The 72089-nt window shown below is 47.6% G+C and overlaps 1 protein-coding gene across 1 annotated transcript; it reads right to left on the reverse strand.

The window, feature by feature from the left end:
• Nucleotides 1-10793: 10793 nt before the first annotated feature.
• ATP6V0B (ATPase H+ transporting V0 subunit b) lies at nucleotides 10794-57283 on the reverse strand. The gene is made up of 8 exons (XM_063939491.1): nucleotides 57002-57283; nucleotides 50995-51043; nucleotides 25942-26025; nucleotides 25456-25533; nucleotides 25055-25124; nucleotides 14559-14610; nucleotides 12755-12945; nucleotides 10794-11351 (listed from the first exon to the last, which is right to left on the reverse strand). Exons 1-8 carry the CDS (start codon nucleotides 57087-57089, stop codon nucleotides 11325-11327), a joined length of 639 nt encoding a protein of 212 aa, XP_063795561.1. The 5' UTR covers nucleotides 57090-57283; the 3' UTR covers nucleotides 10794-11324.
• Nucleotides 57284-72089: the final 14806 nt, after the last annotated feature.

Raw genomic sequence — 72089 nt, forward strand, 5'->3', positions numbered from 1 at the left:
GAAGAGCAAATAAGGGCTCTTGTGAGACAAGGCCGCTAACTCTGATACCCGCCTTGCGGATGCCAAGGCCAACAGCATGACCACTTTCCAAGTGACAAATTTCAACTCTACCTTCTGTAAAGGTTCATACCAATGTGACTGAAGGAACTGCAACACCACGTTAAGATCCCATGGTGCCACAAATGGAGGTTGGATGTGCAACACGCCTTTCACGAAAGTCTGAACTTCTGGAAGGGAGGCCAATTGTTTTTGAAAGAAAACCGATAAGGCTGAAATCTGTACTTTAATTGAGCCCAACTTTAAGCCCGCATCCACACCTGCTTGTAGAAAATGGAGAAAACATCCTAACTGAAATTCTTCCGTAGGAGCCTTCTTGGATTCACACAAAGACACATATTTTCTTCAAATACGGTGGTAATGTTTAGACGTTATCCCTTTTCTAGCCTGAAGAAGTGTGGGAATGACTTCACATGGAATACCCTTTCGGGCTAGGATCCGGCGTTCAACCGCCACGCCGTCTAACGTAGCCGCGGTAAGTCTTGATACACGCACGGCCCCTGCTGTAACAGATCCTCTCGTAGAGGAAGAGGCCAGGGATCTCCTATGAGTAATTCCTGAAGATCTGGATACCAAGCCCTCCTTGGCCAGTCTGGAACAATGAGAATCGTCTGAACCTTTGTTCTTTTTATGATCTTTAGTAATTTCGGAATGAGAGGAAACGGAGGGCATACATACCCCCAACTGAAACACCCATGGTGTTACTAGGGCGTCCACTGCTATTGCTTGAGGGTCCCGCGACCTGGAACAATATCTCTGAAGTTTCTTGTTGAGACGAGACATCATCATGTCTATTTGAGGAACTACCCAAAAACTTGTCACTTCTGTGAAGACCTCTTGATGAAGACCCCACTCCCCTGGATGGAGATCGTGTCTGCTGAGGAAGTCTGTTTCCCAGTTGTCCACTCCTGGAATGAAGATTGCTGATTGAGCGCTTGTATGCTTTTCCACCCAACGGAGAACTTTCGTGGCCTCTGCCACTGCTGGTCTGCTTTGTGTTCCGCCCTGGCGGTTTATGTACGCTACTGCTGTTACATTGTCCGATTGAATCAGGACGGGCATATTGCGCAGATGATGTTCCGCTTGAAGAAGGCCGTTGTAAATGGCCCTTAACTCCAGAACGTTTATGTGTAGACAAGTTTTGATGAATTGACACTCTTGCCGGTTTCAGAATTTGTTTGACCAGGTTCTGAATTTCCAGAGCCTTTTCCACTGGAAGAAAAACTCTGTAATTCTGTGTCCAGTATCATTCCCAGAAAGGACAGCCGTGTCGTCGGCAAGTTTAGGAGCCAACCATGTTGTTGCAGAACGGTCAGGGAGATCGTAATGTTCTGCAGTAACTGGTCCCTGGATCTTGACTTTATCAGGAGATCGTCCAAGTACGGGATAATTGTGATTCCTCGCTTGCACAGGAGAACCATAATTTCCGCCATTACTTTGGTGAAAACCCTCGGAGCCGTGGACAGACCAAACGGCGTTTGAAATTGGTAATGACAATCCTGAACTGCAAACCTCAGGTAAGCCAGATGCAGAGGATAAATGGGAACATGCAAGTAGGCATCCTTTATATCCACCAACACCTTTAGGTAGGCTGCAGCGTCCCTGATATGACCTAGTGTCAAGAGAACGCTATCCCTATCCAGAGTATCTATCTCAGAAGACAAGCTATCAGCCCATTTTTCAATAGCACTACTCCCCCAGGCAGATGCAATGGCTGGCCTGAGCAGCGTACCTGTGGTGACATAAATGGATTTCAATGTAGTTTCCTGCCTACGATCCGCAGGATCCTTAAGGGCTGCCGTGTCAGGGAACGGAAGAGCCACCTTTATGGACAGCCGTGCTAGAGCCTTGTCCACAATGGGGTGTGACTCCCACTTTCCCTATCCCCCGAGGGAAACGGATACGTCACCTGAATCCTTTTGGGAATCTGAAACTTTTTGTCAGGATTTTCCCAAATCTTTTCAAATAGAGTGTTCAGTTCATGAGAGGGAGGAAACGTTACCTCAGGTTTCTTTCCCTTATACATAGACCCTTTTGTCAGGAACAAGAGGGTCTTCCGAGATATGTAATACGTCTTTCATCGCCACAATCATGTACCGAATGCTCTTTGCCAATTTTGGATTTAATCTGGCATCACTATAGTCGACACTGGAGTCAGAGTCCGTGTCGGTATCTGCTATCTGGGTAAATAAACGCTTTTGTGACCCCGAGGGGGTCTGAACCTGGGACAACACATCCTCTACAGATTTTTTCCATGCCTGGTTTTGAGACTCAGATTTATCCAATCTTTTATTCAACCGAGCCACATTCGCATTCAAAGCACTCAAAACATTTACCCAATCAGGAGTCGGCGGTGCCGACAGGGTCACTCTCACAGCCGTTTCTTTCCATAACCCAGTCTCCACCTGGGAAGAGCACTCTGCCTCAGACATGTCGACACACGTGCACAAACACCCACAAACACACTGGGCATATAGGGGACAGTCCCACAATAAAGCCTGTCAGAGAAACAGAGTTTGCCAGCTCACAACCCAGCGCCTATCCCGGTTCTGAACACTTTTATATACAGCCCCAGACCTGGTAGCGCTTTTATATTATATTAAATAGCACCAAATATACTGCACCCCCCCCCCCCCCCCCCCTGTTCTGCACCCTGTTACTTGTACAGCAGTGGAGAGGAAAGCCAGCATCTCTGCAGCTCTGTGGAGAGAAAATGGCGCTGGTGAGAGCTGTGAGGCCTAAGCCACGCCCCCTCGATGGCGCGCTTCAGCCTCGCTATTTTTTCAAATTTTCATACTGGCGGGGGACCGGATTCAGTGCCTAGGCACTTGAAAACCACTTTTGCCAGTCATATTGAGGGTTTACATGCTGCCCAGGGCGCGCGCCCCCCCTCCCCTCCTGCGCCCTGTAGTGCCGCTGTGCAGTACCTCAAAGCAGTCACTGAAGTCTTCTGATCTTCTTCTACTCACCGGTCTTCTGACTTCTGGCTCTGCAAGGGGGGTGATGGCGGGCTCCGGGAACGAGCATCTAGGCGTACCTAGCGTTCAGACCCTGAGGAGCTAATGGTGTCCTGTAGCCTAAGAAGCAGAGCCTTGAAACTCACAGAAGTGGGTCTGCTTCTCTCCCCTAAGTCCCACGATGCAGGGAGACTATTGCCAGCAGTTCTCCCTGAAAATAATAAACCTAACATAAGTCTTTTTCTGAGAAAGTCAGGAGAGCTCCTCAGTGTGCAACCAGTCTCACTGGGCACAGATTCTAAACTGGAGTCTGGAGGAGGGGCATAGAGGGAGGAGCCAGTTCACACCCCTTTTAAAGTCTTAAAGTGCCCATGTCTCCTGCGGATCCCGTCTATACCCCATGGTTCTTGAAGCATCCCCAGCATCCTCTAGGACATATGAGAAATATCATAATGCGACTAATTAATTTAGGTCTGTATTTAACACCCCTATTTGTACTATAGAGTTAAACATATTAAAAGACTATCTGTCTCTGTGGTAAATATTTTTCTTTCATACAGAATGGTAAGGAATTAATTCTTACTTATGAAAATGGTGGTTGGCCTTAAAGTCTAAAGCAGAATTAATTAGATAATGCTGCTTAGTATTCTATATCGTCATAAGTAATTCACAAATATAAATCTACCAAAAGATCTTAGTTCACAGTTATAGACATAACAATTGGCCAATATAGCAGTGAACCTTTCTTGTAATAACCGCTGCTGCACGATAATTCCCACAAAGGAATGTCTATAACTGTGAACTAATGGGCCCTACAGACTGGGCGACCCACCGAGGAGCTGCCCGACCGCCGATTCGGAAGACGGGTGACCCGGCAGCAAGGGGGGGGCGGAAGTTTCTTCACCCTCCCCGACACCCGGCTCCATAGCAGTACATGCAAATATGGACGCATTGTTCGTCGTTGCTGCCTCCACACTGAAAGATATGAACGAGTTCTCGTTCATTAATGAATGAGACTGTTCATATCGTTTAGTTCTATTGGCCAGTTTGTAGGGTCCTTAAGATCTTTTGAATTTGTGAATTACTTATGACGATATAAAATACTAAGCAGCATTACCTGATTAATTCTGCTTTAGACTTTAAAGGCCGACCACCATTTTCATAAGAATTACTTACCATTCTATATGAAAGAAAAATATTCACCACAGGGACAGATGTCTTTTAATATGTTTATTTAACTCTATACTACAAATAGGGGTGTTAAATATAGACCTAAATTCATTAGTCACATTATGATATTTTTCTAACTCACCCCAATTCTTTTAAAGGACAAATATTAAAAGTTACATTTTAATACTAGCAATCATATTGAACTAATTGACTGATCACATTGTAAAAGAGGGCTCCAAAAAAAAGCAATCTTCTTTTTTCTGGCAACAGCCAATGGACTAAGAATATTGAGAAGCTCCCTAATAGCAAAAATCAGGGCCTCAACTCCCGGGGACAGAGAATTATCCTTGACCTCCACTAATTCATCCATATCTAATTCTGGTAAATCAGAGTCAGAGTGCAGTATCTGTGGGAGAGTGCGTTTGTAAGAGACCAACAGGGGGGGCTAGGGAGTAGTGGTTAACATGAATATGTCGATAGACTGTTTCAGGGTTTGCCTCTCCTGTTTAGTCATGGCTAACTCAATTTATGTTTGTAATCATATTTTTAAAGGAATCTAGCCACTCAGGTTCCTTTCCATCACTACCCTGTGAGGGTAGTGAACATTGGGTACACATTAGAGACCCTTGTGAGTAAGGTGTAAACCTAGCCTTGCATGCAGTACACACAGACTTATTGGTAGACATGGTGTGACACAGAGAGAAGGTTGGATCAGCACAAGATACCTCAGTCAGAGCAGCTCCCCGCCGGGTATGTATTACAATATAATTTACCTCACACCTGTTAAACCGCTGATATTGCGCTCCCCCCTCACTATAACCCCCTGGTACCAGTTTTGTTGGTGATACAGTGGGTCCTGTGGAGAAGCAGCCCACCATAGACGCAGGAAATGGCTACTCAGAGCCGCTGGTCCCGCTCTCCGGGAAGCCCCGCCCCCATAATGGCACGTGGTCCCTCACATTTATTTATACTGGCGCCTCCTTGTATTATTAAAAACGAGTGCGGAACCCCTTTTTGATGAAATTGCCAGTGTGGGTACTCAGTGGGCACCGCAGCCCGGTGAGCACGGTTCCTTTATGCCACCATTTTGCGCCGGGTACCCGCTAACCAGAACCCCAGTGTAGTACTCACCGCACCGTGTCTTCGGCATCTGTTAGGGGTGGCAGCATGCTGCTGGTGTGGGCTCAAACCCGAGGGGTATGAGATCAGCACCTCAGTGTCCTGTCAGCAGGGATACGAGCCATTAACTCTAGGGAAGTTGGACCGGTGTCCCCACCCTCAAGTCCCACAACGCGGGCAGACTGGTTGCCAACCAGTGCTGCCTGAAAATAATAAGAAAAGAACATTTCTGAAGAAAACAAAACTCTGGAGAGCAACAGAATGCACTCGGCTCCTTGGGCATTTTTCTAAACAGTCTGCTTGGAGAGGCATAGAGGGAAGGAGCCAGCACACACTATTAATTTCTTAAAGTGCCAGGCTCCAGTGGAACCGATCTATTCCCGTGGTAATCTTCACTGGTTGTAAGTGTTCTTGGTTGGGTTTGCTGTTGCTTTCCCTGTTCCATGTTTGGTTAGCGTTGCTATCCTTCTGTAGTTAGCGTCGCTTTCCTCTGTTTTGGTTAGCTCTGCCCTTGTTATTGTGTGTGTTGGTTCGTTATCTCACCGCTGTTTGTGTTATTTCCTTCTCTCAAAGTATGTCCGTCTCCTTGGGCACAGTTTTCCTAGTCGGAGTCTGCTAGGAGAGCCATAGAGGGAGGAGCCAGCAAATACTACTACATTAAAATGCCAGGTTTCAGTGGACCCGATCTATTCCTGTGGTAATCTTCAATTCCCAGTATCCACTAGGACGGAGACAAAGCAACGCTGGAAATCATACGTACGGTATAAGTATAAACATTTATCTCTGACAATATAAAAGCACATTATATCATTCATAATTGGTCAATTTTGTTTGTGTTTCATGGCCACGGACTAAACCCAATTCAAAAAAATAACCCCCACCCACCAAAGAGCAACACCCCAACAAACCAATGAGAGTCAGGACAAAACTAAAATCAATGTACATTAGAGAAGAGGGGATTTTCAAGATAATGGGGAACAGTCTGAAACCTACATCTTCTTGTAAGTCTGTCACCAGCATATATGAGTTCTTAAACAGTCATCGTGCCTGCGGTTTAACATCTGCTGTTGTACGGACTGGAGAGAAGAAGAAAAAAAAAAAAAAAAAGCAGCACAGTTGGTGTAGTGGTTAGCAGTGAGGTTATGATGTCATGGCTAGTTTGTGTAGCGTTTATATGTACTCCAAATGCTTTGCTTCCACTCTCTAAAAAAAAAAAAAAATACAAACAGATTAATTGGCTGCTGATAAAAACCATGTGTGTGTCAATGAGATAGGGAATATAGATTGTAATCTCCACTGTGGTAGAGGCCAATATGGATGACTGAAATATTCTCTATGAAGCACTTGCTGGGTAAGTTTCTGTTCATGATTTAAGCCACCTGTACCTCTCCCACCAACCGCGGCGGTACAACTGCACATGGTGTAAGAACTCTCAGAAGCACAGATAAATTATCAGAGTAAACGCCGTCTCCCCCAGGTGCCCTTATCTGGAGGAGACTTCCATTACTTTAGAAAGATTCAATTGTAAAGTCTAAAATTATAAATGTGTGTGAGTTCTGGCGCAAAAGCTAGCTGCCCAATCCTAACCTTCCTATGATCTGCCCAAATCCAGATCACAAAAGGGATACAAGTGAAGAAATAACAAGTGGAAGGGAGATCAAAGGCGCTGCTATACAAGTGACAAATATAATAAACAAAATTTGTATAATATACTTGCAAAACCTTGTGGTCCTTCGTTAATCTTTTTTTCATATAAATCCAGTAATTACCAGATGTTTACATGCAAAGAACAAAAATAAACAACAAATGTGTAGTAATATCTACAATAAGTTCAATTTTTTGTGTGTTCTCCGATGAAGCAGAGCCCTGTGATGTGGAAGTTTTTCTTGATAGGAGATAAGGATAGTTTCTCACCACCACTTCACAAACATAGGTACACGTACCAAAACTCACTTAGAGTTAAATATCACCATACGCATAAAGGTTTCTTTTATACTTCTACTTAAGACACGTGAAACAAGATCCGTTCAACGAAAACGTACCACACTCACGTTTTCAGCAGATGGTATCCCACACGTAGCGGTTTCTTTGAATAGATGAATAACTCTTCTCTTCCATAAAGAATTAGTTTATTGGTGCGTGATAACAAATTTTAAAAATAATTCATAAAAACAAATCTCCTTAAATAATTACCAAAAAAATCAGGATAGAGCAAAATGTGTGTCAGAATGGAAAATGACAATCACAAGTGAATTCCGGACTTACACTTGCGAACACAAATGCTGCATATTACCTTGATTTGGTATCGATATAGGAGAATTAAAAAGCACTGTCTGATATCACCTGATGATATCAGACAGTGCTTTTTAATTCTCCTATATCGATACCAAATCAAGGTAATATGCAGCATTTGTGTTCGCAAGTGTAAGTCCGGAATTCACTTGTGATTGTCATTTTCCATTCTGACACACATTTTGCTCTATCCTGATTTTTTTGGTAATTATTTAAGGAGATTTGTTTTTATGAATTATTTTTAAAATTTGTTATCACGCACCAATAAACTAATTCTTTATGGAAGAGAAGAGTTATTCATCTATTCAAAGAAACCGCTACGTGTGGGATACCATCTGCTGAAAACGTGAGTGTGGTACGTTTTCGTTGAACGGATCTTGTTTCACGTGTCTTAAGTAGAAGTATAAAAGAAACCTTTATGCGTATGGTGATATTTAACTCTAAGTGAGTTTTGGTACGTGTACCTATGTTTGTGAAGTGGTGGTGAGAAACTATCCTTATCTCCTATCAAGAAAAACTTCCACATCACAGGGCTCTGCTTCATCGGAGAACACACAAAAAATTGAACTTATTGTAGATATTACTACACATTTGTTGTTTATTTTTGTTCTTTGCATGTAAACATCTGGTAATTACTGGATTTATATGAAAAAAAGATTAACGAAGGACCACAAGGTTTTGCAAGTATATTATACAAATTTTGTTTATTATATTTGTCACTTGTATAGCAGCGCCTTTGATCTCCCTTCCACTTGTTATTTCTTCAATTGTAAAGTCTGTCAATGCCATTAGAACAGAGAACTGCGATAGAAACACCTGTGATAATACTACACTGATGCTTCTGTATCTCCCAGTCACAGAGATCAGGCTGCACAATCCTATACACTACCCAATATATAAAAGATGTTCTGTGGGACAGGAAGTATCAAACTCACTCCCTTCCATAATACCATGAAATCAGATTACGGAAGGCACCTTATAGGGGATCCGGTCTGAAGATCGACAGTGTCTAGGTCGACCACTATAGGTCGACAGTCACTAGGTCGACATGGGTGGAAGGTCGACAGGGTTTCTAGATCGACAGGTCTAAAGGTCGACATGAGTTTTTCACATTTTTTTTTTTTTTGGAATTTTTCATACTTAACGATCCACGTGGACTACGATTGGAATGGTAAAGTGTGCCGAGCGAAGCGGTAGCAGAGCGAAGGCACCATGCCCGAAGCATGGCGAGCGAACGCGGTGCACTAATTTGTGATCCCCGTCACTTTACGAAGAAAACGACACCAAAAAAAATAAAAATCCTCATGTCGACCTTTAGACCTGTCGACCTAGAAACCCTGTCGACCTTCCATCCATGTCGACCTAGTGACTGTCGACCTATAGTGGTCGACCTAAACATTGTCGACCTAGACACTGTCGATAAAACGAACCACACCCACCTTATAGTTATTGCCAAGTTTTGAGTAATAAAACATGACTTATACAATAGACAGACAGGGGTTCAATACAATGAATCATCCCTTATCTCTGCAGATGTGTTATATATTGCAGGGCTCCAGCCGTCATGGTGGTCTGTGCACCGCTGACAGATGCAGGATAATTAGTCATAATCATATCCCGTGGGATCTAGATATGAATTTCTAGTTATCAACCTTACAGAAGTATCCGTGTCTGTTCTCTCTGCAGTGAACGTGCCATGGAGCAATATATGGACAATGACCATTTGTAGAACAGCTATGATGCGTTTTCTAGGCCCAAATCGCTTATTTTAAAAGTAGATTTGTTACGGTCTCTCTTTAAAGATAAATATATTATTTAATGAAATATTTTGTTTGTTTTTGCCACAGGATGAGTCTACCCCTCCTAGGATTGTTAAGGGTTAAATACTAGTTCTCCCACATGACCAGATATATTTCTGTGGCGAGGACACAAGAATGGAGGAGTCTGGAGATCTTTGATCTAGTACAGTGGTTCTCAAACTCGGTCCTCAGGACCCCACGCAGTGCATGTTTTGCAGGTAACCCAGCAGGTGCACAGGTGTATTAATTACTCGCTGACACATTTTAAAAGGTCCACAGGTGGAGCAAATTATTTCACTTGCGATTCTGTGAGGAGACCTGCAAAACATGCACTGTGTGGGGTCCTGAGGACCGAGTTTGAGAACCTGTGATCTAGTAGATCAGTTTATGGATAAAACATTGTAAAACAACGACCAAAAATATAACATGACATATTCGCCCTTTTATTATGTAAATTTACATCCAGTAAGGGCCTATCTGCTGCTGCAGTCTGATGTCATATATATTTCTCCTACTTGAAGGACCCATACACATTAGGAATAACATGTCACAGATGTATCTGTCCGTCTCTGCAAGATGTTTTCAAATGACTTCCCAGATCAGCCACCAGGGGGCAGACCACCAACACATCCACACACCAGTCCTACTGTAAGTTCAGGCTTATAAATTGTTAGGGTTACAGCCGTACAGGGTAATGAACCAATGAATGAAGATTTTGCTATATAGAAGTTATTCCATTGCTTATAAAGGGAAAGCAGCCATACATTAATCCATGTGCAGGTGTTACACACGCTTTGCCGCAGTCACAACAGTGTTGGGTTATTATTTACATTACTACATCAGAATACATATAGTTTCTCTCCCAGTAATAAGATATAAAACAGCAGATGTGATTTGTTCTTTCTATATACAGATTTGTGCACAGGATGGGCCATGTCAGGTTTTCATCAAAGCTTTTTCCAATCACACATTACTCACGCATATACTGACTGCGGGACTGCATAGCGGGCAAACATTATCACAAGGAATATGCGGTGACTGCACAAGATAACATAACCAGCTACTGCGAGTGGTGCTAAAACAGGGGCTAGATGTACACAAATCAAGAAAGGAAACCATGCCACATGGACAGTACAATGAGAAAATAACACAGACAGGATGACTAAGCAACACAGAGGAGGTCGCAAAATTCCTCCGCCCAACATTTTTCTGCAAGGGGCCGTAGCTGCTGTGCACAAATGCTGGATTTGGGGTATAAAACTCTGCAAAGGGACGGAAGCGCAATATTTAAAACTCCATGACCTTGATCAGTTTTAATCAAGACCCCAAGAGCAACAGAAAATGGTTCAATACCCCGATGCTTAGGGCCACAGACGATGCAATCACAGTAAGGCAGTAATGACCCGGGGTATTAAATCAATTTATGGATTTCATGAAGAACATGAACATAAATGTACCACTTTAGCAGTTGATCTGCTACACAGAAATAACACCAAATAATTAAAACACTGTCATAAAAGTTCACAGGAAAATCTTCTGGCCGTTCCGTCCTTGGGAGTTGAATCTGCAGAGATCGGTGCCTATTATTAACTTATACGCAATTATCTCATGTCCAGAGTTACTGCAATAGTCTCAGAGGGAAAGATCACGCACTTCCAGCTCAAGCACCTTAGGAAACAGACCTCCACAAACAAGTATATATTATATATTTTATCATTTTCACAGGATCCTAAAACAGGGCAACATTATTATATACACCATCTTTACAGCACGTGTTGGAAGATTCAAATAAAAATACAACCAGGCTTGGGAAGGAGGGGGAATGATCTGACCAAGTCAGAGATGAGCACATGGAATAAATAGTCTGTGTCCTTCTGGTCACCAAAGTGGAGGATGGAACTAGGGTCACATCACTGACGCTCTCGCCCGCTCAGTCTCCCATCTTTATTTTGGAGGTCTAGAATAAGAAAGAAGGAAAGTTTGTGTGAGGAATGTAGGGAGGGTCAGATTTCCTGCCTCTTCCAATAGCTCAGCTACGCAAAGACGACCGATAGCCCCAGCCATGCGTCATATACAGATAGAGCAGCTAGTACTATACACAGCTTGAAAAAACTCACAGCAGTGAACAAAATGCGTTGTTATTTCCATCTCCCTGATGGACCAATTTATTGAACAGGAGCTATTTAAACGCCCGGGACGGACACCCCTATTTAATTATACCAGCTGCCTTGCTTTATAGCTGGGACTGGAAGCTGCTCAGGCTGATAGCACCCCCTAACGTACTTACATACCAAGTAAAAACTCTCCACACTGCCCGTCCGATTATAATAGCCGCACTGTGGGTGGGGCACTTGTGTATCTGGCACTGTAGGTGGGGCACTTGTGTATCTGGCACTGTGGGTGGGGCACTTGTGTATCTGGCACTGTGGGTGGGGCACTTGTGTATCTGGCACTGTGTAAAAAGGGGACTCTGCATGCGTAGTGTGCCAAAATTGAATGACGGTGTGCTGAGAGGCGACACAGGGGGTAGGTGATCGTCATGTTGGCATGCCCCATTTTCAGTGGCCACACCCATATTTTTCGCTGCACGCACACTTTGTGTGTGTTCTTTTTTTTTTTTCTGTTTTGGGTGGGTTGCACTCTTCATCTTGCCCTGGGCTTCGAAAACCCTAGTTACGCCTCTGGCTAAATATATAGAATTACACAGCTTTTAAAGCTTGATCAAATATTCTTCTGAGAATTTTGTAGCTACTGAAATCACCAGACCAATAGTGCTACATTGTAACACCTTATGTGAATAGGTTTTTTTTTTTATGATGTATTTTTTATTGTTAATTATTTTTAGAAAAAATTATTAAAACAGTTTATTATATTTGTCACCTTGGTTGATTAAGGTTGTCAGCACAACATCTGTTTAGTTTTCTCATTTTTTAATAAAACCACTATACAGAATGGTAGACCAGTTCTAAGAAACGTCTTTGCTATTCCAGTTAAAGGAGGAGAGGAGCAGGAGATTAATGAGCCCCACTTTCTAACACATCAAAACGTAACCCCTGTGATGTGGAGGATTTATTATGATACTGCAGCAAAATAAAAGACCATCGGTAACCCAGGCGGTCTAGGAAAACACATATACAAGATTATAATTCCAACCAGCCAATGAGGACAAAGCAACTGCCCAGTTATTGCCACTATACTTTTCTTTCTAGATAGATTCCAGCAACCCAGAGATGATCGCAGTTCTGTTATAATTTCTTGTTACCAGCAGCCATCACTAATGTTCTAGGTCAGCAGTAAAATCATCAGTGGCTGGAGACCGCATCGGAAACAATGGGATTGCCAGACAATATTCACACTGACCTGCAGGATTGCCACGATCACGCCAAAAAGCCCGATGGCGCTGCCAAATATCTCCACAATGAGGATCTTAACAAAGAGGCTGGCATTCTGGGCATCAGCAAGTGCTGCACCGCTGCCAACGATACCCACGCAAATCCCACAGAACAAGTTCGAGAATCCCACAGTGAGGCCGGCGCCAAACATGGCGAACCCTAAAAATACAGGAATGATGGGACTCAAGCACTGAAATAAGAGTGGCATAAAGAGGATAGACATTTCACATACAATGCTGCCCTCTTGTGATCAGTTAGCAGAATGCAGACGGCAAAATAAGTTTTCCGTGATTTTAAGGTCATTCCTGACTAACAGCTCAAAATTAAAGACAAACAGTGTGAATTAAAGACTAAAATAATTTGAAGTTTCTTATGTTGGACTAAATTAAAGCTCTTTATTCCCCCATACCCCGCTTCTCCTATCTATCCCCCACTACTAAAGATTTTCTACAAGGTAATATTGTTAGATTTACATAGAATTGTTATTCTTCAGATCCTGTTTTGGTTTACTATGCATATTCCCAACTGTTAATTTGTATCAAATAAAGATTAAATAAACGGTTATTAAAAAATTGCTATGTTAATCTGAATCATTTATACATCAACAGGATAACAGCAGTGATGTCACACGTATGAACCATTTCCTATAGAGTGACATGCGCAACATCACCGCTCTGGGCTGTTGGGGAATCCTGCTTCTTCCACTAAATAACTCTATGGGGTAGATGTATTATACCGGCACATATTGTGCGGGTATAACACTTCCTCGTTTACTTCTTTACCAAGGCGAAGCAGGAAGAGGTAGCGATGAGATCATCTCGGATGCTGAAGCCGGGGAGTGAAAACTCGCCCCCCCCCCCCCCCCCCCCCCTCCCCCTCCCCCTCCCCGATCCCTCACACAGCACATCAGCCAAGTGCTAACACGCAGTCTCTCTCCTGCCCGTTAGCTGACTGGGCATGCACAAAATATCGCAAGACCTCACATGCAGCCTGGAATCAGAGCTGACCCTGCTTTGGTGAATGGGCTACGACACCTGCAGCTGTTGAGATAGATAGCAGCAGGTGTCGCGTACCACACATTTCCTCCTTCATACATGCACATAATGGTGCTGATACCACTTCTCCATAATGACTTATAATACATCTACCCCTAAGTCTATAGCTTCCTGCTGCCTCCATTCTCATCCTCACACCATTCCACAGCCCCTTTTACATGCAGCCCTGTCCTCACTGCCACATCACTGATTTTGTGACACACTCTTCTCCTAAAATACTTTGTACTGCAGGAGGACTGCCCCTTCTACTATATAACCGTCAGCCTATGGCATCCTGCTGCCTCTATCCACTACTCGCATGATAGCACAGCCCCTGTCCCATGCAGACCCGTCCTCACTAACAAATCAATCACTCTCTTTATATAGTATGTGCTGCTGGGGACACTGCTCATTCCACTATATAACGCTCAGTCTGTGGCTTGCTGCTGCCTCAGTTTCTCTCCTCACATGTCACTACTGCTGTCACATGCAGCCCTGTCCTCACTAACAAATCAATCACTCTCTTTATATAGTATGTGCTGCTGGGGACACTGCTCATTCCACTATATAACGCCGAGTCTGTGGCTTGCTGCTGCCTCCATTCCCCCCTCACATGTCACTGCCGCTGTCACATGCAGCCCTGTCCTCACTAACACAACACCCATCTCCTGATATACTCTGTGCCGGTGCATTGGGAATAACACTCTGTGTCCCCATCACACATGACCGGTTACTGACCTGCCTGGTAGTTCTTCACCCCAATAGTCTCCGGAGTTGAACCTGTAAAACGCTAAAACGAAAAAGAGATGTTAGGGACTTGCACGTTTACATTTATTGTTTTATTAGGCACAAGTTTATAGATATACATTATAATATATTTAAATTATGTTTTTTTGTTTCTTTACTATAAACTGTCTTATAACCGCAGAATTTCACTATAAGAAAGTCAGTTACATGTGGCTTACTTTAACAGGGTTATATACAGTCTCAAACTGTATATATAAGTCTCATACTTTCAAATTGATTTCTGTACTTATTCTTATCAGTATTACTCAGGAATTATTACGCTTAAAAAAATGTAATTTTTTTTTTAATGATATTCTTGGATGTGTTAAATGAGACTACTGCCATCTAATAGCTAAAGTCATAAATGTTTTAATTAGCCATGTTGTATGAAAGAGGCAGAGCTGAGGGCAGTACAGATGGTGTAATGGTTAGCATTACTGCCTCACAGCACTGAGGTCATGGGTTCAATTCCCACCACGGCCCTAACTGTGTGGAGTTTGTATATTCTCCCCGTGCATCGGGTTCCTCCCACAATCCAAAAATATACTGGTAGGTTAATTGGCGCCTGACAATAAAATAAAATAACCTTAGTGTGTGTATGTGCATGTATTTAGGACAGACTAGATGGGCCAAGTGTCTATTATCTGCCGACAAATTCTATGTTTCTATTGGGTTAGGACACACGTTTACAAGTATTTGTTCTCACCAATTGGTAAACGAAAAAAAATAAGATTTTAAACCTACCGGTAAATCTTTTTCTCGTAGTCCGTAGAGGATGCTGGGACTCCGTAAGGACCATGGGGATAGACGGGCTCCGCAGGAGACATGGGCACTTTAAGAAAGACTGACTCTGGGTGTGCACTGGCTCCTCCCTCTATGCCCCTCCTCCAGACCTCAGTTAGAGAAACTGTGCCCAGAGGAGACGGACAGTACAAGGAAAGGATTTTTGTAATCCAAGGGCAAGATTCATACCAGCCACACCAATCACACCGTATAACTTGTGATAAACTATCTAGTTAACAGTATGAAGAACAACATATCATCGGCCCAAAACCGATGAAACTATAACATAACCCTTATGTAAGCAATAACTATATACAAGTCCTGCAGAAGTAGTCCGCACTTGGGACAGGCGCCCAGCATCCTCTACGGACTACGAGAAAAAGATTTACCGGTAGGTTTAAAATCTTATTTTCTCTAACGTCCTAGAGGATGCTGGGACTCCGTAAAGACCATGGGGATTATACCAAAGCTCCCAAACGGGCGGGAGAGTGCGGATGACTCTGCAGTACCGATTGAGCAAACAGGAGGTCCTCCTCAGCCAGGGTATCAAACTTATAGAACTTTGCAAAGGTGTTTGACCCCGACCAAGTAGAAGCTCGGCACAGCTGTAGTGTCGAGACCCCTCTGGCAGCCGCCCAAAACGAACCCACCTTCCTAGTGGAATGGGCCTTAACCGATTTCGGTAACGGCAATCCTGCCGTAGAATGCGCCTGCTGAATCGTGTTACAGATCCAGCTAGCAATAGTCTGCTTTGAAGCAGGGCCGCCAACCTTGTTGGCTGCATACAGGACAAACAGTGTTTCTGTTTTTCTGATCCTAGCCGTTCTGGCCACGTAAATTTTCAAAGCCCTGACCACATCAAGGGACTCTGAATCCTCCAAGTCACGTGTAGCCACATGAACGACAATAGGTTGGTTCATATGAAAAGGATGAGACCACCTTAGGTAGGAATTGAGGACGGGTCCGCAACTCCGCTCTAGCCATATGGAAAACCAGATAGGGGCTTTTATGTGATAAAGCCGCCAATTCCGAAACTCGCCTAGCCGAAGCCAAGGCTAACATGACCACCTTCCAAGTGAGATATTTCAACTCCACTGTTTTAAGTGGTTCAAACCAATGTGACTTTAGGAAACTTACCACATTAAGGTCCCAAGGCGCCACCGGAGGTACAAAAGGAGGCTGAATATGCAGTACTCCCTTCACAAAAGTCTGTACTTCAGGTAAAGAGGCCAATTCCTTTTAAAAGAAAATGGATAAGGCCGAAATCTGAACTTTAATGGAGCCTAATTTTAGGCCCTAATTCACTCCAGTTTGTAGGAAGTGAAGAAAACGGCATAGATGGAATTCCTCCGTAGGAGCATTCCTGGCCTCACACCAAGAAACATTTTCGCCATATTCGGTGATAATGTTTAGACGTCACGTCTTTCCTAGCCTTTATTAGCGTAGGAATGACCTCATCCGGAATACCTTTTTCCGCTAGGATCCAGCGTTCAACCGCCATGCCGTCAAGCGCAGCCGCGGTAAGTCTTGGAACAGACAGGGACCTTGTTGTAACAGAGGCCACGGATCTTCTGTGAGCATTTCTTGCAGATCCGGATACCAAGTCCTTCTTGGCCAATCTGGAACAATGAGAATTGTTCTCACTCCTCTTTTTCTTATTATCCTCAACAACTTGGGTATGAGGGGAAGAGGAGGAAACACATATACCGACTGGAACACCCACGGTGTCACTAGGGTGTCCACAGCTACCGCCTGAGGGTCTCTTGACCTGGCGCAATACCTTTGTAGCTTTTTGTTGAGACGGGATGCCATCATGTCTATTTGGGGTAGTCCCCACCGACTTGCAATCTGCGCGAAGACTTCCTGATGAAGTACCCACTCTCCCGGATGCAGATAGTGTCTGCTGAGGAAGTCTGCTTCCCAGTTGTCCACTCCCGGAATGAACACTGCTGACAGAGCGCTTACATGATTCTCCGCCCAGCGAAGAATTCTGGTGGCTTCCGCCATTGCCACTCTGCTCCTTGTGCCACCTTGGCAGTTTACATGAGCTACTGCGGTGATGTTGTCGGACTGGATCAGAACTGGTCGATTGCGAAGTAAGATCTCCGCTTGATGTAGGGCGTTGTATATGGCCCTTAGTTCCAGGATGTTGATGTGAAGACAAGTCTCTTGACTTGACCAAAGTCCTTGGAAATTTCTTCCCTGTGTGACTGCTCCCCAACCTCGGAGGCTCGCGTCCGTGGTCACCAGGATCCAGTCCTGAATGCCGAACCTGCGGCCCTCTAGAAGGTGAGCACTGTTTAGCCACCACAGGAGAGATACTCTGGCCCTGGGGGACAGGGTGATCCGCTGATGCAATTGCAGATGCGACCCGGACCATTTGTCCAATAGGTCCCATTGGAAGGTCCTTGCATGGAATCTGCCGTATGGAATGGCTTTGTATGTTGCCACCATCTTTCCCAGAACTTGAGTGCAATGATGTACGGACACTTGTTTTGGTTTCAACAGGTTCATAACTAGAGTCATGAGTTCCTGCGCTTTTTCTGGTCTGTGTCCAGAATCATTCCCAAGAAGGGCAGACGAGTTGTAGGATTAAGCTGCGACTTTGGAATATTGAGAATCCAGCCGTGTCGCTGTAACACATTCAGTGAAAGTGATACGCTGTTCAGCAACTTCTCCCGTGATCTCGCTTTTATGAGGAGATCGTCCAAGTACGGGATAATTGTGACACCCTGCTTGCGCAGGAGCACCATCATTTCCGCCATTACCTTGGTGAAAATTCTCGGGGCCGTGGAAAGCCCAAACGGCAACGTCTGAAATTGGTAATGACAATCCTGTACCGCAAATCTCAGGTACGCCTGATGAGGATATATGGGGACATGCAGGTATGCATCCTTTATGTCCAGAGATAGCAAAAAATCTCCCCCTTCTAGGCTGGCGATGACCGCCCTGAGCGATTCCATTTTGAACTTGAACCGTTTTAAGTAAAAGGTTCAGGGATTTTAAATTTAAAATGGGTCTGACCGAACCGTCCGGTTTCGGAACCACAAACAGAGTTGAGTAGTACCCCTGCCCTCTTTGAAGCAGGGGAACCTCTACCACCACTTGTTGAAGACACAATTTGTGAATCGCATGTAACACTATCTCCCTTTCCAGGGGTTGTTTCGGTAGGGCCGATTTGAAAAACAGACGAGGAGGCACTTCTTCGAATTCCAGCTTGTAACCCTGGGAAACTATTTCTATTGCCCATGGATCCACCTGCGAGTGGACCCAGACGTGGCTGAACAGTCGAAGACGTGCCCCCACAGGAGCCGACTCCCTCAGGGAAGCCCCAGCGTCATGCGGTGGATTTTGCAGAGGCCGGGGAGGACTTCTGTTCCTGGGAACTAGCTGTGTTATGCAGCTTTTTCCCTCTGCCCTTACCTCTGGCAAGAAAGGACGATCCACGTGCTCTCTTGCTTTTATTGGAACGAAAGGACTGCATTTGATAATGAGGCGCTTTCTTAGATTGTGAGGGAATATATGGCAAAAAATTTGATTTACCTGCCGTAGCGACGAGGTTCGAGAGTCCCTCTCCAAACAATTCCTCACCCTTGTAAGGCAACAACTCCATATGTCTCTTGGAGTCGGCATCACCAGTCCACTGTCGGGTCCACAAGACACGCCTAGCAGAAATAGACATAGGGGTATATGCAATTGCGGTCGAATTCGCGGCAATTATCGCCGTTTTTTAATTCGACCAAATTCGCCAGGTGAATCCCGGCAGGTGCCTGCCGGGATTCACCATATTCAATGAAAAACGGATTCGCCAGAATCGCGGGCGAAAATCGGCCGATTTGGCGGATTTTGCCGCGATTTTAAAAAACGGGAAAAAAACGTGAAAAACCCGAAAAAAAAATGGCGTGGGGTCCCCCCTCCAAAGCATAACCAGCCTCGGGCTCTTTGAGCTGGTCCTGGTTCTAAAAATGCAGGGGAAAAATTGGCCAGGGATCCCCCGTATTTTTAAAACCAGCACCGGGCTCTGCGCCTGATGCTGGTGCCAAAAATACGGGGGACAAAAAGAGTAGGGGTCCCCCGTATTTTTAACACCAGCATCGGGCTCCACTAGCTGGACAGATAATGCCACAGCCGGGGGTCACTTTTATGCCGTGCCCTGCGGCCGTGGCATCAAATATCCAACTAGTCACCCCTGGCCGGGGTACCCTGGGGGAGTGGGGACCCCTTCAATCAAGGGGTCCCCCCCCCCCCCCAGCCACCCAAGGGCCAGGGGTGAAGCCCGAGGCTGTCCCCCCCCATCCAATGGGCTGCGGATGGGGGGGCTGATAGCCTTTGTGATAATAAAAAGATATTGTTTTTTCCATTAGTACTACAAGTCCCAGCAAGCCTCCCCCGCAAGCTGGTACTTGGAGAACCACAAGTACCAGCATGTGGGAGAAAAACGGGCCCGCTGGTACCTGTAGTACTACTGGAAAAAAAATACCCAAATAAAAACAGGACACAGACACCGTGACTTGTACAACTTTATTACATACTGCCGACACACACATACTTACCTATGTTGACACGCCGACTGCCACGGTCGCCGACGATCCGAGGGTACCTGTGAAAAAATTATACTCACCTTCCAGCGTCCAGAGGTACATCCACGTCCAGAGGTAAATCCACGTTCTTGGCAAAAAAACAAACCGAACACCGATCCATACCGGACTAGAAAGGGGTCCAATGTTTTCACATCAGACCCCTTTCTCCCGAATGCCGGGACATCACGTGACTCCTGTCACTGACGTCCCTTCAGCCAATCAGGAAGCGCTACTTCCGTGGCGCTCACCTGATTGGCTGTCCGCTGTCTGTACTGTGACAGCGCATCGCAAAGCCGCTCCATTACTTTCAATGGTGGGAACTTTGCGGGTAGCGGTGGGGTCACCCGCCGGTCAGCCGCTGACCGGCGGGTGACCTCACCGCTAGCCGCTAAGTTCCCACCATTGAATATAATGGAGGGAGCTGTGCGATGCGCTGTCACAGTGCAGACAGCGCTCAGCCAATCAGGTGAGCGCAACGAAGTTGCGCTTCCTGATTGGCTTAGAGACCTGTCAGTGACAGCTGTCACTGACAGGTCTCATTCGTGGAAAGGTGTCCCATGTGTCAGCATGGGACCCCTTTCAGTCCGTTTTTGGTGCGGGTATTTGCGTTTTCTTATTTTGCCAAGTCCGTGGATTTATCTCTGGACCATGGTTGAGGTGAGTATTTTGAACTTTTCTTTACAGGTATCCGTGGATTCTACATGGAGAAGAGGACCGATGTCGGCGTGTGAACATAGGTAAGTATGTGTGTGTCGACGTATGAAATAAAGTTTTACTGTCGACGGTGTGTGTGTCCTGTTTTTATTTGGGTATTTTTTTCCCAGTAGTACTACAGGTACCAGCGGGCCCGTTTTTCTCCCGCATGCTGGTACTTGTGGTTCTCCAAGTACCAGCTTGCGGGGGAGGCTTGCTGGGACTTGTAGTACTATTGGAAAAAACAATATCTTTTTATTATCACAAAGGCTATCAGCCCCCCCATCCGCAGCCCATTGGATGGGGGGGGGGGACAGCCTCGGGCTTCACCCCTGGCCCTTGGGTGGCTGGGGGGGGGGGGGGGGGGAGACCCCTTGATTGAAGGGGTCCCCACTCCCCCAGGGTACCCCGGCCAGGGGTGACTAGTTGGATATTTGATGCCACGGCCGCAGGGCACGGCATAAAAGTGACCCCCGGCTGTGGCATTATCTGTCCAGCTAGTGGAGCCCGATGCTGGTGTTAAAAATACGGGGGACCCCTACTCTTTTTGTCCCCCGTATTTTTGGCACCAGCACCAGGCGCAGAGCCCGGTGCTGGTTTTAAAAATACGGGGGATCCCCTGTCAATTTTTCCCCCGCATTTTTAGAACCAGGACCAGCTCAATGAGCCCGAGGCTGGTTATGCTTTGGAGGGGGGACCCCACGCCATTTTTTTTATGATTTTACCCTTCCAGCATAAAAAAAAATAAAAAAATAATAATAATATTTTAAAAAATATATAAATAATATTTGTGCCTCCCAAAAAAAAAAAAAAAAAGTACCTAATCCCTTCTAATATAAATAGATCTGCTATTCCCAAAAAAAAAAAACACCAAAAAAAACATGTTTAAAATTTTTTTATTTGTTTTCACCCTCCAAAGTGTGGCGGATTGAAAATGACGAATTTGCTGTCTAAAAGCACTGCTGTCGAATTTCAAAACTTGAATTGAATATGCTTTGGTCGAATTGCAGCACTTGTATCATTGCAGAAAAGTCGAATTTGCAAAAATTCGAATTTCAAAAAGTCGAATTTTGAAAGTCCGTTTTTTGGTCGGAAAGCACTGGATTGCATAGGGGAATTTTTTTTTTTGGTCGAAAATGACCCGAAATTCGACAATTTCGGGAATTCGACCACAATTGCATATACCCCATAGCGTTTATCCTGGAACCCAGTAAACTAATGTCTCTTTGAGCATCCCTCATATACAAGACCGCATCTTTTATATGCCCTAGGGTCTATAAAATGGTATCCTTATCAAGAGTCTCAATATCCGTTGATAAGGAATCTGTCCATGCTGCTATAGCACTACAAACCCAGGCCGACGCAATAGCCGGTCTGAGTAACGTACCAGAATGTGTGTAAATGGACTTCAGGGTAACCTCCTGCTTGCGGTCAGCAGGATCCTTGAGGGTAGCCGTATCTCTTGTCCACCCTAGGGGAAAATTCCCACCGTATCCTGTCCTGCGACGGGAAAGGATACGCTGTTAGGATCCTTTAGGGAATCTGCAGTTTTTTGTCTGGAGTTTCCCACGCTTTTTCACATACTTCGTTCAGCTCATGTGAGGAGGGAAAGGAGACCTCGGGTTTCTTTCCTTTATACATGTGTACCCTCGTGTCGGGGACAGGGGGTTCCTCAGTGATATGCAACACATCTTTTATTGCGATAATCATATATCGAATACCTTTAGCCACCTTTGGCTGTAATTTTGAATCATCGTAATCGACACTGGAGTCTGAATCCGTGTCGGTATCTGTGTCAACTATTTGGGATAGTGGGCGCTTCTGAGACCCCGAAGGTCCCGGCGACATAGGGACAGGCATGGGTTGACTTCCTGACTGTGCCCCAGCTTCGGCTTTGTCTAGCCTTTTGTGCAATAAATTAACATTTGCACTTAAAACATTCCACATATCCATCCAGTCCGGCGTCGGCACAGCCGACGGAGACCTAACATTCATAAACTCCCCCTCCTCCTTAGGTGAGCCCTCAGCCTCAGACATGTCGACACACACGTACCGACACACCACACATACACAGGGAAGCTCTTTTCTGAAGACAGGTTCCCCACCAGGCCCTTTGGAGAGACAGAGAGAGAGTATGCCAGCACACACCCCAGCTCTATATGACCCAGGAATAACACAGTAAATTAATGTTTACCCAGCAGCGCTGTTTTATGTATCTGCGCCAATTATGTGCCCCCCCCTCTAGTTTAAAACCCTCTGTCACCGTGTGTCAAGCAGGGGAGAGTCCGGGGAGCTTCCTCTCAGTGGTGCTGTGGAGAAAAAATGGCGCTGGTGAGTGCTGAGGGAGAAGCCCCGCCCCCTCGGCGGCGGGCTTCTGTCCCGCTCAATTTTTTCAATACATGGCGGGGGCTCTTTTTATACATGTACAGTGCCCAGCTGTACATGTATATATACACATCTGTGCCATAAGAGGTTTATATTGCTGCCCAGGGCACCCCCCCCCCCCCTTCCCCCTGCGCCCTTACAGTGACCGGAGTGTGTGAGGTGAAGGGGAGCAATGGCGCACAGCTGCAGTGCTGTGCGTTACCTCAGTGAAGATGCAAGTGTCTTCTGCTGCCTCAGATGGGTCTTTTCCTCACATACTCACCCGGCTTCTTTCTTCCGGCTCTGCGAGGAGGACGGTGGCGCGGCTCTGGGAGGACGGCGAGGGTGAGACCTGCGTACCGATCCCTCTGGAGCTAATGGTGTCCAGTAGCCTAAGAAACAGAGTCCTGAACTCAGAGAAGTTGGTCTGTTTCTCTCCCCTCAGTCCCTCGATGCAGGGAGTCTGTTGCCAGCAGGCTCCCTGAAAATAAAAAACCTAACAAAAAGTGCTTTCTTACAGGAAACTCAGGAGAGCTCCTGAAATGCACCCAGTTTCCACTGGGCACAGTATCAAACTGAGGTCTGGAGGAGGGGCATAGAGGGAGGAGCCAGTGCACACCCAGAGTCAAAGTCTTTCTTAAAGTGCCCATGTCTCCTGCGGAGCCCGTCTATCCCCATGGTCCTTACGGAGTCCCAGCATCCTCTAGGACGTTAGAGAAATAATATTTCTGTTATCCTTGTATTTTTCGTTAGGAAGATTAATTACCTACAGATATCGGTACCAATCCATATACGTGGCCCTCCTAGACTGCGGAGGCTGCTAGACGGCATCAATTTCATACACTGATAAACCATCATTCTACGGCAGCTGTGGCCAACCAGAGGCTCGAGCCGCATGCAGCTCTTTCTTTATTCAAATGTGTCTCCCAACATTTGAAATCATGTGACCACAACAGATCCGGAAAGTGCTGCACTCTAGCCGGACACGCAGCAGCACTATAGGCACTGAACTGAGGGACCCAGATACTAGAGGTGAGACACCCACCGGCAAACAGAGGGAACATAAGGGACTGCTGCAATGGCATGAGTTTTGGGGGCTGTAGTGACACATGAGGGTGGGCTTGAGTGATACAAGGGGGCGCTAGCTGGAGTGACACAGGAGGGTCATGACAGTATTGACACATAGGGGGAGCTGGCTGGAGTGACATAGGAGGGTGGTAGCAGGAGTGGCACAGCAGGGAGCTGGCTGGAGTGACACAGCAGGGTGCTGGCAGTAGTGACACATGGGAGAGCTGGCTGGAGTAACAAAGCAGGGTGCTGGCTGCAGGAGTGACTCCAGGTGGAGCTGGCTGGAGTGGCATAGGAGGGTGCTAGCAGGAGTGACACATGGGGGAGTTGCCTGTAGTGACAGGAGCGTGTTGGCTGGAGTGACACATGCGGCAGCTGAAGTGTATTATGGGAATCTGGCCTTTTCAATTATTTTATGTAGAAGTGACTTTTTCAATGTACTTTATGTTGCATCTGGCTTTAAAATGTATTTTATACCAGGGGAGTGGTCTAGTAGGCACAAGGCCAGACCCCATTTTTTCATGTGCTCCTTTGGCTCGATGTTGGCTCTTTGACGTACCTAACTCTGTGTCTCGGACTGGTTGACCACCCCTGTTCTAAGGGATCTGGCCACCAGCACACAGCAGAGGCTGAGCCAGCCTTTCAGCTGAACCAGTATCAATTGGAATACTGCCGGCCAGCCTAGTAGGAGTTTGTGCCTTGTGCCTCAGTGTTGTCACCAATGACTGGAAAAGCAGCATTCTCCATCATTTTTCAAAGCTATGCAATGGCTACCTGGACTACACGCAAGTGCCCGTAACACTAACTTCGCGCGCGCGCGCACACACACACACACACACACACACACACACACACACACAGCTTGTGTACAAAGGTCAACTACACAGTCGCTGGAACGAAACACAAGTTGTTCTAAAAGATGCATGAAAGATACACAGGGACAGAAAAACAGATCCTTACCTCAGCCAAATTGCTGATTACAATGGCCATGATGATGCCATAGATAGCCACAGCCTCGCAGAAAATGATGCTGGGAAAACAAGAGCAGCAATATTTAGGATCACACTCAGGTCGATGCCCCAATTAATGGTGGCACTATTACAGGGGCCTCACGTCGGCAATATCTGTACACATAACAGGGGCCACAAGTTTCTGCGAGAAGTGCTCTGGGCCCGTTTAATGGGAAATAATTAGTGAAATGTTGCTGCAGATTTTAGGATTAGGTCACTAAATAAAATGTCACAGATTTTACATTTTTCTATAAAAAAAACTTCAGTAGAACAATTACTGAGAATCAAATAAAATAGATCCAGATATATATTACACACACACACACAGACACACACACAGTCAAAGCTTACCTGACCAAGTTCTTGGTCTTAATCCGTGGAGCTTTTACCCCGCCCCCCAGGATACTGGAGCCCGTGATGTAAATGCCCCTGGAACAAGTCAGAAGACACAGTGAGAACAATAACCTACTGTTTTACCTGAATGAGAAGAAGCACAAATGGTTAATAGTGGATTGTTCCAAAATACTAGTACATGACAGACGGGACAGTGCACATAGGACAGTAACTGCGGCTAGTTTATGTTTTGGGAATATTAGTTCTACACAAAGTGTCAGAACTACAGAGGTCTCCCAGATCCCCGCACAGCCCCCCCCCCCCGCCTATTCTCTGATCCCAGGGCGCTCAGAACTGCAGCAGTAAATGGCAGAGGGCAGAACATGCGCAGCACGTAGCGTCTCACACACAGCTGTAAGAATAGAATCTGCTGGACACCATCAGAGTAATCTGTAGATGGCATGCTTCAGGGGATACAGACAGGCAGCCCCCCCTATTACTTACCATGCAGCTCCCACCACAGACAGAGAGATGGCCAATCCAATTCCAAGGTTAGCCCACATGTACGGCGATGTCTCCGTCAGGAACCTGGAAAGAGAAGCGCATCAGACACAGCTACAGGACGTCTTATAGGCATCTCACGTATAAGATTAGATTGGGCTGTCAGAGGACTATCACCTACCAAATCGCATCAATCTCATGATGCTGACTGCAAGTGCATATTATACAAAGATGTAGAGCACTCAGCCATATATGCCGGAATAAAAGACCTACACCACATAACAAAGCTAAGCTACTTCTACATTATGTAGACAAAAGTGATCAGACACTGACAGCAAACAGAGAAATTAGATTTTATTGACGCAAGTGTAGGTCCACCTTGTGCAGTTATTAATGCAGACACCCTTCTTGGAAAACTGTCTACAAGATCATGGACAACAGCAGGAGGTATGTTTTGCCATTCCGCCTTAAGTGCAGTGACCAACTGTGACCCTGAAGAAGGTGGAGTCAGCCTAGACAGCAGCCGTCACTCCAATTCGTCCCAGAGGTTCTCAGTGGAGTTAAGATCTGGAATGAGCTGGCCAGTGCATCTGGGTTTTCCGAATTGTTGAGTACCAGTCCAGCGTCACACTGGACATGACATTGCACAGTATACGATGACTCCCTCTTCAAACTCTTACCGCCTTCTGGCAAGCCATTTAGTTAGCAAATGATGTAATCAGTGCCCTATACCCGTTGTATACCTTCATCAACACGTATCTGCTGCAGGAGCACAGCATATCACTTGCGTGCGCACATGCGTAGGGGGGGTGTTCAATCACTTGTCTACATAGTGATTAACCAGACCGATTCAGCGACTGGCGCGGAGTACGGATTATCTGAAGCATACAGTGAGCAAGGGGGTAAGACCTACAAGAGAACATCCCTTATTCTAATAGTTGCTGGTTGGACACTGCTCTCCGTTCATTAGAAAGAAGAGGAGAGCCAGAAGCACAAAGTAAAGCGTATGTAATAGTAAGTTGATACTGTATGACAATCACATGGCCACTGGGCTAATGGGAAACATGGTGGGTTTGAGCAGTCTGACATTGGATCTAGTTTGCAATACTGGAGAAAAGCCTAAAATAAGTAACATTACATAGAACTATATTAACTTTGTGTCAATAGACATAAGATTCCATTACAAAACAAGGAATACGAGGCTATGCATGAGGCAACATCTGACAGACTGCAAGGAGCACTCAACGTCACAGACAAATCCAGAGTGATGAGTCTGACGACAGAAAAGAAGGCGATTATATGTCCCAAATATATAGTGGCCTGGCTTTATAAGACCGCTGACATCACAACATCACTGCGTATTTATCCCGAGCAGTAAGAATATGGTCTACCTGCACACTAATGGTACTCCAGATACTGTGTATGATACACTGATGGTTTACCCTGTGTATCTGTGGTAGGTACAGTAGATTCTCTATTATTATGTTTCTATTACCCCGAAATCACAGAGGGGCATACTACAGGATAGAGGTCCCAGCTATATAATACCGACGTGACAGAGGTTAGCCTGTACCCAATACAGGAGCTGCTATTCCCTACAAGTATCCGTACTTAAAATGCTCTCATGGGTCTATATTACATAGTCTCCAACATGGCTCACTTAGGGGGGAATTTAGTTGCAGGTGATCAGCACTTTTCATACAAATTAAAAGTGGTAATAACTTTTTCACGCGAAAAGTCTTCACTTTTCGCAAAAAGTGGTTATCACCCAATTCATTTGCAGGTTAACATGTGATAATCGAATATATAAAAATGAAAATTTGTCATTCTGTCCTTCTGTATTGTATTTCTATACAAATCCACAGTTTACAGAAGAGAAGATCATGACATTTTACATACAAGCGTATTAAAACATGGCAGAGGCAACTAAAACAATTTGAAATCCCGAACACCCCTACGGGGGCAGACAGCAGCGCAGAGTATATCAGGAGACAGCATAACTCCAGAATTGCAGGAGCAATGTACTCAAAAATTGGTACACATATGCCTTACAATCTGGCAACAAACACAGTGAAAGGGAGGGGGGTGGGGTGGGGGGGGGAGAAGACAACCCTAGCACCTTTAGGGGTGAGGCAGCAGCACCGAGTATTTCAGCAGACAGCATAACTCTGGAATGCCTGCAGCTATTTACAACAGACTTGGTACACATACGACTATCACTCTGAACTAAACACTGTGGGGGGTAACACACCACTAGCACCCCTAGGGGTGGGCCAGCAGCACAAACTGTATCAGAACATGCATGATATGTCAGTGATGACAGGGCTGCATGTGACAGAGACATGATGTGAGGAGGGGAATGGAGGCAGCACGAACCCACGCACAGCGTTATATAGTGGAAGTAGCACGGTCCCCCAGCAGCACAGAGTATATCAGGAGATACATAATGTGCTGTGCTATATAAGAAACTGTAGAGTGTTTGGGGGAGGAGGATCTATCTAGGTACTTATCTAATATATAAAAGCAAAAAAAATTGTGCTTCTGCCCTTCTGTCTTTTTATACAAATCCACAGTTTACAAGCGAAGATTGTGAAATTTTACATACGAGCGTATTGTTATTTATACTGTGTGTTTTATATTTAAATGCATTTTTGTAAACAAACATTCTTAAAATCCCAGGCAACGCCGGGTACTCCAGCTAGTTTTCCATAAGATTTAATTTAATTGTTGTTTTCAATTATCTTAATTTGGCCAATAATGACATGTAATGTTTGGGGTGGGTTAATTGACGTGGGACAGGTATATGGGGGTGCTATATGAATGGGACAGGTGTTTTTAAGATTGCAGGTGTTGTTTAACACTTAACTGGCATGGTCAGATCACATGCGACTGCACCACCCAACTGTGTCCCCCAGTTTTTGAGGAGCAGATCCGTTCTGCATATGTGCATAATATAATATTTAAAAAAATACTTTTTAAACTTCTTAAAATAAAAAAAAATGTTTGAAAAACAATGCCATGAATGATTTTGAAGGGAAAAATCGTCAGTTAAGTGGTTAAAAGTTTCTCTTAAATTGGATTAAAAGTACACAAATATATACTTACAGCCATTTTTATGTATTCCTACTTTACGTAGAGCATTTATTTTGCATAAAACACTTGCTTTCTACCATTTTTCACTGTTTTAGAAAAATAATTATAACAGCCATTTGACACAATTTAAGAACCCCAAATACTTTTTTTATGGCCTCTAATAGACTTCTATACTGTTATCCAATATTGGTTTGTACAGGCAGATTTTCCCCATTTCCACCTATGCTTAACACATGTAAAATCAGAAAGAATAATCGGGGTAAAACACTTGACATCCATTTTCTAATTGCTTTGCACGATACCGGATTAAAGGCGATTAAGTGAAATTAACAGGCGATATATTAACACTCAAAAACATAACACTGTATCGCCTCTAAAGGTGCATACACACGGTGCGATTCTGCTTTTGCAATTTCCCTTGAACTCCCTGGAGCCCAGAACCACTGATATCAACTATACACACGGTGCAATTTTGGCTATGTACAATTTTGGCTATACTAGAAACTAGATTGTAAAATTTATAGTCAAAATTAACCTGGCTGCAGAGTCTATTTTTTCATGCGATAGCGACCCCGCGGGAGCTTGCATCGGCATCACAAGTTGTATACACACGGTGCGATATATACTATGTTTTCTACAGATCTGGAATATATAGTCCATAGGTCTGAAAACTCGATCCTCATTACCCCACACAGTGCATGTTTTGCAGGTAACTCAGCAGGTGCACAGGTGTATTAATTACTCACAGACATTTTAAAAGGTCCGCAGGTGGAGTTAATTATTTCACTTGTGATTCTGTGAGGAGACCTGCAAAACAGGCACTGTGTGGGGTAATGAGGACTGAGTTTGCAGACCTATGATATAGTCCATATCGGTAGTGCAAACTGCACCGTGTGTATGCACCTTAACTGAATTACCCCTTAGCGTGTTGGGTGAAGGAGGGGAAATCACCACACTTGACGGCTTTCTCACTTAGCAGACTGGATCCCCGCTAACTCCTCTATAGGTGCTGCTTTCCGGGCATCGGATCACCATGGTTGGTCCTCTGCTGCAGCAGGCTCGTTATGTTTGCCCAGGGGTTATTTGCTTGGTCTAGCATTGACCATGATATCTCGTTATGGAGATGGCCATGCTCAGTTTGGATAACATCTGGCCAGTTTATGCACACTCTGCCCTGGGACAGGTTTTCCGTGATGGCCACATTAAATCATATGAGCAGTTGTGGGTGGAATGTACTCTTCCCCTATACGTTATTTTATAGAGATTTGCAGTTTTGCTATACTGTGCATGCCCAGTTCAGTTGTAATCCTCCCCTTATATCTTCACTTCCTCGCTTAAATTCATGTTGCTTTTCTGGGAACCAGGAAATCAACTTTGTACCTTTATGGCGATCTCCAATCCAGCTTCTTGCTGGAAGTACTTGTTACAATTGAAATGGGAGTCTGACCTGGGTACAATGACAGACGAGGAGTGAAAGACACAGCGGACCATGTGGGAAGAAATGTCACTTCTAAATATCATAAGACAAGAGACCGCTGGTGCCCCTCCTGAATGGAAATATGTGGCGATCTCCCTCCTGAATCATGTAGCACCACTCCCATCCGGTTTAGCGCTTCAGCTTGATTCTACTTTGCCAACGGTCACGTACTTTCAGACCTAGGTTTACTATACTTTGTTTTACTTGCATACGTCTATTTCTCGCTGTACTTTTCTGATAACGTGTCTTCGGTTTGTTGCGATTTAAATTTTGCTAAAATAAAAATAAAAAAATCAACAATACTTGATTTAAAATACTCTCATGGGAGAGGACGGTTCCTCCTACTCTCCCCATGTTCTAGGGCAGTGTAGATGTGATCCATATATGTTACTAATGTTCCCTAAGGTGCGATCACAGAGTTTATTTGTACTATTATCATTAAGCAGGAATTTGCTGGTTCCCTGCCCAGGGATAGTAAACACCAGCACAGAGCGTATCCTGTCCATTACACCAAGTCACGAGCCGCTGACAATACACAACGGGCAGCGTGTGTCCTGGAGGAACTGCACCCCAACCAACGCTTTCTGCTCAGTAAGATTCTTCTTCCAATTTCCAGGACCAACGTCCAGTATAAGCCTGTCAGATATTTCTAGCCAGAGATAGCAGGACCAATAGGGTTTTAAAGGGAGAACATCCATTAATTATCAGTATTGGAACAGAGACACTATAAAGCAGGGGTCTTCAACCCGTGGCCCGCGGGCCACAGGTGGCCCGCTGCTATGGTTTCCATGGCCCGCCGACGCGCCCACCCGCAGCGCACATATGAACACGAAAAAAAAAAAAAGAAGGGGAGTAGCTCCTCTTAGGCTGGTCAGTGGTCTGGTCACCCTTACTGTGTCTCCCTCCCTGTGTCTCCCTCCGCCTGCAGTGTTGAATAGGTGGGTGAGAGCGGCAGGGACCCGGCTGGGGGGGGGTGCGGCAAGTTACCATTGAGAGCAGGGGGCAGTGCGGGAACCCGGCGGGCGGGAGCGGAGGGGGTGCGGCAGCATGTATGCAGCCTGAGCATGGCTGTGTGCGGCGGGGACCCGGCGCGGGGGGGGGGGGGGGGGGGGGGGGGCTGCGGCAGGAGAATAAAAGTGTATAAGTGTTGAGGGCAGGGGGCAGTGCAGGAACCCGGCGTGCGGGAGCGGCGGGGACGGGGGTGCGGCAGCCTGAGCATGGCAGTGAATAAATTAGTATTGAGGGCAGGGGGCGTGGCGGGGGACCCAGCAGGGGGTGTATTAAGTATTAAGAGCAGAGATGGCAGGGAGCATGCTTTGACAATGCTGCTGTCTGTCTGTGATGGGGAGGAGGGAGGGTATGATAGCACCTATGTCTTGACATAGGCGCTATCATACCCTCCCTCCCCCCATCACAGACAGACAGCAGCAATATTGTGAAAGCATGCCCACATTATACCCACCAGTCCAGTGATACTGCCGTATGAGTCCAGTTCAGTGCTTACAGACCAACATCTTGAGAATACTCTGCGCATAGCGACTTCTAACATTGATGCCAACATCGACAAGCTGGCCAAGCAAAAACAATGCCAAGTTTCCCACTGATATGAACTTATTATAATAACAAAGGTAAAGTAGACCATGTTTCATTCATTAAATTACAATAATTATCTTTTGAAGTCTTTTTTATGGTCTTATGAGTCTAGAAAAGGTCTCATTACAATCATAAATTAAAATTTAGATTCTAAATACCGCAGTATAGCTTAGTGGCCCTCGGCTTCGTTTCATTTTTTTATGTGGCCCACACTGTCTTAAAGGTTGAAGACCCCTGCTATAAAGTATAAGCAGTGAAGTAAGCACCGGAACGTGTGACAAACTCACCACATGTAATAAGAAACCACATTACACCCACAAGAGAAGAGCTGAGCAGAACTTCTCAGTATAATCAATGCGTAGCGGCAATGATTGCACAAGGTCTTATAAGGCCCAATGTGAGATCAACAATCACCATTTCAGTGGTGGGATGTCTGCGTGTGTTTACTGGTCCGACAACGTTATGAGGTCCGGGAAATGTGCAACTCACATCTTAATCACATACATGTAGTAAGTACCAAACTGCTACCCCCCTGAAACAGGTTTCTTATAAGTCATTGGGTGGCTCTGAACAGTAAATTACTGTGAACAGAAGCAGAAGATGGGTAGACTTCACTTTGCCGGCGGTCGGGCTCCCGGCGACCAGCATACAGGCGCCGGAATCCCGACAGTTCTTCTCCCTCTTGGGGGTCCACGACCCCCCTGGAGGGAGAATAGATAATGTGACAAGCTCAGCGAGCCCGCAAGGGGCTCATTTGCGCTCGCCCGGCTGTCGGTATGCCGGCGGTCAGGATTCTGGCGCCGGTATGCTGGTCGCCGGGAGCCCGACCTCCGACAACACATACTACACCCGCAGAAGATACCTGTACTCATTGCTAGATACACACATAATGGGTGGGATTCAAATGCTCTATCACGCCCAATTTCCTTTCTAATATGATCTCCGTTATTGCGCATATTGCTCCCATAGTGATCAGGTTTAGCTGTGTAAAGGGATGGGTTCCTCCCTACTCTGGGGGTAGCGAGCCGAAATATTGATACCACGCCCCTGAGGGCAGAAACAGAACGGGTTTGGAAAGGGGTGAAAAGAATTGAATCCTGTCCATAGAGTATATTGCATTACACACAGGGAGAGGACACCCCTCCATCATCAGGACAGTACTGGCTGAAACAGAGGTGAAGCTGTACAGACTACTATATACACATATACAGTTAGTGTTCACTCTAGCTTCCTTTTGCAGGGCGCTGCGCCCTGCCCCTTTTCTGAGTGTCAGAAACGCCCCTGCCAGTTTGTGCCCGCCCTGCTAATTAGTAAAGGACTGCCGCGCCGAGCTGTCACTCCTCCCCGCCGCATCTGTCACTCCTCCCCGCCGCATCTGTCACTCCTCCCCGCCGCAGCTGCAGGCTTGTTGCGCTAATGCGCTCACAGCTCTCTGCAATACTGTAGGCTGCTGGTGAGATGAGGAGGGCTGGGTTTGCCTCTCCCGCCGATGCAAACCCAGCCCTCCTCTGTGTACATGACCCTATATAAGAGGACGCCGGGTAGGATCAGTGTGGCGCCCATTTTCATCCAGTTCCGTGATGTGTGAGGGGGGACACCAGTGCGATCACTCCTGCAGCATCAGCCCCCAGTAAGTTGTATTGACACACAAACATCATATAAGACTAGTGCTGCCACACTAAGCTATTTATCCTACTGTATATAGGTCGCCTGGTGCCCCTTTAGTTTTAATCTGGCAGCACTCAACTTATCTTATTGTGACACATTACCTATGAATTACAAATTAATGTGTAAGAGATCTAAGTCCTAACAAACTGCTGGTTTCTTCTACTGGAGACAATGGTGACTGTGTATTTTTTTTCTCCTAATGGCCATACAGTTTTTGGCAATGTATCTGTAGCTGCAGAAAACATTATGATAGCATTGGGAAATCATACACCCTTTATACAATCTAATAACTGATGTAACCTATTAGGCTTCAGATGTGAGAGGATATCCCCTGCTTGTTTACCCTGGAGAGCTCCCAGTTTCTAAACGGCCCTGATATATTCTGAAGTGTCTCAATAGAGTTTATATAGTTTAATGAACTATATAAACCCTATTGAGACACTTAATAAATAAACTGGCAGCACATGAATGTTATATAAACCATTCTGGGACACCTTCGCTTCAATCTGACAGCACATTTAACTTAAAATGTGCTGTCAGATTGAAGCGAAGGTGTCCCAGGATGGTTTATAAGATACAATGTGCTGCCAGTTTAATACACCTGCATACATATTACAGTATGTACATCATTTTGCCCTTCTAAATTAAAATGTGCCCTCCAAGGTCAGCACCCTGCCCTAAAAAATTCCTAGAGTGAACACTATACAGTGCCTTGCTAAAGTATTCACCACCCTTGGCTTTTTACCCATTTTGGTATATTACAACCTGTAATTTATTTATCTGAATTTTATGTGATGGATATGCACAAAATAGTCTAAGTTGATGAGAAAAATATATAAAAAAATAATTTTTCGAAATAAAAATTTGAATGTGCATATACATTCATCCCCTTTGCTATGAAGCCCCTCAAAAGTTCTGGTGCAACCAATTACCTTCAGAAGTCACATAATTAGTGAAATGAAGTTCACCTGCGTGCAATCTAAGGGTCACATGATCTGTCAGTATAAACAAACCTTTTCTGAAAGGCTCCAGAGGCTGCACCACCACTAAGCAAGAGGCATCACACCATGAAGACCAAGGAGCTCACCAAACAAGGGACAAAGTTGTTAAGAAGTACAAGTCAGGGTTGGGTTATAAAAAAATAAAAAATATAAAAAATCCAAATCTTTGATGATCCCCCAAAGCACCATCAAATCCATCATCTTCAACTGGAAAGAACATGGTACTACAACAAACCTGCCAAGAGAGGGGCGGCCACCAAAAAAACTCCCAGACCGGGCAAGGAGGGCATTAATCAGAGAGGCAGCACAGAGACCAAAGGTAATCCTGAAGGAGCTGCAGAGTTCCACAGCAGAGACTGGTGTATCTGGGCATGTGACCACAATAAGCCGTACACTCCATAGAGCTGGGCTTTATGGAAGAGTGGCCAGAAAAAAGCCATTGTTAAAAATAAGAAGGCACGTTTTGAGTTTGCCAAAAGGCATGTGGACGACTCTCCAAATGTATGGAGGAAGGTGCTCTGGTCAGACTAAAATTTTACTTTTCGGCCACCAAGGAAAAACACTATGTCTGGCGCAAACCCAACACATCCCATGACCCCAAGAACACCATCCCCACAGTGAAACATGGTGGTGGCAGCATCTTGCTGTGGGGATGTTTTACAGCAGGACTAGGAAACTGTTTTGTGTCAAGGGGAAGATGGATGGTGCTAAATACAGGGATATTCTTGAGCAAATCTGTTTCAGTCTGCCTGTGATTTGAGACTGGAACAGAGGTTCACCTTCCAGCAGGACAATGACCAGAAGCATACTGCTAAAGCAACACTCAAGTGGTTTAAGGGGAAAATTTAAATGTGTTGGAATGGCCTAGTCAAAGCCCATATCTCAATCCAATTGAGAAACTGTGGTCAGACTTGAAGATTGCTGTTCACAAGCAGAAACCATCCAACATGAAGGAGCTGGAGCAGTTTTGCCTTGAGGAATGGGCAAAAATCCCAGTAGCAAGCCCATAGAGGACTTATCCAAAGCGACTTGCAGCTGTAATTGCCGCAAAAGGTGGCTCTACAAAGTACTGACTTCAGGGGGGTGAATAGTTATGCACGCTGACGTTTTCTGTTATTTTGTCCTGTTTGTTGTTTGCTTCACGATATAAAAAAATAAATAAATAAAAATAAAATAATAATAATAATAATAATAATAATAATAATAAATAATCTTCAAAATTTTAGCCATGTTCTGTGAATGAAATGATGCAACCCTTCAAACAATCCATTTTAACTCCAGGTTGTGAAGCAACAAAACATGAAAACTGCAAAGGGGGTGAATACTTTAGCAAGGCCCTGTATCCCACTACACACAGGGAGAGGAGACCCCTTTATCAGGACAGTACTTGCTGAAACAGAGGGGTAGCTGTATGGACTGCTATATACACATATTCCACTACACACATGGAGAGGAGTCCCCCCCATCAGGACAGTACTGGCAGAGACAGAGGGGAAGCTGTACGGACTACTATATACACATATCACACTACACACAGGGAGAGGACGCCCCTCCATCAGGACAGTACTGGCAGAGACAGAGGGGAAGCTGTACGGACTACTATATACACATATCACACAGGGAGAGGACGCCCCTCCATCAGGACAGTACTGGCAGAGACAGAGGGGAAGCTGTACGGATTACTATGTACACATATCACACTACACACAGGGAGAGGAGACCCCCCCCCCCCATCAGGACAGTACTGGCAGAGACAGAGGGGAAGCTGTACTCACTACTATATACACATATCACACTACACACAGGGAGAGGAGACCCTCCATCAGGACAGTACTGGCAGAGACAGAGGGGAAGCTGTACAGACTACTATATACACATATCACACTACACACAGGGAGAGGAGACCCTCCATCAGGACAGTACTGGCAGAGACAGAGGGGAAGCTGTACAGACTACTATATACACATATCACTATACACAGGGAGAGGAGACCCCCCCCCCCATCAGGACAGTACTGGCAGAGACAGAGGGGAAGCTGTACTCACTACTATATACACATATCACACTACACACAGGGAGAGGAGACCCCCCCCCCCCATCAGGACAGTACTGGCAGAGACAGAGGGGAAGCTGTACTCACTACTATATACACATATCACACTACACACAGGGAGAGGAGACCCTCCATCAGGACAGTACTGGCAGAGACAGAGGGGAAGCTGTACGGACTACTATATACACATATCACACTACACACAGGGAGAGGAGACCCTCCATCAGGACAGTACTGGCAGAGACAGAGGGGAAGCTGTACTCATTACTATGTACACATATCACACTACACACAGGACAGTACATCAGGACACCCTCCATCAGGACAGTACTGGCAGAGACAGAGGGGAAGCTGTACGGACTACTATATACTAGTGATGAGCGGGATCGGTTTCTCGGAAACCGAACCCCCCCGAACTTCAGCCTTTTTACACGGGTCCGAGCCATGCTTGGATTCTCCGTGTGGCTCGGGTAAACCGAGCGCGCCCGAACGTCATCATCCCGCTGTCGGATTCTCGCGAGACTCGGAATCTATATAAGCAGCCGCGCGTCGCCGCCATTTTCACACGTGCATTGAGATTGATAGGGAGAGGACGTGGCTGGCATCCTCTCCGTTATAGTAGAAAAGACACAGAGTGACTTAGTTATAATTGTGGGGAGGATTGGGGACGGGGAGCAGCTGTTAGGGAGTACAGTGCAGGGTTTTGATTATAATAGTTGTAACCACCAGTTTAATCCGTTGGTTCTCTGCCTGAAAAAAACGCTCCACCATATCTGTGCTCAGTGTGCTGCACTGCTGCATGATATATCTGTGCGGAGTGCACTGCTCACACTGCCTAATTGTGGGGACTGGGGAGCAGTTATAGCAGGAGTACAGTGCACAGTTTTGCTGACAGTGACCACCAGTCCAGTATACGTTTGTCTGCCTGAAAAACACTCCTGTGGTGGTTTTTTTTTTTCTTCATACTAGTTTAGCAGTCTGCTGACAGTGTCCACCAGGTCCGTTATTATTATTATATATATCTATCTATCTATATCTATATATATATATATCTCAGTACGGTAGGCCACGGCTGTACCTACCTCTGTGTCGTCAGTGCACTCGTCGTCCGTAAGTAATATAATACTATACTATCCATCCACATTGTATACCTGTGGTGGCTTTTTTTTCTTCATACTAGTTTAGCAGTCTGCCGACAGTGTCCACCAGGTCCGTTATTATTATACAGTATATTATATATAGCAGTACGGTAGGCCACGGCTGTACCTACCTCTGTGTCGTCACTCGTCCTCCATAAGTAATATAATACTATACTATCCATCCATCTACATGGAGAACAAAAATGTGGAGGTTAAAAAAATAGGGAAAGATCAAGATCCACTCCCACCTCGTGCTGAAGCTGCTGCCACTAGTCATGGCCGAGACGATGAAATGCCATCAACGTCGTCTGCCAAGGCCGATGCCCAATGTCATAGTACAGAGCATGTAAAATCCAAAACACAAAAGATCAGTAAAAAAATTACCCAAAAATCAAAATTAAAAGCGTCTGAGGAGAAGCGTAAACTTGCCAATATGCCATTTACGACACGGAGTGGCAAGGAACGGCTGAGGCCCTGGCCTATGTTCATGGCTAGTGGTTCAGCTTCACATGAGGATGGAAGCACTCAGCCTCTCGCTAGAAAAATTAAAAGACTTAAGCTGGCAAAAGCACAGCAAAGAACTGTGCGTTCTTCGAAATCACAAATCCCCAAGGAGAGTCCAATTGTGTCGGTTGCGATGCCTGACCTTCCCAACACTGGACGTGAAGAGCATGCGCCTTCCACCATTTGCACGCCCCCTGCAAGTGCTGGAAGGAGCACCCACAGTCCAGTTCCTGATAGTCAAATTGAAGATGTCACTGTTGAAGTACACCAGGATGAGGATATGGGTGTTGCTGGCACTGGGGAGGAAATTGACAAGGAGAATTCTGATGGTGAGGTGGTTTGTTTAAGTCAGGCACCCGGGGAGCCACCTGTTGTCCGTGGGAGGAATATGGCCATTGACATGCCTGGTCAAAATACAAAAAAAAAAAAAAAATCAGCTCTTCGGTGTGGAATTATTTCAACACAAATGCAGACAACAGGTGTCAAGCCGTGTGTTGCCTTTGTCAAGCTGTAATCAGTAGGGGTAATGACGTTAACCACCTCGGAACATCCTCCCTTATACGTCACCTGCAGCGCATTCATCATAAGTCAGTGACAAGTTCAAAAACTTTGGGCGACAGCAGAAGCAGTCCAATGACCAGTAAATCCCTTCCTCTTGTAACCAAGCTCACGCAAACCACACCACCAACTCCCTCAGTGTCAATTTCCTCCTTACCCAGGAAAGCCAATAGTCCTGCAGGCCATGTCACTGGCAAGTCTGACGAGTCCTCTCCTGCCTGGGATTCCTCCGATGCATCCTTGAGTGTAACGCCTACTGCTGCTGGCGCTGCTGTTGTTGCTGCTGGGAGTCGATGGTCATCCCAGAGGGGAAGTCTGAAGACCACTTGTACTACTTCCAGTAAGCAATTGACTGTCCAACAGTCCTTTGCGAGGAAGATGAAATATCACAGCAGTCATCCTGCTGCAAAGCGGATAACTCAGGCCTCGGCAGCTGTGTTGGTGTTAGACGTGCGTCCGGTATCTGGCGTTAGTTCACAGGGACTTAGAGAATTTCTTGAGGTAGTGTGTCCCAGGTACCAAATACCATCTAGGTTCCACTTCTCTAGGCATGCGATACCGAGAAAGTACACAGACGTCAGAAAAAGAGTCACCAGTGTCCTAAAAAATGCAGTTGTACACAATGTCCACTTAACCACGGACATGTGGACAAGTGGAGCAGGGCAGACTCAGGACTACATGACTGACAGCCCACTGGGTAGATGTATTGCCTCCCGCAGCAAGAACAGCAGCGGCGGCACCAGTAGCAGCATCTCGCAAACGCCAACTCGTTCCTAGGCAGGCTACGCTTTGTATCACCGCTTTCCAGAATATGCACACAGCTGAAAACCTCTTACGGCAACTGAGGAAGATCATCGCAGAATGGCTTACCCCAATTGGACTCTCCTGGGGATTTGTGGCATCGGACAACGCCAGCAATATTGTGCGTGCATTACATCTGGGCAAATTCCAGCACGTCCCATGTTTTGCACATACCTTGAATTTGGTGGTGCAGAATTATTTAAAAAACGACAGGGGCGTGCAAGAGATGCTGTCGGTGGCCAGAAGAATTGCGGGCCACTTTCGGCGTACAGGCACCGCGTACAGAAGACTTGAGCACCACCAAAAACACCTGAACCTGCCATCATCTGAAGCAAGAGGTGGTAACGAGGTGGAATTCAACCCTCTATATGCTTCAGAGGATGGAGGAGCAGCAAAAGGCCATTCAAGCCTATACATCTGCCCACGATATAGGCAAAGGAGGTGGAATGCACCTGTCTCAAGCGCAGTGGAGAATGATTTCAACGTTGTGCAAGGTTCTGCAACCTTTTGAACTTGCCACACGTGAAGTCAGTTCAGACACTGCCAGCCTGAGTCAGGTCATTCCCCTCATCAGGCTTTTGCAGAAGAAGCTGGAGGCATTGAAGGAGGAGCTAAAACAGAGCGATTCCGCTAGGCATGTGGGACTTGTGGATGGAGCCCTTCATTCGCTTAACCAGGATTCACGGGTGGTCAATCTGTTGAAATCAGAGCACTACATTTTGGCCACCGTGCTCGATCCTAGATTTAAAACCTACGTTGTATCTCTCTTTCCGGCAGACACAAGTCTGCAGGGGTTCAAAGACCTGCTGGTGAGAAAATTGTCAAATCAAGCGGAACGTGACCCGTCAACAGCTCCTCCTTCACATTCTCCCGCAACTGGGGGTGCGAGGAAAAGGCTAAGAATTCCGAGCCCACCCGCTGGCGGTGATGCAGGGCAGTCTGGAGCGAGTGCTGACATCTGGTCCGGACTGAAGGACCTGCCAACGATTACTGACATGTTGTCTACTGTCACTGCATATGATTCTGTCACCATTGAAAGAATGGTGGAGGATTATATGAGTGACCACATCCAAGTAGGCACGTCAGACAGTCCGTACGTATACTGGCAGGAAAAAGAGGCAATTTGGAGGCCCTTGCAGAAACTGGCTTTATTCTACCTAAGTTGCCCTCCCTCCAGTGTGTACTCCGAAAGAGTGTTTAGTGCAGCCGCTCACCTTGTCAGCAATCGGCGTACGAGGTTACTTCCAGAAAATGTGGAGAAGATGATGTTCATTAAAATGAATTCTAATCAATTCCTCCGTGGAGACATTCACCAGCAGCAATTGCCTCCAGAAAGTGCACGGGGACCTGAGATGGTGGATTCCAGTGGGGACGAATTAATAATCTGTGAGGAGGGGGCTGTACACAGTGAAAGGAGTGATTAATCGGACGATGATGATGATGATGAGGTGGACATCTTGCCTCTGTAGAGCCAGTTTGTGCAAGGAGAGTTTGATTGCTTCTTTTTTGGTGGGGGCCCAAACCAACCAGTCATTTCAGTCACAGTCGTGCGGCAGACCCTGTCGCTGAAATGATGGGTTCGTTAAAGTGTGCATGTCCTGTTTATACAACATAAGGGTGGGTGGGAGGGCCCAAGGACAATTCCATCTTGCACCTCTTTTTTCTTTCATTTTTCTTTGCGTCATGTGCTGTTTGGGGAGTATTTTTTGGAAGGGCCATCCTGCGTGACACTGCAGTGCCACTCCTAGATGGGCCAGGTGTTTGTGTCGGCCACTTGGGTCGCTTATCTTAGTCATCCAGCGACCTTGGTGCAAATTTTAGGACTAAAAATAATATTGTGAGGTGTTGAGAATAGACTGGAAATGAGTGTAAAATAAGAATTTACTTACCGATAATTCTATTTCTCATAGTCCGTAGTGGATGCTGGGGACTCCGAAAGGACCATGGGGATAGCGGCTCCGCAGGAGACTGGGCACAAAAGTAAAAGCTTTAGGACTAGCGGGTGTGCACTGGCTCCTCCCCCTATGACCCTCCTCCAAGCCTCAGTTAGGATACTGTGCCCGGACGAGCGTACACAATAAGGAAGGATTTTGAATCCCGGGTAAGACTCATACCAGCCACACCAATCACACCGTACAACTTGTGATCTGAACCCAGTTAACAGCATGATAACAGAAGGAGCCTCTGAAAAGATGGCTCACAAGAACAATAACCCGATTTTTGTAACAATAACTATGTACAAGTAATGCAGACAATCCGCACTTGGGATGGGCGCCCAGCATCCACTACGGACTATGAGAAATAGAATTATCGGTAAGTAAATTCTTATTTTCTCTAACGTCCTAGTGGATGCTGGGGACTCCGAATGGACCATGGGGATTATACCAAAGCTCCCAAACGGGCGGGAGAGTGCGGATGACTCTGCAGCACCGAATGAGAGAACTCCAGGTCCTCCTCAGCCAGGGTATCAAATTTGTAGAATTTAGCAAACGTGTTTGCCCCTGACCAAGTAGCTGCTCGGCAAAGTTGTAAAGCCGAGACCCCTCGGGCAGCCGCCCAAGATGAGCCCACTTTCCGTGTGGAATGGGCTTTTACAGATTTTGGCTGTGGCAGGCCTGCCACAGAATGTGCAAGCTGAATTGTACTACAAATCCAACAAGCAATCGTCTGCTTAGAAGCAGGAGCACCCAGCTTGTTGGGTGCATACAGGATAAACAGCGAATCAGATTTTCTGACTCCAGCCGTCCTGGAAACATATTTTCAGGGCCCTGACTACGTCCAGCAACTTGGAATCCTCCAAGTCCCTAGTAGCCGCAGGCACCACAATAGGCTGCTTTAAGTGAAACGCTGAAACCACCTTAGGGAGAAATTGAGGACGAGTCCTCAATTCTGCCCTGTCCGTATGAAAAATTAGGTAAGGGCTTTTATAGGATAAAGCCGCCAATTCTGAGACACGCCTGGCTGAAGCCAGGGCTAACAGCATTACCACTTTCCATGTGAGATATTTTAAGTCCACAGTGGTGAGTGGTTCAAACCAATGTGATTTTAGGAATCCCAAAACTACATTGAGATCCCAAGGTGCCACTGGAGGAACAAAAGGAGGCTGTATATGCAGTACTCCCTTGACAAACGTCTGAACTTCAGGAACAGAAGCCAGTTCTTTTTGGAAGAATATTGACAGGGCCGAAATTTGAACCTTAATGGACCCTAATTTGAGGCCCATAGACAGTCCTGTTTGCAGGAAATGCAGGAAACGACCCAGTTGAAATTCCTCTGTAGGGGCCTTCCTGGCCTCGCACCACGCAACATATTTACGCCAAATACGGTGATAATGTTGTACGGTTACATCCTTCCTGGCTTTGATCAGGGTAGGGATGACTTCATCCGGAATGCCTTTTTCCTTCAGGATCCGGCGTTCAACCGCCATGCCGTCAAACGCAGCCGCGGTAAGTCTTGGAACAGACATGGTCCCTGCTGGAGCAGGTCCTTTCTTAGAGGTAGAGGCCACGGGTCTTCCGTGAGCATCTCTTGAATTTCCGGGTACCAAGTCCTTCTTGGCCAATCCGGAGCCACGAGTATAGTCTTTACTCCTCTCCTTCTTATGATTCTCAGTACTTTTGGTATGAGAGGAAGAGGAGGAAACACATACACTGACTGGTACACCCACGGTGTTACCAGAGCGTCCACAGCTATTGCCTGAGGGTCCCTTGACCTGGCGCAATATCTGTCCAGTTTTTTGTTGAGGCGGGACGCCATCATGTCCACCTTTGGTTTTTCCCAACGGTTCACAATCATGTGGAAGACTTCCGGGTGAAGTCCCCACTCCCCCGGGTGAAGATCGTGTCTGCTGAGGAAGTCTGCTTCCCAGTTGTCCACTCCCGGAATGAACACTGCTGACAGTGCTATCACATGATTCTCCGCCCAGCGAAGAATCCTTGCCACTTCCATCATTGCCCTCCTGCTTCTTGTGCCGCCCTGTCTGTTTACGTGGGCGACTGCCGTTATATTGTCCGACAGGATCAACACCGGCTGACCCTGAAGCAGAGGTCTTGCCTGACTTAGGGCATTGTAAATGGCCCTTAGTTCCAGGATATTTATGTGAAGTGACGTTTCCATGCTTGACCACAAGCCCTGGAAATTTCTTCCCTGTGTGACTGCTCCCCAGCCTCTCAGGCTGGCATCTGTGGTCACCAGGACCCAATCCTGAATGCCGAATCTGCGGCCCTCTAGGAGATGAGCACTCTAACCACCACAGGAGAGACACCCTTGTCCTTGGAGACAGGATTATCCGCTGATGCATTTGAAGATGCGATCCGGACCATTTGTCCAGCAGATCCCACTGAAAAGTTCTTGCGTGGAATCTGCCGAATGAAATCGCTTCGTAAGAAGCCACCATCTTTCCCAGGATACTTGTGCATTGATGTACTGACACTTGGCCTGGTCTTAGGAGGTTCCTGACTAGGTCGGATAACTCCTTGGCCTTCTCCTCCGGGAGAAACACCTTTTTCTGTACTGTGTCCAGAATCATCCCTAGGAACAGCAGACGTGTCGTCGGAATCAGCTGCGATTTTGGAATATTTAGAATCCATCCGTGCTGTCGTAGTACTACTTGAGATAGTGCTACTCCGACCTCTAACTGTTCTCTGGACCTTGCCCTTATCAGGAGATCGTCCAAGTAAGGGATAATTAAGACGCCTTTTCTTCGAAGAAGAATCATCATTTCGGCCATTACCTTGGTAAAGACCCGGGGTGCCGTGGACAATCCAAACGGCAGCGTCTGAAACTGATAGTGACAGTTCTGTACCACAAACCTGAGGTACCCTTGGTGAGAAGGGCAAATTGGGACATGGAGGTAAGCATCCTTGATGTCCAGAGACACCATATAGTCCCTTTCTTCCAGGTTCGCTATCACTGCTCTGAGTGACTCCATCTTGAACTTGAACCTTTTTATGTAAGTGTTCAAGGATTTCAGATTTAAAATGGGTCTCACCGAGCCGTCCGGCTTCGGTACCACAAACAGCGTGGAATAATACCCCTTTCCCTGTTGTAGGAGGGGTACCTTGATTATCACCTGCTGGGAATACAGCTTGTGAATGGCTTCCAATATCGCCTCCCTGTCGGGGGGAGACGTTGGTAAAGCAGACTTCAGGAACCGGCGAGGGGGAGACGTCTCGAATTCCAATTTGTACCCCTGAGATACTACCTGCAGGATCCAGGGGTCCACTTGCGAGTGAGCCCACTGCGCGCTGAAATTCTTGAGACGGGCCCCCACCGTGCCTGAGTCCGCTTGTAAGGCCCCAGCGTCATGCTGAGGACTTGGCAGAAGCGGGGGAGGGCTTCTGTTCGTGGGAAGAGGCTGTCTGCTGCAGTCTTTTTCCCCTTCCTCTGCCCCGGGGCAGATATGAGTGGCCTTTTGCCCGCTTGCCCTTATGGGGACGAAAGGACTGAGCCTGAAAAGACGGTATCTTTTTCTGCTGCGAGGTGACTTGGGGTAAAAAGGTGGATTTTCCAGCCGTTGCCGTGGCCACCAGGTCCGATAGACCGACCCCAAATAACTCCTCCCCTTTATACGGCAATACTTCCATATGCCGTTTGGAATCCGCATCCCCTGACCACTGTCGCGTCCATAATCCTCTTCTGGCAGAAATGGACATCGCACTTACTCTTGATGCCAGAGTGCAAATATCCCTCTGTGCATCTCGCATATATAGAAATGCATCCTTTAAATGCTCTATAGTCAATAATATATTGTCCCTGTCCAGGGTATCAATATTTTCAGTCAGGGAATCCGACCAAGCCACCCCAGCACTGCACATCCAGGCTGAGGCGATTGCTGGTCGCAGTATAATACCAGTATGTGTGTATATACTTTTAAGGATATTTTCCAGCTTCCTATCAGCTGGTTCCTTGAGGGCGGCCGTATCAGGGGACGGTAACGCCACTTGTTTTGATAAGCGTGTGAGCGCCTTATCTACGCTAGGGGGTGTTTCCCAACGCGCCCTAACCTCTGGCAGGAAAGGGTATAATGCCAATAACTTTTTAGAAATTAGCAGTTTTTTATCGGGGGAAACCCACGCTTCATCACACACCTCATTTAATTCATCTGATTCGGGAAAAACTACGGGTAGTTTTTTCACAACCCCACATAATACCCTTTTTTGTGGTACTTGTAGTATCAGAAATGTTCAAAACCTCCTTCATTGCCGTGATCATGTAACGTGTGGCCCTACTGGAAAATACGTTTGTTTCCTCACCGTCGACACTGGAGTCAGTGTCCGTGTCTGTATCAACCTGAGGTAACGGGCGCTTTAGAGCCCCTGACGGTGTTTGAGACGCCTGTACAGGTATTAACTGATTTGCCGGCTGTCTCATGTCGTCAACAGTCTTTTGTAAAGTGCTGACACTATCACGTAATTCTTTCCATAAGACCATCCAGTCAGGTGTCGACTCCCTAGGGGGTGACATCACTAACACAGGCAATTGCTCCGCCTCCACACCATTTTCCTCCTCATACATGTCGACACAACGTACCGACACACAGCACACACACAGGGAATGCTCTGATAGAGGACAGGACCCCACTAGCCCTTTGGGGAGACAGAGGGAGAGTTTGCCAGCACACACCAGAGCGCTATATATATACAGGGATAACCTTATATAAGTGTTTTTCCCTAATATAGCTGCTGTATATATTTATATGCCAATTTAGTGCCCCCCCTCTCTTGTTTTACCGTTTCTGTAGTGCAGGACTGCAGGGGAGAGTCAGGGAGCCTTCCTCCAACGGAGCTGTGAGGAAAAAATGGCGCCAGTGTGCTGAGGAGATAGGCCGCCGAAAAAGGGGCGGAGCCTTTCTCCCGCTTTTTTATGTAAAAATAGGCAGGGGTTAAATACATCCATATAGCCCAGGAGCTATATGTGATGTATTTTTTGCCAAAAAAGGTGTTTTTATTGCGTCTCAGGGCGCCCCCCCCCAGCGCCCTGCACCCTCAGTGACCGGAGTGTGAAGTGTGCTGAGAGCAATGGCGCACAGCTGCGGTGCTGTGCGCTACCTTAGTGAAGACAGGACGTCTTCTGCCGCCGATTTTCCGGACCTCTTCAGTCTTCTGGCTCTGTAAGGGGGACGGCGGCGCGGCTTCGGGACCCATCCATGGCTGGGCCTGTGATCGTCCCTCTGGAGCTAATGTCCAGTAGCCTAAGAAGCCCAATCCACTCTGCACGCAGGTGAGTTCGCTTCTTCTCCCCTTAGTCCCTCGATGCAGTGAGCCTGTTGCCAGCAGGTCTCACTGAAAATAAAAAAACCTATTTAAACTTTTACTCTAAGCAGCTCAGGAGAGCCACCTAGATTGCACCCTTCTCGTTCGGGCACAAAATCTAACTGAGGCTTGGAGGAGGGTCATAGGGGGAGGAGCCAGTGCACACCGGGTAGTCCTAAAGCTTTTTACTTTTGTGCCCAGTCTCCTGCGGAGCCGCTATCCCCATGGTCCTTTCGGAGTCCCCAGCATCCACTAGGACGTTAGAGAAATTATGGTTATTGAGGTTAATAATACTATGGGATCAAAATGACCCCCAAATTCTATGATTTAAGCTGTTTTTTAGGTTTTTTTGAAAAAAACACCCGAATCCAAAACACACCCGAATCCGACAAAAAAAATTCGGTGAGGTTTTGCCAAAACGCGTTCGAACCCAAAACACGGCCGCGGAACCGAACCCAAAACCCGAAAAATTTCCGGTGCACATCACTACTATATACACATATCACACTACACACAGGGAGAGGAGACCCTCCATCAGGACAGTACTGGCAGAGACAGAGGGGAAGCTGTACTCACTACTATATACACATATCACACTACACACAGGGAGAGGAGACCCTCCATCAGGACAGTACTGGCAGAGACAGAGGGGAAGCTGTACGGACTACTATATACACATATCACACTACACACAGGGAGAGGAGACCCTCCATCAGGACAGTACTGGCAGAGACAGAGGGGAAGCTGTACTCACTACTATATACACATATCACTACACACAGGGAGAGGAGACCCTCCATCAGGACAGTACTGGCAGAGACAGAGGGGAAGCTGTACTCACTACTATATACACATATCACACTACACACAGGGAGAGGAGACCCTCCATCAGGACAGTACTGGCAGAGACAGAGGGGAAGCTGTACTCACTACTATATACACATATCACACTACACACAGGGAGAGGAGACCCTCCATCAGGACAGTACTGGCAGAGACAGAGGGGAAGCTGTACAGACTACTATATACACATATCACTACACACATGGAGAGGAGACCCCTCTATCAGGACAGTACTGGCAGAGACAGAGGGGAAGCTGTACGGACTACTATATACACATATCACACTACACACAGGGAGAGGAGACCCTCCATCAGGACAGTACTGGCAGAGACAGAGGGGAAGCTGTACAGACTACTATATACACATATCACACTACACACAGGGAGAGGAGACCCTCCATCAGGACAGTACTGGCAGAGACAGAGGGGAAGCTGTACTCATTACTATATACACATATCACACTACACACAGGGAGAGGAGACCCTCCATCAGGACAGTACTGGCAGAGACAGAGGGGAAGCTGTACTCATTACTATATACACATATCACACTACACACAGGGAGAGGAGACCCTCCATCAGGACAGTACTGGCAGAGTCAGAGGGGAAGCTGTACTCATTACTATATACACATATCACACTACACACAGGGAGAGGAGACCCTCCATCAGGACAGTACTGGCAGAGACAGAGGGGAAGCTGTACGGATTACTATATACACATATCACACTACACACAGGGAGAGGACGCCCCTCCATCAGAACAGGGATGACAGAGGGAGGGACAATCTGTACTCATTACTATACATAAATACATATCCCATTACACACAGAGACCGTGCTCAGCACTGAGGGTCAGTGTTACAGTGGGAGGAACCTGTACCAACGACATCAGACACACAGGAACCGGGCTCAGCCAGCCACACAGCGACACCAATCAGCTCTGTTGTGACCACAAACACAGGGGAGAGGCACAGGCTGTTTTGGTAAAGATGACTTTTCATCCAGAGACAATGAGAAGATGTCAGCTCCTTCATTTGTCGTCTCCAGGTACCCAGCGAGGTCACACAAGACGCCAACATCAGTAATCTAAACCCCTAATTCCTCCTCCAGGTACATGTTTCCTATATACACTGCTGTATTTTATAACGGCATATATCCGGATTACTTCTAGGATGGCTCATTCACTCCTATCCGCATTCTTCAGCTAGTAGCACCGGACCAGGCCACCAAGAATTGCATGAATTGCTTAATACAACCTGACAAAATCAGTAGTGTAACAATACAGTGAACATTTGCACCATTAATTTCTAAAGTTTTACCCCCAAACAACCAGTTTGTCATCAGCCAATGGTGCGCTCCCAATACAATAATAACTGCAGGAAAAGCACAATAAAAATAAAGTCCAGTGATAACACATTACCAAAAATGCACCAACAAGTGCACATTAGCATAGAGGTTAGCATTACTGACTCCTTGCACAAAGGTTTGGGGTTTGATTCTCACATAGGCCCAGTGTGGAGTTTGTATATTCTCCCTGTGCTTGCGTGGGTTTCCTCTGGGGACTCCGGTTTCCCCCCACAATCCAAATATATACAGGTAGTTTATCTGCATTCTGAGAAAAAAACAATTATCCCTAGTGTATGTGTCAGTGTACATGTGATAGGACAGAGGCTCCCAACTCTGACTAAATCAAATAAACTGGAGGTACTAATCTAGTTACCTGTGCTCAGGCACAGATATCCTTAACACCTGGACTGCAATGGAGTTTGGGAACCTCTGCGATAGGGAATATAGATTGTAAGTGCAACATGGACTCATGACTAAATATTCTCCGTAAAGTAAATATGTCTCTCCTATATAAACACTGGTTAAATAATAAATGCACTATAACCCATTTTCTCTGCTCACATGTGTGAACGACCCCTGAAATGTAATTCATGTATTTGGGAGCTTCTAAAACACATTTATGCGAGCAGCAAAAAAAAAAAAAAAAAACTGAAGTAAGAACAGAACATTTCAAATAAAGGGGCAGATGTATTAACCTGGAGAAGGCATAAGGAAGTGATAAACCAGTGATATGCGCAAGGTGATAAAGGCACCAGCCAATCAGCTCCAATATGTAAATTAACAGTTAGGATCTGATTGGCTGGTCCCTTTATCACCTTGCACATATCACTGATTTATCACTTCCTTATGCCTTCTCCAGGTTAATACATCTGCCCCACTGTCTGAAATATTAGCACATTATGGATCTTCAGAGATGGATGCAGATGTTGCTCTCGCAGCAGAATCTGCGTCCTTACACTCTCACACTGCACAAGGGAAGGTCGCCCAGTATGTGTGGCGCTGCCTCACGACGCATTCGCAATTTAATTGCGAACATATTGAATAGAGGTAGACCCCCATCTGCGTAGGCAGAGGTCCCTCTGCCATGTTTCCAAACGCAGGCGACGTCAGAGGCAACAGCAGCCATGACACGCCTGCATTTCCTGTTCTCACCCCCCTTCCCCGGACGCCCATTGCCAGTCAATCACCATGCGATCGCATCCTTCTGGGATGCGACCGCATAGTGAAGGGTCATGCACTATAGCTAGTACACGTGTGCAGACCCAATGGATGCAGCTGCTGCATGCGAACACAGCGGTTGCGTCCATGTCTATATAAGGCCCTATAATCATGATGAAGAATGTGTTGTAGTTACGGCACATAATGTTTCCGCAATTTAATAAAGGGTTAACCCTGTCCGCCAGCGATTGGTCGATACAAGAGCTAGATCCAATGTTTGTGGGTGAAAGTGACGGATGGCGCAGGCCTCATGTCAGAAACCAAGAGCTGACCGTCACGTGTTACCCCACTGGGTTTCATCAGGGAGGTCGCAAACTGTTATACTCGTACATAGGCTGCTTCCTTCCCAAATACACTAAATACAGTACCAGCAGATAAAAGGACATTTCTAAATAAGAAGAAACCAGGAGAACCACAGAGACTTATCAGACAGAGCGCTTAGATGTGAGCTAAATATTCCACATATTGAAAAAGTTATTTCACAATGAAAGAACAAGGTCACTTACCACGCAACATCAAATCGAAACCCCAGATCAAATATCGTGTAACAGGTACCTAAAATATAAAGGCACGATGATTAGTATTTTTACATTTCTCTCCACGGAGAGCTAATATAATACGTGACGGGTCCTCATTAAGAGACAAAATTGATGTATTGAGCATTTACACTTCATTGGGACTTTTTGTTTGGAGTTTTTTGGGCTCCCAGTGCCACCAGGTATGATATATTCACCTGCGGTCAGTATGCCAATCTCGTCTGATCTTGGAAGCCAAGCACTGTGGGGCCTGGTCAGTACCTGGGTGGGAGACCACCAGAGAATACTGGGTACTGCAGGTATTTGGATCAAAACCTGTGACACAGGACTTGGAACTCCTTGAAACATTAATATTTCAAAGAATAATGAGGCACATTGCATGTGGTAGGGGTTAGAGCCTGGTGTACATTCTCTTTCCTAAAATTTATCTCCCATATTGGAGAGGTGAACAATTTGACTCACCAGGATTAAGAGATCTATAATAGATATATTTTGGCTCATTGAGCCAATGCGCCACAACTCATTTTTATGTGTATTTAAATATATTGTCGTCCACCCGCTTTTTAAAGTGATAATAATAAAATGTATATTTTAACAGAGATAACGTTTTTGTATGAATTAACTAAGTGTGCCCCAGAAAAGACATAGTCCTTCTTTCTTTCTTTTGGTTTTTGTGTCTATACAAGAATCAGCTTTCTTTTCGGGTCCTCATTAATCACTTACTGTGAAGGCCACAGATGTGGACATGGTCTGTATACATCACTAATTACTATCAATATGTTCCTAGATCTTTTGCGACAGTGACCACTGTATACTGCCGATACTAACAGAAAACACCCGAGTACAGGATGAACCCCAAACATTGTTAGCAAAGGTTTCACACAAGTGGAATAACATGCCAACAGGGATGTTATTTCTGTGTCATGTATAATAACGGAGTGTATATAATTATGGCTGGAAGAGGAGACCCCCAGGACTCAGGAGTGACTATGTAGGAGTCCCAGTGACCAAATCAGTTGACCTGCTAATGTATCATGTGCATCGGCGTCTTATGCGAGATCAGCCTGGGACTCTGAGGGGAAAACACCAGCAAAGGGCAGCAGAGGATGGAAGTTGCGTTTTCCAGGATACAGATAGCCATGCATAAATTCAACGACAGCGCAATGTATTGTTACATGTTGCACGTAACAATGGCATGTTGGCTGTGTCCCATTGGACGTCCAAAGTACCAATATTGCACAATTCAGTTAGGTCCATATATATTTGGACACTGTCAATTTTTCTAATTTTGGCTCTGTATACTACCACAATTGAATTGAAATGAAACAATGGAGATGCGTTTGAAGCACACACTCTTCGGTTGATGAACAAAAATACTGTATGAAACGTATAGGGATTGCAACCTTTTTTATACACAATCCCGTTTCTATGCCTTTACTGTTCTCGACATACAATATATGGACGAAAGTATTCGGACGCTTGACTACTACACCAACAGGGACTGTAATGACCCTGTATTCAAATACATATACTTTACTATGGAGTTGGTCCCCCTTTTGCAGCTAAAACACTCTTCTTGGAAGGCTCTCCACTAGATTTTAGAGTGGGAATTTGTGCCCATTCATTCTGTAGAGCATTTATAAGGTCAGGCACCGATATTGGATGAGTAGGCCTGGCTCACAATGGGGGTCATTCCGACCCGTTCGCGCGCAGCGGTTTGTCGCTGTGGTGCGAACGGGTCTGGAATGCGCATGTGCGGTGGCCACACTGTGCACGCGCGTCGTTGCCTGCCAACCGTTACGACGCGGACAACGAAGAAAGCGGACGCAGCGGCGAACGCAAGAAGACTGACAGAAAGAAGGCATTCCTGGGCGGCACCAGACCGTTGCCTGCTGTTTTCGGGGAGTGGTGAAGAAAACGCAGGCGTGTCCAGGAGAACGGAGGGCGGATGTCTGACGTCAAAGCCCCAGCATCGCTGAGATCGTTGCACAGGGTAAGTATGTCCAGGGCTAGTCTTGTTCTGCACGAAAAATTTTTTACCTTAGCAGGGCTGCACAAGCGTTCGCAGACCTGCTAAGCTAAAATACACTCCCCCCGTAGGCGTGGACTAGTTGATCGCAGCAGCAGCAAAAAGTTGCTGGCTGGGCTCAACTCGGAATGACCACCAATCTCTGTTCCAGTTCATCCCAAAGGTGCTCCATGGGGTTAAGGTGAGGGCTCTGTGCGGGTTAGTCAAGTTCTTCCACACCAAAGTCATCAAACCAGGGGCCTAATTCAGATCTGATCGCTGGGCTGCGTTATTGGCGGCCCTGCGATCAGATAGTCGCCGCCTACAGGGGGAGGGTAAAATCGCTGTGCAAGTGTGCGTTCCTGTGTGTTGCAGAGCTGCACAAAATCAGTTTGTGCAGTCTCTGCACATCCCAGGACTTACTCTTCCAGTGCGACTGAATCCTGCTGATTGCACCCGGAGCCGACGTCAGGCACCCTTCCCTCAAAACGCTGGAGCCGCCTGTGTTTTTCCGGACACTCCCTGAAAAGGGTCAGTTGACACCCACAAACGGCCTCTTCCTGTCAATCACCTTGCGAAAGCCCGTGCAAATGGATACTTCGCACCATCCCGACGCTGACCGCCGATGCTTGTTGTAGCCATCAGACGCGTCTGGCAATTTTGGTGCATGTGCAGTTCAGATCTGATCGCCCGCTGTGGGAAAACGCACAGCAGCAATCAGATCTGAATTAGGCCCCATGTCTTTATAGTTCTTGCTTTCTGCACTGGGGCACAGTCATGTTGGAATAGAAAAGAGCCGTCTCCAAACTGTTGCCACAAAGTTGGAAGCATAGCATTGTCCAAAATGCTGAAGCATTAAGACTGTCCTTCACTAGAGATAAGGTAACTAGCCCATACCCTGAAAAACAGCCCCATACCTTTATCTCTCCTCCCCCAAAACTTCACAGTTGGCATAATGCAGTTAGGCAAGTAATATTCTCCCGGCATCTGCCAAACCCAGACTCGCCCATTTGACTACCAAACCGAGAAGTGTGACTCGTCACTTCATAGAACACGTTTCCACTGCTCAAAGGCCCAGTGTCAGTGTGCTTTACACCACTCCATCCGACGCTTGGCATTGGACTTGGTGATGCGAGGCTTGCATGCAGCTGCTCGGCCATGGAAAAGTCTTTGTGCTTACAATTTACATTAATGCCAGTGGAAGGTAGGAACTCTTCAGCTATGACAGTAGAAAAGCGCCGGGAATTAGCTCCCGGCGCTATTCAATACAACGCAGTGGTAAATCGCAGAATGCCCGCTCTCCCGGACTAAACAGGGTGTTTTGTCGAGAGAACGGGTACTATCCGACTTAAGCGCCTGGCGCGACGCTGTTTTTGCTGCACATAGGGCAGAAAACAGCATTGCGCCAACACTTTTGCCGGATTACTGCTCGCAGCCCTCCGGGGGTGCAAGAAGAAATCCAGTTGAGGGTGTAACATGGCTCCGTATTGAATAGCGCCTGTAGTTACTCAACTGTCACTGAACTGAATCGTGCCCATTATATCTATATATACACACACACTGCAGAACTCAACCACTCTACTCGGTCAACAACCAATAGACAGACCATATGAAATATGGAGATAGGATGGATTCTAGTGAAGAGGACAACATGCAGTTGGACACACAATGTAACATGAGTAGATTATAGAGATTTGAGGAAGTCCTAACGGACATACAGAGGGAGCTCTGCTAATAAGTTCCTCAAATCAGTGTCCAGAGGGGAACCAAGACTTGGAAATATAATGAACCTGTAACGTACAAATATTTAACTGCTAAAAAAGCTGCACGTGAGAAAAGTGGTTCTAAATATCCCTGCAGCAGACTCCAGGCTTCAGACTGCTGATGGACAGATCATAAATAAGAACAAATTAACAAATCACATCAAACAATCAAGGGGACAGATCCAACAACTCCGTTTAGATCAATGGGTTCTGTAGTTTCTGTAGGGACAGCTTATTATCAGGGTTAGAAATAACCTCCAACTGGGCAGTTCTAGCCGATAACCCTTTATTTATATATCAGCAACATAGTTTCTCATGAGTATGAAGCATACATGGGGACGGTTGGGAACCTGGTGAATAAGATCAGAAGAGATGAAACCAGACTGTCCCAGATCACAGTCACTGACAGCACAATCTGTTTACTCCCAACAAAGCAGCTCCTGTGTTTTGGGTAAAATCTGGTATCAGGAATCTGGTTTATAGGGATACACCTTATTACTAAACTGCTCACAATAACTATTAGAGATGATGTTGATTTTTAGCACTTTAACTAGACATGCACCCAGGATGCAATCTGAACTGAGCTATCGCAGTCTAACCTAACTAAATTTGATTGGGCACAAATACAGCCTGGTTGGCTAATGCCCAGCCGTAGGGGTTAGCTGGTCTTCCATTAAGTGGGCAGCAGACAAAGCACTTTATAAAACAGTTCATCCACCACCTGTACAATATGTTCTACGTTTATGAGGTTAAATCTCATTTGGCTGAATGGATGGTTCAAGGATGGCAAAATTCAAACTCAAGACAAATTCAGGACACAGCACTGAACGATGACAGATTATTCTGCAACCGGTGACAGATTATGTTCTAAATAGTCTATTTCCAGGAAATAGGAACAAGATGTGCAGCAGAGATGGGTCTTCATGGAAAACGTGATACTGAATAACTGTACTTCCCGATTCTGCTAAATTACTTCCCCAAAAGTAGAGTACCAAACCCAACCGGATATGAAAAGATTAAAGGGACAAACACTGTGCATACGGGGTGAGGATTGGGTAAGAATGGGAATGGGCCAGACCCCGGCATGCAAGGACGGACCGTCTTCCTGCAGCAAACCCTGCCAATGCATGGATCTGGACCAGACAGTACCCATTTTTACCCAGTCCCTACAGGTGCAATGTCAAACTGATGAGGGGATACCACAATTAAATATTCATTTACAGGGGATGTAGTCATGATCCCGGCAGACCGACGCTGGGATCCCGGCCGCTAGAATGCCGGCAGTGGGCCCAGGAATATTCCCACTAGTGGTGGGAATAGAGTGGGAATATCACCTGTGGCGAGCGCAGTAAGCCCACAAGGTGCTTTGTTGCGCTCACCCTCCTGCCGGCGTCGGAATGCTGATCCCGATCCCAACCCATTTACGCTATGTATTGATGAGATCTGTCCTCTAGCTGTACAATGACAACATAAACACCTGCACTGATCCCAACCGAATATTACCTGCAGAATAGATTTGCTTTACCAATATAAAGCATTTCACATTAAACACATATGTACACGGGTAAGAGGAAAGCTAGATTAAGAAAGCAGAATAAGAAGTTACATTATGGAAGTCAATTAGCCTGAGGACACGTAAAATGATCCATCCTATTGGTATACACCAAATTAGATTACCAATTAACAACGCATTATATATATATATATATATATATATATATATACACACACACAGATCTCCATACAGCGCCCTTAGTCTGTCTCCACCTCAGCATACACTGCAGGATGCACAGGAAGGGTAGAGGGCACAGCCAACAGCGGGGGGCCACACAGCCCATGGCTGTAAATATGCTAGGCACCTGCATGAACCCTCGACTGCTCTATACGAAAGGGGGCATCACACTCCCTCAAGGATGCACCCTGTGGGGAACCCCTCACTCCCTGAATGAATGAAACCCCGTGGGGTCCCCACACTCCCTCAAGGCTGTTCCCTGTGTGGGGCCCAATAGTCGCATAAGCTGCTTCCTGTAGGGGCCACACACCCACATAGGCTACAACCTATCAGTGCCCGATACCCTCTGCAAGCTGCTCCCTATGGGAGACGAACAGACCCTCCAGGCAGTGGCCCAACACCCATTCCCCACACACTGCTCTGCGAATGATGAGGAGAGCCGGGTGGGTTTGGGGTAACTGGGCGGTCTCTTACCCACGATAATGAGGGTGGCCCAGAAGGCCAGGGTGATCCCGGTGTACAGCATGAGGTGCCCGTTCATGCTGGAGCTGGCGGAAGACATGATGCTCTGTGCGCCGCGGCCCCTCGATGTCACACTGACCCGGGAGAAGGGAAGCGCACGGATACCGGGGACAGGTCAGCTGACGCCCTCTCTCCAATCACCTGACTACAGGACACGTGACCACCTTGCTGTAGCGTAACGCTGTGGGCCGCCTCTCACAGGGCAGCCCATACGTCTCTCAACGTCATCACGCTGCCTGCGTCTACTCCGGCGCCATCTTTGTCCCTGGCGTTAGTAGTCATGTTGTCACTAATATGGGGTGGGGTAATTCTGAGTTGACCGCAGCCAGCAGGAACTTTGGGGGTAATTCCAAGTTGATCGCAGCAGGAATTTTTTTTAGCAGTTGGGCAAAACCATGTGCACTGCAGGGGAGGCAGATATAACATATGCTGGGAGAGTTAGATTTGGGTGGCTAATTTTGTTTCTGTGCAGGGTAAATACTGGCTGCTTTATTTTTTCACTGCAATTTAGATGGCAGATTGAACAAACCACACCCAAATCTAACTCTCTGTGCACGTTATATCTGCCTCCCCTGCAGTGCACATGGTTTTGCCCAACTGCTAACAAAGTTCCTGCTGCGATCAACTCAGAATTACCCCCACTGTTATATTAAAGAATGGTCGGGTCAATACTATTATCCTGTGGATATTATATATTAAACGTATATCTATATATATATATATATATATATATACTAGGTGATTCATCGCGCCCTATGGGCGCTCTTCACACCGTCGTAAGGGGCTACGCCCCCTTAACCCTTGCACACCCTTGTGGCGTGCAATATTTTTATTATATGGAGTATTACATCCAATCATAATTGTATGAATGGTTAAATATTGCACGGACAAAGGGCGTGCAATGGTTAAGGGGTGGAAGCCCCTTGCAACGGCGTGAACAGCGCACGCAGGGCCTGGTGAATCACCTAGTAGGTGCTTTGGTTGGGGGAGTAGGGGGTGCGGGGAAGAGGCGGATGGGATCCTGGGGTGCCACGGGAGGGGCGGTTGCAGTGGTGCCACAGGTGGGGGAGGGTGCGTGGGTGCCGCTGGTGGTGGTCCGGAGCCAGTGCGGGTGGTGGAGGAGCAGTTTCGGGGTTGCCCCGAGTGGGGGAGGGGTGGGTGCGGCGGGAGGTACGGGTGCGGGGTCGCTGCGGGTGGGGGAGGGGGTCCGGAGCTATCGCGGGTGCCGGAGGGTGTGTGTGGGGGTGCCGCGGATGAGGCCCGGAGGTACTGCGAGTGGGGGAGGGGCGGGTAATGATTATCCTGCTTCTCCTCCTGTCAGCAGCTAAGCTGCTGTCCTCCCTTTGGCAGTGGCTCTCCCAGAGACTCGCACAGCAGGCAGTCACTATTGTTTGCGCCGGTGTCCCAATGCGCCGCATTACAGGGAAGAAGATGTACGCAATAAACTACAGCTCCCAGCAGCCCTAAGGGGCGGAATGCTTTGGTGCTAAGGGTTGCTGGGAGCTGTAGTTGATGTAGTGCGTCTACTTCCCTGTAATGCGGCGCGTTGCGACACTGGTGCTAACAATAGGGACTGGCTGGCAGAACTGTGTGACTGGCTGAATCAATGTAAAAGGTGAGAGTGCTGTGCAGTGTCAGTGACACAGCACACAGGCCTGGCGCTAGCCGCTCAGCAAAGGGATGCAGTGCAGGGAGGCACCAGGAAGTAGAGACATTCTCCCTGCTCTGCATCCCTGTGCTGAGCTTCTGCTGCTATCCCTGCTGCTGGCGGCTGCTGTCACACATGCAGCGGCACCGGAAGCACAAAACCTTTTCTCCCCCTCGGCGCCGGCAGCACAAAGCCTCCTCTCCCCCTCGGCGCCGTCAGCACAAAACCTCCTCTTCCCTCTCCCCTCCCCTGTGTGACATTCAGTGGCCGGGAGGGAGCCAAAGTGGGCAGAGCTAGATGGGAGTAAGGGGCGGAGCTACACGGGAGCATGCTGCAGCTGGAGGATGAGCTGCTACAGCTTCGGCCAGCCAGACTTCATTAGATAAGTGTCTGGAAAGAGAGTGTGTGTGTGTATATACAGTGTCTGTGTATACTGTATATATGTATGACTGTGTATGTATGTAATGTATGTACAGTATGTATGTGTGTGTGTTTGTATATATATGTGTCTGTTGTGTGTGTGTATGTGTGACTGCTGCATAATGTGTGTAAGCGGCACTGGTACAGGGGCGTTACGTGTGTAAGCGACACTGGTACAGGGGGCGTTACGTGTGTAAGCGTCACTGGTACAGGGGGGCGTTACGTGTGTAAGCGTCACTGGTACAGGGGGGCGTTACGTGTGTAAGCGGCACTGGTACAGGGGCGTTACGTGTGTAAGCGGCACTGGTACAGGGGGCGTTACGTGTGTAAGCGTCACTGGTACAGGGGGCGTTACGTGTGTAAGCGGCACTGGTACAGGGGCGTTACGTGTGTAAGCGGCACTGGTACAGGGGCGTTACGTGTGTAAGCGTCACTGGTACAGGGGGGCGTTACGCGTGTAAGCGTCACTGGTACAGGGGGCGTTACGTGTGTAAGCGGCACTGGTACAGGGGCGTTACATGTGTAAGCGGCACTGGTACAGGGGGCGTTATGTGTGTAAGCGGCACTGGTACAGGGGGCGTTACGTGTGTAAGCGTCACTGGTACAGGGAGCGTTACGTGTGTAAGCGTCACTGGTACAGGGGGCGTTACCAGGGCCGGATTAACAATGGGGCGGATGGAGCTGCAGCTCCAGGCCCCCCAATGAAAATAGGCCCAGAGAGATCCGTTGGAGGCTGGCAGCGAGTACAGGAAAAAAAAATATTTTCCTGTACAACCAGCGCCAGAAGCCATCCGAGGTCCGGCACCCCTTCCAACCCCTCCAGTCCTCCTTTATACACCCTCCTGGAATCACATACACTAGTGCTGGAAGAGCCGCTCAGTGCACATTTCTGCACTGACTTCTGCTGCCTACGCAGTAGCGGATCTTGCCACGGGCAAGCAGGACTTTTGCCCGGGGCGCCGCCTTCCGGAGGGCGCCGGCGCCACCCGGAGGGCGCCGCACTATGGCAAGATCCGCTGCTGATGTGCCGTGCGCCCCCCGCTGCCGCTGTCCCCCGCCGTGAAGGGAACTAGACGCGTAGCGTCTAGTTTCCCTTCGTGGAGAGGACGTTTACTGTGCGGTGCGCGATGACGTCATCGCGCACCGCACAGCAAAGGTCCTCTCCACAAAGGGAACTAGACATGAAGCGTCTAGTTTCCCTTCGTGGAGAGGACCTTTGCTGTGCAGTGCGCGATGACGTCATCGCGCACCGCACATCATTTTATCGGCGCTACTACTGTACAGGGGGCGTAAGTGACAACGCCCCCTGTATGAAGCCACGCCCCCATCGCCTGCCCGGGGCGCTCAAAACCCTCGAGCCGGCCCTGTGCCTACGCATAACACCCCCTTCATTATCAGTATTGCTGCATGGAGAGGGAGGGCTGACTCAAGAGGGCGCTGTAAGCGCCGCCAACCCACACTCCACTTGCCGCTTACCTGCCTGGGCTCCCAGTTAAGTGGCTCTAGGAACGGGAGGAGGAGGCGGCGGCTCAAAGAACAGGAGGTGGGAGCAGGCACACCGGCGGAACAGCATGGTCACACGCTCTGTGCATAGTTGTAAAGCCAGCATTCTGCGCACACGCTGTTTGTGCTGGATCACGTTCATCCATCACTGCCGGTGTCCACCAGCAGCACCTGCTCCCAGCCGCATCCCTATCGCACCCACCTCACTAGGGCACTGATTGTGTGCTGGATGCAGTAGTTCAGCAGCAGTGCAACCCCCAGCTCCTCTCTTCTCTGCATGCTAGGGAAAGGTACGCTGGGTAGATACACACTGAGGTAGTGAAGTGCAGAGGTATGAGGTAGTGAGGTGCAGGGGTATGAGGAGGGAGTGAGGTGCAGGGGTATGAGGTAGTAAGGTGCAGGGGTATGAGGTAATGAGGTGCAGGGGTATGAGGTAGTGAGGTGCAGGGGTGTGAGGTGTAGGGTTATGAGGTAGTGAGGTGCAGAGGTATGAGGAGGGAGTGAGGTGTAGGGGTATGAGGAGGGAGTGAGGTGTAGGGGTATGAGGAGGGAGTGAGGTGCAGAGATATGAGGTAGTGTGGTGCAGGGGTATGAGGAGGGAGTGAGGTGCAGGGGTATGAGGGAGTGAGGTTCAGAAGTAAGAGGTAGTGAGGTGCAGGTTTATGAGGTAGTGAGGTGCAGGGTTATGAGGTAGTGAGGTGCAAGGTTATGAGGTAGTGAGGTGCAGCGGTATGAGGAGTGAGTGAGATGCAGGGGTATGAGGAGTGAGTGAGGTGCAGAGGTATGAGGTAGTGAGGTGCAGAGGTATGAGGTAGTAAGGTGCAGGGGTATGAGGTAGTAAGGTGCAGGGGTGTGAGGTGCAGGGTTATGAGGTAGTGAGGTGCAGAGGTATGAGGAGGGAGTGAGGTGCAGGGGTATGAGGAGGGAGTGAGGTGCAGAGGTATGAGGTAGTGTGGTGCAGGGGTATGAGGAGGGAGTGAGGTGCAGGGGTATGAGGGAGTGAGGTTCAGAGGTATGAGGTAGTGAGGTGCAGGTTTATGAGGTAGTGAGGTGCAGGGTTGTAAGAGGTGCGGTGGTGCGTGTGGTGGTGCCTGCTGCCGTGCAGGTGTAGTTTCGGTACTCACCAGGCGCCGCTCTCTCTCACCTTCAGGTACCGGAACCTTCAACGGACCTGGCAATCTTCAGTCGGATCCGGACACGGCGATTCCCTCTCGGAGCTGACCGACGACCGAGCTGAGGAGAAAATAGTCTACCTTAAGGGTGGTATCAACCCTTCTTCCACCGGAAAAGGGGATACCCCAGGGGTGACGGCGACCTTCACCGGTTGGGTGAAAGGTCATCACTGGCACATAGCCTCAGCCACCCAGATTTCACACACTCGCACTCTCGCGCGTAGTGTGATGAAGGGGATTCTCACGTCCGTGAGCAATCCCTATTCCGGCGCTCGGGGACAGACAAGGGACAAACGTACACAGATGCTACTCACCATTACAAGTCTTGCACTCCGATCTTCTCCACTTACAGGTCCCTGTAAGGAGGTAAAGAGAAAACAGCCGTGCAGGGCCAAGAACTACCCTAGTGTGCGTCCGCTGCACTAGCTACATAAACAGAGCCCTCAAACTAGCTCGTGTGGGTGGTGCAACACAACTATGCACAAACTTAAAACAGACAGACATTTTGCCCTGCACGGTAACAACATACATCACAATATCGGATTACAAGATACCACGGTGCTGTTCCTTTTAAATCCCTACCTACCACTGGAAGGGGGTGGGCGCCACACAGCCTGCCCACCTCCTGTACACTTCCTTCTATGGGGCTCAGGTCAAGCGGTCCTGCCTACTTAAACACCTCAGGGTGGCCTGGGCCTAGTGCCCAGTGCCACCTTTATTAACCTCGGGGGGGCACTTATTCACTGGGCCTAGCGCCCCCTGACTGCACACAGGCCGGAGGCCTGACTTCACCCACGGGCCTAGCGCCCGCCTAACTTGTTGCCCGTTGGGTGACCTGGGCCTAGTGCCCAGGGTCACCTTATGTTCCTAGTGGCCGCCAACTGGACTAGGGCCTAATGCCCTCTACTGTCCCCCAGGCCTATTGCCTGTGTTTGTCCCTCGGGCCTAATGCCTGCCTATCTTGCATCTTGCGCCACGGGCCGGGTGGGGGGGGGGCGACTAGACGTGGCCGCGGGCCTAGTGCCCGGCTAACAGGGCCACGAGCCCGACAATGTGCCCACGGGCCGGGAGAGCCCGACTACGTGCCCACAGGCCGGAAGGGCCCGATTGTGCCCACGGGCCTAATGCCCGAACACCCGGTGGTCTAGGGAGGAGCGGGTACAGGGGCACCTGAGAAGGGCCTACCTGACCCGCTGGAAGAGGCACCAGGCTGGAGCTTTGTCAGCTCTCTTACTTTTCACCCCTGGTGACCTCTCCGGCGCTCTCTTCTTCAATCTTCGGCCGCTGGCCCGTCCTGGCCAGCGGCGCCGCCGTCGCCTCGACGCGTCCAGCCGCCGCTGGACATCCTCCCGCAGCCGGTCGTCTCCTCGCCTCTTCCGCGGCCTCAGGACCATCCACCGCGACGTCCTCTTCTTCCTCGCGCCAACGTGATCTTCGCCGCTCTTCGGCGCGGCCTCCTCTCTCTTCGGCTCCCGCCCGGCGTCTGACGTCAGATGCTGGGGGCGGGGCCTGTGATGCGGCGAGCGCCAATTGGCTCCCGCGCCCACCTCCGATTGGCCGGCGCCCCTCGAGCCGCGATTGGCTCGCATACGGCGCCGGGTTTGAAAAGCCGCGGGCGGCGCTTTTGATTGGCGGCCAGAACGGCGCCAAGTTTAAAGTACCGCCGCGCCGCTACCCGCCGCCGCCGACAGCCCGGTGCAGGGAAACGTCCGATCCCTGCACCGGACACCCGCCGCACACCCAGCGCTGGGGACAGACAAGCTGCCCCAGCGCTGTCCACCCTCACGCTCTGCAGGGGACACAGATCCCCTGCACACTGTTGTGGTGATGTGCCCTGGGACACAGGGCACATCTCTACAGGGTTATGAGGTAGTGAGGTGCAAGGTTATGAGGTAGTGAGGTGCAGCGGTATGAAGAGTGAGTGAGGTGCAGAGGTATGAGGTAGTGAGGTGCAGAGGTATGAGTTAGTGAGGTGCAGAGGTATGAGGTAGTGAGGTGCAGGGGTATGAGGTAGTGAGGTGCAGGGGTATGAGGAGGCAGTGAGGGTCAGGGGTATGAGAATGAAGGAAGGAGTGAGGTGCAGGGGTGAGAAAGGAGGAAGGGAGTGAGATGCACTGCAGAGGTGAGAGAGGGAAGGAGGGAATGAGGTATAGGGGCCAGAGAAGGAAGGAGTGAGATACAGTGGCAAAAAATGGAAGGAGGGAGTGAGGTACAGGGCCAAGAGAGATGGTAGGAGATAGTGAGGTGCAGGGGTGAGAGATGGAAGGAGGGAGTGAAAAGTGCACAGCGAAAGAAGGATAGAGGATATGAGAGGCATAGGGGGAAAGCAAGAGTAGCAGGGGCATACTTGCCATTCTGCGAGAGGCTTCCGTTTTACCAGCCAGTCTCACGCTGCCCCGCAAACACCACTCAACTCCCGGAATCCCCCAGTCCCGGCTCAAATGCAAACCGCACATGCGCGAATACGGAAGAATTGGGGGCGGAGCTTGGCGGCCGGCCACGGGCAGCTTCACAGTCAGAAGCATGAGCGATGATCCACAGTGCAGACATGGAAACCACAGCTTCACTCTCCCGCAGAAGCAGCAGAGGGACCCTCCTCTCATCTCTCCCCCCGCAATGGGAGCCACGGCCCCTGAAGGCAGACTAGGGGGTTGAATGGAGAAGAAAGGCTGCATTATCACGGCCAGTGATGGGAGATGGGCCAGCGTTGAGCCTCTCTGGAAGATTGAGAGTCCAGAGGCTGCTGACTGCTCGGAGAGGCTGGAGGCAGAGTTGGAGGAATGCCCGGTCCCCGACCCCAGGTGTGTGTGCTGCAACATTTTGTGTTCAGTTATGTGTGGGACAAAACTAAGCTTTAAAAAGATGCTGTATTTATATTGGTTTATACTTTTCATGAAATTAATAGCATATGTAGGTTTCTATTGACATAGCAACTAGTTACTTGGTAAACAGTCATATATATATATGGCACATTTTGATAGTCTGACTTGATCTGACTATTAGGTCACCAGGTCAAATGACCCCAAAATGTGTGCTATTTTGATTAATTGGTGTTTAATCGGGATAGTATCAGTATCCTGGTGCTTGGGATGCCAGCAGTCAGAATACCGACAGCAGCATCCTGACGCCTAAATGGTGAGTATAGTATCAATAATCCCTAATCCTACCCTCCCTCCCCGCAGCCTGACCCTAACCTCCCCCAACCCCTGCAGCCTAACCCTAAACTTCCCTGGTGGTGCCTAACCTTACACTCCCTCCCCACAGCCTAAACCTAACCTTCCCTCCCCTGCAGCCGAACCCTAACCTTCCCCATCTCACAGCCTAAACCCCGCCAGAGGAACTGTGGGGGTAATTCCAAGTTGATCGCAGCAGGAATTTAGTTAGCAATTGGGCAAAACCATGTGCACTGCAGGGGAGGCAGATTTAACATGTGCAGAGAGAGTTAGATTTGGGTGGGGTGTGCTCAATCTGCAATCTAATTTGCAGTGTAAAAATAAAGCAGCCAGTATTTACCCTGCACAGAAATAAAATAACCCACCCAAATCCAAAGGGCCCTACACACTGGCCGATTTTTTGAAAGATATGAACGATCTCGTTCATAAATGAACGAGAACTCGTTCATATCTTTCAGTGTGGAGACTCCTGCGATGAACGATGCGCAGCCCCGCGCTCGTTCATCGCTGGTCTCCCGTCGGCTGTGCATGCAGGCCAATATGGACGATCTCGTCCATATTTGCCTGCACTTCAATGCAGCCGCGTGACGGGGGGAGTGAAGAAACTTCACTCCCCCCGTCACTGCCCCCCCGCCGCCGGGTCGCTCGTCGGCCGTATCCGCCGTCGGGCAGCTCGGCAGCGGGTCGGCCAGTGAGTAGGGCCCTTAACTCTCTCTGCACATGTTAAATCTGCCTCCCCTGCAGTGCACATGGTTTTGCCCAATTGCTAACTAAATTCCTGCTGCGATCAACTTGGAATTACCCCCTGTATTTAAGAATGATTCTCTGGATATTATTATCAGGGAAAGTTCACAGAAAAAAATGCCTTATTTATTTAAAATCCAGATTTTTTTCAATTCTATTCTCACAATTTTTTTTATTAATATAGGGTTTGCTTCTAAATTGTATGGTATTGCACAGCCACAGGGAAGCGACTGTGCAGCTACAGTACTATGCTATTGCAGATGCTGCAGGAGGCGTCTCTAGGAAGCAGATGCTTCCTGACAGTTTAGCAGATCCGAAAACAGCGTGCTTCGGATCACCAACACGACCACCAGTTGCGATGTTAGCGATGGAGGCAGCAGCAGCAGCAGCTAGTCTGAGTAAGCTGAAGTGAGCGATATTGCAGGACTCGCACATGTGCAGACCCACAACAATTGGGAGTTGTACGCCGGGTTTGCATACAACTCTGAATTTATTCCATACTCCCTTGTATCAGTAGGTGGCTACTCTCTCCCAGTATACCAGATAGATGGTGAATACAGTTAGTAGATCTATAGAAAGTGGTAGTCTAAAAAGCAATGCACATTGTGCTCTGACTGGCAGAGACCCAACAAGGCTGGAAAGGCTTTTGGCATCTATAGATGGTGTAAGCAATACAGTTACCAACAGCAGTAACACATGATGCAGGCCACACCCTCTGTATAGACTACACAAACCCACAGAATTGGTAACACACCCTGCAGCAGCATACAATAGGCCCTTCATAAATTTCAGCTCCAGGCCCATGTGTACCTTAATCTGGCACTGGGCGTTACGTGTGTAAGCGTCACTGGTACAGGGAGCGTTACGTGTGTAAGCGGCACTGGTACAGAGGGCGTTATGTGTGTAAGCGGTACTGGTAGAGGGGGCATTACGTGTGTAAACGTCACTGGTACAGGGGGGGCGTTACCTGTGTGAGGGCTATGAAAGTCTTCCGCTGCACCGCTTTCATACACATCTATGCCACAGCAGCTTTTGTATCACCTGTGGCGCGGCTAGGGAGTGGGGGTTGATGCCGGAGGGGGCAGGTGGATTGGCAGCAAGACATTGGTGGTCATTCCGAGTTGATCGCTCGCTAGCAGTTTTTAGCAGCCGTGCAAACGCTATGCCTCCGCCCACTGAGAGTGTATTTTAGCTTAGCAGAAGTGTGAACGAAGGGATCGGAGAGCGGGTACAACATTTTTTTGTGTAGCTTCAGACCTACTCGGCGCTTGCGATCACTTCAGACCATTCAGTTCCTAATTTGACGTCATGAACACGCCCTGCGTTCGACCAGCCACGCCTTCGTTTTTCCAAACACTCCCTGAAAACGGTCGGTTGACACCCAGAAACGCCCTCTTCCTGTCAATCACTCTGCGGCTGCCTGTGCGACTAAAAAGCATCGCTAGACCCTGTGTAAAACTACATCGTTCGTTGTAATAGTACGCTGCACGTGCGCCTTGCGCTGCATGCGCAGAAGTGCTGAGTTTTTGCCTGATCGCTGCACAGCAAACGAATGCAGCTAGCGATCAACTTGGAATGACCACCATAGGACGCTGCAGTAAAAGGATTGTTTTTTCCCCTATCTACAGCGCAGAGACTTGCTGTAGATGCAGTGGCATACCCTCCAGCTGCACCTTTTTGGCAGGTACAGTCCCTTTTTTTATGGTCTGTACTGTTTTATGACTCTCCAAGCTTCCATTGAAAGTATAGGAAAAGGGACGTGGCCACACTGCTGTGACCACGCCCCCTTTTCGAATTTGTACTGATTTGTATGTGTAAAGTGTTGGAGGGTATGGTGCTGCAGATGCAGTGAGCATATTTTGGGGTCTGGGGCTGGAGCTGCAGCTCCATCAATCCCATTGCTAATCCTGCTCTATGAAAACACAGCAGGCAAAGGGCAGAGCCTCCCATTGGATGTAACCTGTGTGGGAGGGTGTTTCTCGCCCAATCAGCTGTGGACTGGGTGTGATAGACCTGCCACTAACCCAATGAGAGCTCCTAGCCACGCCCAGCGTTAGAGACCCAGGGCGGGATGTATTAGCATACATCGCCGCACCTCGCCGGTTACCGCAGCGATGTTGATCGCGTATGTACTAACATATGCGATCAACATCGCGATGCGGTGACGGAGGCCCCCCGCGATACCTGTTAGGTGGTTTGCGGGGGGTCTCCGTCACCTCCATGGGGTCCCCACACTGCCTTGATGCCGGTAGCAGCAGCAGGCTGCCCCCGGCGCCTCCTCCTCCCCCCTGCAGCCGGAAGGACGTCCGGCTGCGTTGCTAGGGGGAGGAGGAGATTACCTTCCGGGTCCGGGGCATCATGGAGGAAGGTAAGGTGGGGGGGAGGGGGGGAGGCATCTGCGGCGGTGTCGGCGGGTTGCGGCGGTCGGCGAAAAGAAGCCCACAGGCTTCTATAGGGTATCGCCATCCAGAGATGGCGATACCCTGGACGCCGAAAACGCGGCGGTAGGGTGTTAGTAAATATGAAAATGCGGTAAAACCCCCGTTTTCGGGGGTTTTACCGCATTTTTGCTTTAGTACATCCCGCCCTCAGACACAGAATCACAGGGCTATTATATAGGAGATGTTTAATATATCTATATATATATATATATATATATATATTTATATATATATGTTTATTTTATATATATATATATATACATACACGGTTCTTAGGATCAATGCCTAATAAGGGCACTCACCAGTTCCAAATATGCACAGAAGTTTAATGTTCAAACAAGCAGGGATTCCTATACTGACTTAAAAACTTCTGGCTTTGTCTTATCAGAGACCCTTAGGGACGAAGCGTTGACTTGGATTATGTTTGACCATTGATCTTCTGTGCACATTTGGTTGAAAGCGGTGTGTGCCCTCATTACGCTTTGAGCCTAAAAACTCGGGATATTATTGGAACTTGTTTTGGTCTCTTTAGTGGTGCACCCCCCCTTCCCCCTTCCCAAGCTGCTTTCCATTTGGATGTTAGTGCGGATCTCTGATTGATAAAAAATAGTGCCAGTGTTCAGTATGGGGCCTTCCCAATGCCCTGACACTCCTGTACAGTGGAGCATATAGCAGGTCAGCGGAACATGAGTACTCTATTGTAAACAGTGCTATAGACCCTGATCTGCAGAATCCTGAATTGCTAAGAATAATATCCCTTCTAAGGGTGGTATTCAATTCTTTCCACCCTCTTCCATACCCATTCTGTTTCTGCTGATGGGTGTGGTATCATCATTTCAGCTCGCTACCCCTGGGGTAGCAAGGTGCCCTAACCCTTTTTGCAGCTAAACCTGGTTACTATGGGTGCGATATGCGCGATAACTGGGATCACTTTAGAAAGGAGATTGGGTGTGATATATCATTTGAATACCACCCTAAGAGTCTAATATGTTCCTGTGCAGGTGTGAGTCGTTGTCTCAGTTGTCATACATAGGCTACACGTGATGGAGGTTAGCACACTAGGCTTAGGCGTATGCAGAAAGCCCCGCGAACATAGCTCGCAATAACTGTAACTCATCCTTTCCTTGGTCTGGAATCAATAATTACCTTGACCCTGAGATAATCAGTGAAAAGCATCTCATAGACTCACAGACCCGCCGGCCACTTCTAGACCACTTTTCCTGAAACCTTGGGCGTTGCACAATAGCCAAAACTGCACGTTTATGGGTTATAGGGCCTAATTCAGATCTGATCGCAGCAGCAAAATTGTTCTCTAATGAGCAAAACCATGGGGGTCATTCCGAGTTGTTAGCTCGTTATTTTTTTGTCGCAACGGAGCGATTAGTCGCTAATGCGCATGCGCAATGTCCGCAGTGCGACTGCGCCAAGTAAATTTGCTATGCAGTTAGGTATTTTACTCACGGCATAACGAGGTTTTTTCTTCGTTCCGGTGATCGTAATGTGATTGACAGGAAGTGGGTGTTTCTGGGCGGAAACTGGCTGTTTTATGGGAGTGTGTGAAAAAATGCTACCGTTTCTGGGAAAAACGCGGGAGTGGCTGGAGAAACGGAGGAGTGTCTGGGCGAACGCTGGGTGTGTTTGTGACGTCAAACCAGGAACGAAACTGACTGAACTGATCGCAGATGCCGAGTAAGTCTGGAGCTACTCAGAAACTGCTAAGAAGTGTCTATTCGCAATTCTGCTAATCTTTCGTTCGCAATTTTAATATGTTAAGATTCACTCCCAGTAGGCGGCGGCTTAGCGTGTGCAAAGCTGCTAAAAGCAGCTTGCGAGCGAACAACTCGGAATGACCACCCATGTGCACTGCATGGGGTGCAGATATAACATGTGCAGGGAGAGTTAGATTTGGGTGGGATGTGTTCAAACTGATATTCAAATAGCAGTGTAAAAATAAAGTAGCCGGTATTTACCCTGCACAGAAACAAAATAACCCACCCAAATCTAATGCTGGGCATACACTATACAATTATCTGAAAGATAATCTGCCAGATCTGGCTGGTTGGAATTAAAATCTGGAAATGGATGAGAGCAAATTACAATTGACCATTTACTCCCAAACGCTGGAATATGGACAAAAACTGTTATTCATTTAAATTGGTTAAATCCGGGATTTAATCAATTCGTCTGAACGATAGGTTTTGTCCATTTTACAGAGTTTGGGAGCAAATGTTCGATTATCATTTTCTCTCATCCATTACCAGAATTTCTTTCCAACCAGCCAGATCTGGCAGATTAACTCTCTCTGCACATGTTGTATCTGCCCCACCTGCAGTGCATATGGATTGTAAGATTGCGAGCAGGGCCCTCCTACCTCTATGACTGTGTGTTATTACTCAGTTTTGTCTTATCATTGTGTCCAGTTGTAAAGCGCAACGGATTGTTGCTGTGCTATATAAGAAACTGTTAATAAATAAAATAATAATAATAATTACTTCCAGCCGCATGTGTTGTCTGTTCATATGACAGCTGTGGTACTCTATCTCACAGTACAGACAGTAGGGTCGTAGATCATCCATGTGTAATATGTACCTGCTATCACAGTTAACACGGGAGGCATTTGATATGCCGGCTGTCGGGATCCCGACGCTCAGTATTCCGTCACCGGATTCCTGACAGCCGGCATACCGACAACTATTCTCCCTCGTGGGGTGTCCACGACCCTCGTGTGGTGTCCACGAATAAATAGCGTGACGTGCGTAGCATGCCACCATGCCCGCAGCGTGTCGAGTGCAGTGAGCCCGCAAGGGTCTCTTTTTTACTCACCCTGCTGCCTGCGTGCCTACCCTCCCTTATTCTGCAGGAGACTCCCTGAAATAGCAGCAATCTCCCTCACTCCCTGAATAGTCCAGTAATCTCCCTGATTGCACCTTATCCCCATTAAATGGCTGTTACATTCTTTGGGGGGAAAAATTAATCAGAGAAACATACATTCAAATGGGATCATTAGTGCCATTTCCCTGCATTTTTTATAAGGCATAATGGGGGTCATTCCGAGTTGATCGCTCGCTAGCAGTTTTTAGCAGCCGGCAAATGCTATGCCGCCGCCCACTAGGAGTGTATTTTAGCTTAGCAGAAGTGCGAACGAATGGATCTCAGAGCGCCAGTAAAAAAATATTGCGCAGTTTCAGAGTAGTGATGAGCGGGTTCGGTTTCTCGGAAACCGAACCCCCCCGAACTTCACCCATTTTACACGGGTCCGAGGCAGGTTCGAACCTTCCTGCCTTGCTCGGCAAACCCGAGCGCGCCCGAACGTCATCATCCCGCTGTCGGATTCTCGCGAGATTCGGATTCTATATAAGCAGCCGCGCGTCGCCGCCATTTTCACTCGTGCATTGGAGATGATAGGGAGAGGACGTGGCTGGCGTCCTCTCCGTTTATTGTTGAACTTGATTGCTTTATTGCTTAATTGTAGGGAGGACTGGGGAGCAGCTGTTAGGAGGAGTACAGTGCAGAGTTTTGCTGATCAGTGACCACCAGTTTTATCCATTCTCTGCCTGAAAAAAACGCTCCATATCTGTGCTCAGTGTGCTGCATATATCTGTGCTCACACTGCTTAATTGTGGGGACTGGGGAGCAGCTGTATTATATAGCAGGAGTACAGTGCAGAGTTTTGCTGACAGTGACCACCAGTATACGTTGTCTGCCTGAAAAACACTCCATATCTGTGCTCAGTGTGCTGCTTTATTGTGGGGACTGGGGACCACCAGTATAATTAATATTATATAGGAGGAGTACAGTGCAGAGTGACCACCAGTATACTATATATAGCAGTACGATACGGAAGGCCACTGCTGTGCCTACCTCTGTGTCGTCATTAAGTATACTATCCATCTACATTCTATACCTGTGGTGCATTTTAGTTTTGCAGTTTGCCGACAC

The sequence above is a fragment of the Pseudophryne corroboree genome, chromosome 9 (assembly GCF_028390025.1).
Source record: "Pseudophryne corroboree isolate aPseCor3 chromosome 9, aPseCor3.hap2, whole genome shotgun sequence".
In the NCBI taxonomy this organism is placed as follows: domain Eukaryota; kingdom Metazoa; phylum Chordata; class Amphibia; order Anura; family Myobatrachidae; genus Pseudophryne; species Pseudophryne corroboree.

Excerpts from the sequence above, each read along its gene's own strand:
- ATP6V0B (XM_063939491.1), bottom strand. The coding sequence starts at position 57,089 with ATGTCTTCCGCCAGCTCCAGCATGAACGGGCACCTCATGCTGTACACC. Across the intron at positions 26,026-50,994 it reads TTTCGATTTGATGTTGCGTG|GTTCCTGACGGAGACATCGC; the intron begins GTAAGTGACCTT and ends TTCTCTTTCCAG. Across the intron at positions 25,125-25,455 it reads AAGACCAAGAACTTGGTCAG|CATCATTTTCTGCGAGGCTG; the intron begins GTAAGCTTTGAC and ends TTGTTTTCCCAG.